A 72,089-nucleotide genomic window follows, 5' to 3' on the forward strand; every position below is an offset into this window, starting at 1 on the left:
TCTTTCCAGATTCGCTAACTTTTAACATTTTCGACATTTGTCTCCTCTCTCCTGAGACAAGGGTATTCCTTTTTTTTTCTCTCTCTCTAACATCAATTCTTTATTGTATCAATGCTAGCTGAATCAAATATCACAAACAACAAAGGCTTCTAAAACATCGTATTTACACCGTATTTGTTCTTAAAGACAAGGTCTGGGTCTAACACGTGTAAAGTGGTGATAATTATAATAATCTTCCCCGCTTATCTCATCACACAGGACCGTTGGAGCTTCAAATGAAATGATCATCTCTGGCTCTTCCTTGAATAACTACTCCCTCCTCCCAATGCAAAAAATAAAAATCCTCTAAGAACTGTAACATTGCTTGCAAATGTGACCAAATCACAAGGCAACAGGAGCTAGCTATATATCTGTATCTCATTAATAAACAGAGTAGCTATGGGTAACTTCCTAAATCGATTTTCTAGACGGGCTCTGATGGCAAGAGTGTCCTTGCAGAATTACTACAGGGGATCTGAGAACCTCCAGATAGCCCACAGGCAAAAGAAATAGTGGCTGTGTTGTGGGCGCCCCTAACATGTTGACATACTTGCAGAGACCAGTTTGTAGGCCTCTTTGGCTTCCCTCCAACAGGGTTAAGTTTCCAGAGATACCCCTTCCACCGGCTGCTTTTTTCTTTTTTTTTTTTTTTGCGGTACGCGGGCCTCTCACTGTTGTGGCCTCTCCCATTGCGGAGCAGAGGCTCCGGACGCGCAGGCTCAGTGGCCAGGGCTCACGGGCCCAGCCACTCCGCGGCATGTGGGATCTTCCAGGACCGGGGCACGAACCCGTGTCCCCTGCAACGGCAGGCGGACTCTCAACCTCTGTGCCACCAGGGAAGCCCAACTGGCTGCTTTCTTGATGGTTGAGGAGGAATAAGTTCCACCTCCAGGGAAGTAAATTTTGCTGAGCACCATGGCTGTCTTTAGGAAGCGGACCACGTAGCCAGGAGGGAATCGTAACTTTGGGGGTGGGAGTCGGGGCATCATCAAAGAGGGGCTGTGTCGTCGGAGGGAGGCGGGGCCTGGCACCACGTGGTGCCCAGGGCAGGAGTACTGGAGAAGACTCCGGGGTGGGGCGCACCTCGAGGAAAGGGAGATGGAGCGGGTAGGAAATTCACCGCCATCCCTCCCGCAGGACCTCCACCAGCACCACCACCCTTTGGGGACCCGGTAGATTCCTGCGGCCTCTCTGAGGACGTCCTGCTCGTCCGCAAACTGTAACCAGCTTCGCTCTGCACCACTTGAGGTTTGCTCTCCCTCCTTCCCTGCCTCGGTCCCATTTCCCTCCACTTCCTCTCTCCTGTGATCGCAGTTCCCCAATAAGGTGTTAGCACGGACGCTTTGGCTTCAGGCTCTGTCCCCTAGGGAATCCAGGATGAGACAGAGTGTTTTGTTATTTTAGAATTTGAAGTCTTCAAGAAGGCGTGTAACCCCGGCCTTTGTATTCATGACCAGTGACCTAAACGACTCGAGCTTGAAAAGGCAGAAAGTAACCTCGGGGTTAATGTATGCAGGCTAAGGGTTTGCTGCAACTTGTAAATTGGCCACTAGATGGCGCGCTAACCACATCCTTTCATGATGGCCCCTTGTATGGAGCTCAAAAACTTTTTCAATTCAGTTATTTTTCTGATGGAATCCTGTGGTAAGAGCTTGAGCTGCAGAGAGTTCTCAAAATACCAGAAACAGTGGTTATGTAAGTAAATAATATAGTGTGGAAACGTCTATCGACAGATGTATTTACTGCCCTTGAAGGTGGGTTTCAAATGACTCTTTTCTTATACTTGATGAAATTCACCTGACACATTTTAGTGTGAATAATTTAGTGACATTTGTTACATTGACGGTGTTGTGCAACCACCATCTCCAACTAGTTCCAAAACATTTCCATCATTACAAACTAAAACCCCTTTTAAGCAGTCTCTCTCCCCGTTTCCCCTCATCCCAGCCCCTGGCAACCACCCAATCTGCGTTTTTGTCCTGATGGATTGATTTATCTATTCAGGACATTTCATATAAATTGAATCATACAATATGTGATCTTTTGTGCCTGGTTTCTTTCACTTAGCGTACTGTTTTCAGGGTTCATCCACATTGTGGCATTTATTCATTTTTATGACTTAATAATATTCTATTGTATGGTGATACCACAGTTTATTCAGGACATTTGGGCTGTTTCCATTTATAGACTACTGTGAATTGTGCTGCTATAAACATTCGTATGCATATACTTGGTGAGGAGCTGTTTTCAATCCTAGGAGTGGAATTGTTTGGTCACATGGCAACTCTATGTTTAACTTTTAGAAGAACTCCCAAACTGTTTTCCACATCAGCTGAACCATTTAACATTTCCACCAACAATGCAGGAGGGTTACAATTTCTCTATATCCTCACCAATACTTGTTCTCGTCCTTTTTTTTATTATTAGCATAACCATCCTAGTGGGTGTAAAGTAGTACCTCATTGTGGTTTTGATTTAAATTTCACTAGTGACTAATGGTAATAAGCATTTTTCATGTGTTTGTTGACCACTAGTATATCTTCTTTGGAGAAATATCTATTTAAATCCTTTGCTCATTTTAAAAAATTTGCATTGTTTGCCCTTTTGTTATTGGGTTATAAGAATCCTTTATACACTCTGGTTCCTAGATCCTTATCAGAATACAATTTGCAAATGTTTTCTCTCATTCTGTAGGTTATCTTTCCATTTTCTTGGTAATATTCTTTGATGCACAAAAGTTTTTAATTTTGCTGAAGTCAAATGTCTCTATTTTTTATTGTTCTTCCTGCTTTTGGTATTATATCCACTGCCAAATCCAATGTCTTGAATATTTACCCCTATGTTTTCTTCTAATAGTTTCATGGTTTTAGCTGTTATATTTAAGTCATTGATGCATTTTGAATTAATTTTTGGTGTGAGATAGAGATCCAGCTTCATTCTTTGGCCTGTGGATACCCTGTTGTCCCAATACCATTTTTTGAAGACACCATTATTCTCCATTGGATGGTCTTGGCACTCTTTTGAAAATCAATTGGCCATAGAGTATGGATTTATTTCTGGATTCTCAATTCTAGTCCATTGGTCTTGAAGTCTATCTATATGCTAGTACCACATTGTTTTGATTGGTATAGCATTGTAGTAAGTTTTGAAATTGGGAAATGTGAGTCCTCCCAATTCCTTCTTTTTTGAGATTGTTTTGACTAGCTGGTGTTCCTTGCAATTTCATACAAATTTGAGGATTAGCTTTTCCATTTCTGCGAAAAAAGCCATTGGAATTTTTATAGAGATTGCACTGAATTTGTAGATGACTTCGTGTAGTACTGACATCCTAACAATATTTAGTCTTTCAATCCATGAACACAGGATGCCTTTCCATTTATTCGGTTGTTCGAGTTCTTTAAGCAATGTTTTATGGTTTTCAGTGTACAAGTCTTTCACCTTCTTGGTTGAATTTATTCCCAGTTGTTTTATACTTTCGGATGCTATTGTAAATGGAATTTTCTTAATATTCTTTTCAGATTGACCATTGCTGGTGTATTGAAACAGCTGACTTGTGTGTGCAGATCTTGTACCTTGAAACTTTGCTGAATTCATTTACTAGCTCTTGTAGCTTTTTGAGGATTCTTTTGTGTATATAGGATCGTGTCATCTAAGAATGGAGACAGTTTTAATTCTTCATTTTAAATTTGGATGCCTTTTATTTATTTTTCTTATCTAATTGCTCTGCATAGAAATTCCAATGCAATATTGAATAGCAGAGGTGAAAGTGGGCATCTGTCTTGTTCCTGATCTTAGGGGTACAGCTTTCAGTCTTCCACCATTGAGTTTGATGTTACCTGTGGGTTCTTCATAAATGCCCTTTATGATATCGAGGAAGTTCCTTCTTTTTCTAGTTTTCTGAATGTTTTCATCATGAAAGGGTGTTGAGTTTTGTCAGTGGCTTTTTCTGGGTCATTTGAGATGGTCATGTAGGTTTTTTCCCTTCATTCCATAATGGGATATATTACATTGGTTGATTTGCTTATGTTAAAACCACCCTTGCAGTCCTGGGCATATATTTTTTTTTTTTTTTTTTTTTTTTTTTTTTTTAATGCGTTACGCGGGCCTCTCACCGCTGTGGCCTCTCCCGTTGCGGAGGACAGGCTCCGGACGCGCAGGCTCATCGGCCATGGCTCACGGGCCCAGCCGCTCCGCGGCATGTGGGATCCTCCCAGACCGGGGCACGAACCCGCGTCCCCTGCATCGGCAGGCGGACTCTCAACCACTGCGCCACCAGGGAAGCCCCTGGGCATATATTTTAATAGATTTTAAAAAAAATGAAGACATATATAAAGTGTTACAAGAATATGGAAGACGTAGAATTAATTCTGCAGATCAGGGAGGATGGTATAGTGAAAAGGATGAGTGGAAAGAAGGAAGAGGAAGACAAGCCAGCCAGTAAAAATCAGATAAGAAATGACCTTAAGTGATATGGGAATGAAAGCCGAATCTTCAAGCAGAGACTCTTTAATCCCAGATAGTTGAGAAGCCATATCCAATTTCCAAAGATCCAGATTCACTTTCCTTATTTATAAAATGAATAGATTATTTTGGTTTTGATTATCATTATTAAAATTATAATTTCTTATCTACTCATATCATAAGCCTTTCCTATGTAGTTACACAATTTGGGGACCATAATTTTTTGTTTGTTTGTTTGTTTTTGCGGTACGCGGGCCTCTCACTGCTGTGGCCTCTCCCGCTGCGGAGCACAGGCTCTGGACGCGCAGGCTCAGCGGCCATGGCTCACGGGCCCAGCCGCTCCATGGCATGTGGGATCCTCCCGGACCGGGGCACGAACCCGCGTCCCCTGCATCGGCAGGCGGACTCTCAACCACTGCGCCACCAGGGAAGCCCTGTTCCATAATTTTTAATTGTTGTATAAGAGCCCATGGTTAGGTGATCACAGTAGGCATTTAGATTAGTCTTTATTTTTCATTATTTTTAGCATACTATGATGAACACAAAGTAGATTATCTATGAGACACCTTCTAGCTCTAAAATGCTGTGACTTCGCGATTCTATGAAATGGATACCACAGGTCCTACCCACAATTCCTAATCCTAGATGGTTAGAAAACCTCTCTACCAGATAACTTCCTTAGGTCTACCCTATTTCTCATGTCTCAGTTCAGACATATTGTCCCTTGTCCTGTCCTTGTGAAAATGGATAATAGTGAATCACCTGTTGCCTGTGGAAAGTTGTCTGTTCCTCAACTCACTTACACAATTCTCTATTACACATATCTAATCTGATTGGCTAATCTAGACAGAGTGGGGGTGGTGGTGCCTCCACTGCTGGGTTCTCCAAGAGTATGTAATTCTGTGAGCTAAATATCCCACCTGAGGATAGGTCTACCTCTTTTAGCTCAGCACACAGACATCAGGCATTTTTCAAATCACCTTCATTAGGAGATAAATAGGAAAACATAACCAAAAAGAAAGAGATGTCTTTATGACAAGTGGCTTTCCCCGATGACTCTGGTTAGCACTGCCCACTAAGCAGACAGACCCTGGCTCCTTTCCCCACATGCAGGCTGTTTTAAGCACTCAGAACCAGGTATAACTCTGTGACGCATCCATTGTCCCAAGTTCACACCCAACGCTAAGGTGGCCTGGTTGGTGGGCACCATTTTCCCACCAGCTTCCTTTCTACCTGGGAGACATCCTTGGGGAGGCAATGCGATGGGGCTGGTTAAGGGTTTAGATTCTGAGCTAAAGAGAACCAAATTTAAACTCTGAGTCTATCACCTATCCCCCGTGTGGCCCTCGGCAAGTCACTGAAGCTCTGTGGCCCTCAGTGTTCCTACCTGTAAATGAAGAATATCAGAGACTTCCTAATGGTCTAAGGAGAGATTTAAATGAGATACTGTCTGTAAAGTGCATAGCATGAGACTTAGCCTGTTGACAATGTTAGTGTCTCTTCCTATTTTAAAGTTTTTGTCCTATATTATACTCATGCAATGAGTTTCCTTTCTGTCTGAGATATCCCGAGAACCATCAAATTCTGTGCAGAGCTGATGCACTGCACGTGTGGCAGGAACTAGTGTAGCCTGTCAAGCCAGTGTCCTGGTTGCCTGTGATGATTATGTATCTCAGGTGTCTCTAAAGAATGGACTTTCCCAAATCACCATCATTTCACAACAGAAAAATAATTTAAACCAAAGATTAGCAGTAACTGTTCTCTTTTAGGACTAATTCATTAAATAGTTATTGAGCACTTGCTTTGTTCCAGGGTTATGATTTCATAAAAACACAAAATGAAAAACCATGATCCCTGATCTGAAGACATTTACAATTTAAGGACAGAAGAAAGTCAAGCTCGTGCAAAACCAGGGCAAGGTCATTGTTTCCAAGATTTGCGTTTCTGAACGGAGGAGTCCTTGTCTCTCTTTCAGCTTTTCGTTGTTAGAGTACCCCCTTCGAATCAGAACCCCTAGAACAAGACTAAATTGAATAAAAATCTTGTTAGGCAAGTGGGTGGTAGAGCTCCTAAATGAACGGAAGAGTTTCTAAATTCTGTACTCTTTTAAACTTACCCTTTTAAATTTTAGTGGTAAATGATGACTCATGCACTGTTCACTGTCTGGCCCAAGTTAGAAACTTTGTAGTCATCATTAATTTCTCCCTGTCTTTCGACCCACATCCAGTTCACAAGCCAGTCAGTTCAATTCTAGCAGCAAAATGTCTCTTGAATCCACCCCTTGTGTTCCCACTGTCACCCTCTCAGCCTAAGGGCTCAGTTTCTCTTGCCTTGTCTGTCCAGTTCTCATGTCCGTCAGCCCATCCTGCGCGCCGCAAGCCAGGGAGCGTTCCAAGAGCCCCGGCTCAGGTGAATCACATCTCATCTCTAGATGTGCAACAACCTCACAGGTGTAAAATGCTAAAGCACCAATCAAGATTTTGAGAAATCACAAAGGTGAAAAGTACTAAAGGAAAGCGATGGGAAAATATCCTACCTAAAGAGGGAAAAAATTCACCAGATTCTTGGAACAATAGACCAGATTTCAACATTTCCTAGGCCTCTAGGAGTTTAAAGAAAGCCGTCTTTCTTTTTTTTCCTGAAGTTTCTTTTATTTAGATCAGTGTTTTTCCACTATAATTGTTAGTCTGAGGTAAATCAAATATAATTTTCGAATGCTTGTTCCAAAGTCCGACGAATCTCCTTGTCTTATCATTTTTTAAAACTAATGAGAATCTGCCTTTAGAAGGAAATAGCTTTGAGTACCACAACTGCTGCACTTATTTGATTTTTATACAACGCTGAAGAAGCCTTTAGTACCTTTCTAAGACTGAGCATTTATAATGGACATGAAGAGTCTGCAGTGAAGTTACTACTTGACAATAAAGTGACATGGAAACAGCACAGTTGTTCTGTAGAAGAAGTCAGAAGACACCTGAGGGGTTTGGGCTCATCTAAAACATTTAAGGTGGACTTTGTCCTTCTGCTCAGGGGTTCAGCCTCCCTGTTTGTAATGTACCAATGAACTGCATCACTGATGCCATTCAGAAGACCCGTAAGAAATAGAGCATTTTAGAACTGACAGAGACTGGAGGCTTCATCTAGCCCAGGCCCCTCGTTTTCAATGAGAAGCCAAAGTTGGAAAAGGGAGCGATGGCCCCAGGCCACCCAACTAGTCAGTTTCTCAGATGGCCCCAATTGTCACCCTAGGCAGACTCCCCATGTGCTTGGCTGGTGCACATCGAAAGCAGCTGCAGAAAATAGCTGTCATGGTGCCAAATTCTTATCTGCTGGTGTCCTTCAGATCAGGAGGGCTGAATGCCAATGGGAACCTCAGAGTCTGTGAATTCTAATCCTGGACAGTTCTGGTCACAGGGTCTTAAATTTCCCTCCAGAGCAGAGGTTCTGGGTCACGTCAGAGGGGAGTTGGAAAGCATGAGTGCATCCTGTGGGCGCATCTGGATCTGTGCAGATGGCTGGTGCTGTTTATAACCTCAGTATGTTATAATGGCCATATGATCAATCTATGCATTGTTCTATCCAGCTGACCTCACCATACAGATATATTTTAACAATCTATTCTCACATCCCAAAATGAGCTAGATGTGTTGCTTGTCGTGCAAATCAATACCTTGAAGATTTCAAAATTCTAAAAGGCCAACCCCTTTAGAGGAGAGCTGAAACAGAATCACAGTTAAAGGCTTAGAATTGTCAGATTTGAGGAAAAATAAGGGGCTCTGAATGGTCAGGGACCCTTTGCACTTTCTCCTACGTGCTAAGAAGATGAATTTTCCCAAATGGTCATCTCCAAGTGGAGAGGACGGTGATGCTGACACTGATACTTAACAGATGAACATTTGTTGATGACCTACGATGCCAGGCACTAAGTGTTTGACATTCACTGTTGCTTTGAACCTTCACAAACAACCCCATCAGGTAGGTTCTATTATATCTTCATTCTACAAGTGAGGAAACTCAGGTTCAGTGATTTTAAGTCACTGGTAAGAGTCCGTGCTCTTCACCGCCATACTAGGCCCTAATGTCAGTCACTAGACCAGTATTGGAAGGCCTCCATGACTTACAGTTCTTTCTGGGAAGCCCTTCCCCTGCCTTGTCCCCTGGCCTCACCTGTCAGCTCTCTGGGAAGCCCTCCATGGAGATCCAAGGTTGGGTGTTGTACCCTTCCTCCTGGAGGGCCATGTCCCCTCATAGCACACAGCACCCCATGCTTCAAGGATCAGTCCATTCGTCCACTTCTCTGTCCCTTTGCAGCTCTTTGAGGTGAGGCAAGTATGTCATTCATTTCATTCATCCAACGCTGTCCTGGCTCATAGCTGATGATCCATAAGTGTTTCTTGAATAACTGGCTAATATGGAAATTGACAATATGTTTCAGTTATCTATCGCTGAGTCATAAACCACCCCCAATTTAGTAGCTTAAAGCAACTCTATTATTATTATCTCCCACAATTCTGTGGATCAGGAATTAGGACAGGGCCCAGTAGAGATGGCTCACCTCTGCCATCTGTCTTCCATGGCCCCTTCATTTTCCATGAGATGCTCCCCAGTTGGCCCCGCTGGGATCATCCATCTCACTGATCTTGCCGTCAGCTGGGTCCTCCATTCTCGGGTGTAGACTCAAGGTTTCTGTCTCTCTTGTGTGGCCTCTCCATGGGGTCCCATCAGAAATGTGGTTGGAATTCTCACGTGGAAGCTCAAGGATCTCAAATAAGTACAAGCAGAAATGGCTGGTCCTTAAGACTCAGGCCTGGAACTGTCAGAGAGTCACTTCCACCACCTTCTATTGGTCAGAGCAGGTCACTGGGCCAGCCCTACCCAAGGGCGTGGGCAATGGGGTGCCTGGTTCATCAGGGACCATCTTTGGTGATTAGATACCCCATCATCTAGTAGAATCAAACCCATCCCAGCCCAAGTCTCCAAAGAAATGGTGTCAGTCAGAGGAGGACCAAGACAGAGAAGGTGGATAGCTTGGCCTATTCCATCACCACTATTTGAGGGAAAACCTATAATTAAAGCCCATAAAAGTTAGGGATTGCCAGAGAGCTCTGTGCATGTGAACAGCCAGCAGAACAGGGCCTGCTGAGAAACACCTAAGATGTTCTGTTTAGAACGTAACATATAGCCTATATCCAGCAAGGCAGAGGTCTGAGATAGCATTAGAACCATGGTCTTTCCACCCCTTACAGTTCCCTCCTTTTCTCTGTGTACATTCGGTTTACCCATCTTGTCCCCTCAGGCTCCTGAGGCCTTGGTTTCCACCCCTTCAAGCACTGCCCTATGCAATTTATTTTGCGGTACGTGGGCCTCTCACCGTTGTGGCCTCTCCCGCTGCGGAGCACAGGCTCCGGACGCGCAGGCTCAGTGGCCATGGCTCACGAGCCCAGCCGCTCCGCGGCATGTGGGATCTTCCCTGACCGGGGCATGAACCCGTGTCCCCTGCATCGGCAGGCGGACTCTCAACCACTGCGCCACCAGGGAAGCCCTGCCCTATGCAATTTTGATGCTCCTTAGTTGGATTTAGCCTGAGGAGTTTCTGCTATTACTTTTGCACAGATGATACTCCCTCCCACTGCCTGGCTCTTGGAACAGTTTCTTTAAGGATCATACAAGTCTCTTAGACTCATGTCACTGAGCTTTGTATTTTATGGGATCCTTTCTTTGCATTTGAAGATGATTGCTTCCAAGGCATTTGAGGATTCTCTGGGGTTTTGTTGTTGTTTATTTCTTTTCTACTCAAATTATGCATGTCAAGGCATTTAGTTACTTTAGTAATGTGCCCAGTATAAGTTAATCAATATTATCATGAATAAACATATTTTTCCTTACTTGGCAAGCCTACAGATAAAAAAAACTCTTTATTGAGGAATAGTGAAAATGATTCCTATGTTTCCTTAATTAAATTTCTTCATTAGTATGATATAATGACTATGATTCTAATAAAGCCCTTGGATAATATTAATATATGGACAAAAGAAATGGGATTTTGCAGTCCTGAACTTTGGGCATCACTTTCCCTTTCATCTGAAAATCAGGTCCAGCCCTGAAGCTACAAAGGCTCAAAATTAAGAGCCTGTAGGAGACAGGAGAGATGGGTATGAGGCAGAAAGAGCAGGAAGCCATACAGTGATTCCTCTGAGAGCAGCCTTTACGGAACCAGTGCACACGCTGATCCTGCTGACTTTCCTGCTAGACTACAGTGGCGTTGCACGGAGAAAGCCCTTCCCATCTAAGCTGTCATCCCAACCTCTCTAGAGCGTCTTTCTGATCAAGTGTTTGCTCCTATATCCAATCTAGACTTGATCTATAGGCTCCTGACCTACTGAGATGGCCACAAAATCAAGAAAACATGAATCTTACCAATGAAAAGGGCCTTAGGAATGATCTAGGCCCGTGGTTCCTAAACTTTTTTTTGCCTCTGATTTTCTTTTTACACTTTTAAAAGATCTTAAAGACCCTGAAAAGCTTTTGTTTATGTGGCTTCTATCTGTTGATATTTACTGGATTAGAAGAGTCAAAACTGAGAGAAAACATCTGCTAATTCATAATGAACTAATTACATGTGAAAGCAAATAACATATTTTCAATAAAAATAACTCTGTTTTCCAAAACATTTTAATAGGAAAAGTGGCAAAGTTTTGTATTTATGCACATCTCTTTAATATCTGACTTTGTAGAATGCAGCTGGATTTTCATTTCTGTTTTCTACATCAATCTGTTGTGATACGTTATTTTGATCAACACATGTGAAGAAAATCCAGCCTCACACAGATATGTAGTTGTAAAGAGAAGAAGTATTTTACTGACTACTTCAGGTAATTGTGGTTATTTTTTGATACTACACCAAGACTCCACAAGTATAATTTCTGAAAGGCTGGCTGCAATGTGAAATCTGAAATCATATCAACGAACTTTTTGTGTTGTTACATCAAAAACCATTTGTCTATCTTATGCTCCTAAATGAATTTGGAGTTTTTGTCCCGTGGATAATTTTTGATATTGAGCATTATGATCTTTATTTTTTTAAGAGAAAACCAAATGAAAGTTTCTACTTAGTAGCAACAAAAAGAAAGGTCAATGCAGGAAAATTAGAGGTGGCATAAAAGAGCAAGGTGATAAAAGTGGTAATGGGGAATGATGGGAGAAATTTGCAGGAGAACTAAGGACATCTGAACTACTGTTAGAGGAAAGGAAAGAAATCAAGACTTCATATTTTTTGTTTTCTTTTTTTTTTCCCCGGTACGCGGGCCTCTCACCGCCGCGGCCTCTGCTGCCGCAGAGCACAGGCTCCAGACGCGCAGGCCCAGCGGCCATGGCTCACGGGCCCAGCCGCTCCGCGGCATGCGGGATCCTGCCGGACCGAGGTATGAACCCGCGCCCCCTGCATCGGCAGGCGGACCCCCAACCTCTGCGCCACCAGGGAAGCCCCTAAGACTTCATATTTTTTTTTTAATTAGCATTTATGGAACATTGCCCAGGTACTTAATAGAATTATCTCATTTAATCCATTTTCAATACTGTCTGTGATGTAGGATGTATTATTCTTGTCTCACAGGGAAAAGGGAAAGTGCGTGAGGATGCAGAGCTGTGAAATGGTGGGACTAGACTGAAACCAGCTACATCTGACACAGCACAGTGCAATCTTTTAAGAAATATGAGTTTTAAAAATCCCAAAAATAATATATAAAATTTTTAACAAAGAAAAGTAAAAGATAAAACCTCTTGCTCTTTGCTCCCCACTCCTCCCCATTTCTACTGATGAGAGTAATAGTCAATACAAATACCATATTTTCACCAAACTGAAAGCCCCTGCTCTTAACTGTTCCACAAGCTTCTTTACCACAAGCAATGAAGGACACCAAAGTTGATTCGTAACCCATGTTGGTGATAGCAGAGCCACAAGGGCTGAGAAAATTCAAGGCACTAGTACTTTAGTGCTAATTATGTTTACACCATTACGTGTAGATTTCAGGTTCTGGCTACTTCCTAGACCTTCTCAGAGTCATGGATTCCAAGGAATTTTCTGGATCATTTTTCACTGTTGTGGGAGAGAGAAGAAAAGAGAATACAAAGGGCAAACAGCATAGAAAAGGAGATGAATGGTGAATGCAAAGATGCAAGCATTCTGACAGTCCTCAGGTGGATAAACAGAAGTGCCCAGGGATAAGAGAGTGGCCAGGTGACCAGTTACAAAGGCGACCAATCCTCGCCTCCTAGTGAATTCTCCCTGAAGTTAGATGCTGGGCAGTGAGAAGTCAATTATGAACTTACCTGTTTTTTGCCCTTCCAGACATTACTAAAATGAATTTCTTGGTTATCATTTTAACTCACTTCAAAAGTATCAGCCAAACTACCTACCTATTATCTATTAAAATAGGATGTGTTCCAGTTAGTTCTTTTTATAGAGGAGGGGGATGTCTTTCTTATTTATTTTTGACTTATGAAGCTTTTATTACCAGGAGAAAAGCTGTGCCTGTAAAAAAAAAAAATATCCTCTGTAAAGTAACGGTCATTGTCAACTGTCTGCTGAAGGAGCCATCAGACTATTAAAATAAAGTTGTAACTTGAAGCTCAGTGCAAAAGACTATGCCCCAAATCACATCTACAACCAAGAGAAACGCCTAAATGTTTCAAAATTACAGTGCCGAAAGCATTTCTTTTAAAATATTCATCTTAGGAAGAGCCTGTGAAAGGGGATTTTTGTTCTCTTTGATTGAGTCAGTCTCACTAATAATAAAGCTTTGGTCCCTCAAAAAGCCCCCGAAGAGTATTTTTCAATTTACTCATTTGATTTGTTTATTCAGTACTTTTTACATTTCTTAAACTTTTTTTTCCTTCAACTTTTCTCTCACAGCAGTATAATCAAATTGAAATAACCCTAAGGACAAACTTACTTCTCTCTCTTTTTTTAATTCGCTGATTACCCCAGCCCCCAACTCCTATTTCTCCAACCCAAATCCCTAAAGGAAAATGATGAAGGGAAAAAATAAGGATGGTTTTGGGATACCTTTCTACCACTTAGAGCTCACGATAGTCACAGTAGATCAAGAAAGGACTGGTTCAAGGTGCTTCAGGCCTCTCCCAACAGCAACCCTTGCCCAGAAGCTTGAGCAATTTGAACTGATTCATTGGGACTTACTAGGAACTGGCCCCTTTCTTCTTTTTTTCATAACATAATTCTTGACATTGGACTTTTTACAGAAACCATGGAGCAAAAAATTCTCGAGAAAGTATTTTTTCTTCTCTATAAATTATCAGATTATCAAGTGCAATAAAAAATGAGTTTGCAGAGAACAACATTCTGGGTATGTGAGTCAGTGAAAGCACCCCCTTATTTGCGATGGGAGCAGAGTAGGGGCAGAAAATCTGTGGGTTTGACCCTGAAGTGTCCTGAAAGAATATAATTATAGTAACAAAATACTTCTTATTTATGAAAATGTGCCCTAATATTTCCTCGTTTATTCAAATGGTTTTCCTTATCTGTATTCACCACAAATATAGTCTCTTTTTTTGTTTTCTTTTCTTTCTGTTTCTGTTTCTGCTCTGGTGGGGCACTTCTCTCTCACTGTTTTAATCCAGGCATTTCAAAACAGGACCTAGTCTTAAAGACCGGATTCCTGAAATGTCCCACCTGTTTAAAATGTCCTCATTTGCCGAAGCCTCCCCTCCCTTTTCCTTATCAGTCAGCCTTTATGGGCGTTGCTCACTGCCTTAGAAGGGTTGCTTAAATATTATCACATTCATAACTGACGGCAATCTTCCAAGGTGGCCACTGTTATTACCCCATTTTTGTAGACAGGGAAACTGAGGCGGAGTGGGGTTGCACAGGGTCACTAGTCTGGGGGGGGGGGGCAGAGCTTGGATTCCAAGCTTGGTTCTGCAGACCTTCAGGTTCACCTTAACAAGATACAACAATGCCTCCTTTTCTCAAAAAGGACCTCATTTCCTGGAAGCTTTGGAAAAGATCTTGACTCAGAGCTGGCTTCGAGCAGACTCCCCACCCCCAAGACGCCTGGCTTCCAGTGCTTACAAAAGGCCCGAGTGCCTTTAACCACCGTGATGAGGTTTTCTGTCACTAGTTACTCCCAAGTTCTCCTTTAACCAGAGCACCCTGCTGAAACCCCCTGCTGACTTCTGCCACTGAAGACTGGATCCCCACCGGGTATGAACAAAAGCCCAAGAAAATGGTGCCAGAAAGCAGTTCTCCGGAGCTTGGGTTCAGTTTAGTTCAACACAGGAACCACGATCCCTCACCTCACTCTCACCTCCTAAACTCCAGCTGTATATTCTCTGTCTGGGCAAGAAAACTGCCTTTCAATTTCATAAAATAATGGACACACCCCAAAACAGCCAGCTGTTTAGGTAGTTCTAACCTTCACACTTTTCTAAATTGTCTAAAGTTTGTACAAAGAGAATGCTCCTTTAAAAAAGACCTGTGTTTAGAAAACCATGTGATGGGTTTCCCAAGTTATTACTTCCTGTGAAAACTGCAGGTAGTTACGTCAAAAAGTCTATATAAACAATATTTGAAAAAAAGAAAAGCTCGACTGAAGTACAAATTGGCGCCTTGTATTGTGGTTTTATTCCGCCAGTTAGACCTGAGACCCATCCTTCACTCCCGGTATGTGGGCCTGTAGGGGGTTCTTGAACTACTTGCAATTGTTAGCACTGGTTTAGGCTGGAGAAATCATCGTGTATGTGTGTGTGTGTGTGTGTGTGTGTGTAAAAGAAAAATGTGTACATGTATTACTTTGAAGAGTGTATACCTTTCAACGTGGCTCAGGCCCCAAAAGATTCTTAGGGCCTAACAAGCCTCCAGTTCCTGCCTTCCAGTAACCCTTGCCTTGAGAAGATGAATCATAGAAAGAGAGTTACGCTTGAAGTTGCAGTGATCTACATGTGATCAACCCCCTCGGCCGACAATGACCTAATCCCCGTCCAGAGCCAAGAGGGCACCTTTAAATTAATTCCCAGACCAAACTCAGTCAAGGGCAACAAAGACCACATTCGGACGCCCCAGGGGCACTCGGTTTTCACAACGCGTTTTATTATTCATACAAAAATAAATTTATTTACATTTGCTAATTACTGCGGTAGTGCGGCCTGGCGCAGCGGCGCGTTCCCCCGAGGCAGGGTCACTAGGTACGGAACAGCCTCGGCGGCCCGCCCCGCCGGAGGAAGAACGTGGACGCCGAGAGGCAGTGTTGGAGGCGGGGGCCACCCCAAGCGGGGAGGCCAGCTGGGGACAGTCAGGAGTGAGGGGGAGGGGAGCTGCAAGTAGGTGTGGGAGGAGGGAGCAGAGGGAGGCGCCGAAAGAGACCCGAGCCGGCTTCAGTGGGGAGAGCCGGATGGGAGGCTCAAGCCTAGAAGGGGAGGGGTTAGACGGAAGCCAGGTTACGGAGAGATGGGCGCCTGGGGGGAGTGAGAGGCGTGACCGCACCTGAAAGCCGAACCGCCAGGGCCACTCCTGGCAAACACAGCTGAGTTGGTCTCAGAAAGCGCGCCTCCACTTCTCCCCGAGCGGAGACTGCATCGTGTTCCTGCCAGGAGGGCGCTGCCCCGTGGGATACAAACCTGGCCCAGGTGTGCCACACTCTCTTTGCAACTTAAAGACGCGCCCCAGGTACGTCTCACGTGAAGACCTCCGTCTTTGAAGCCGATTGTCGAGAGCGCGCTCTAACAATTACCTAACCGCGAAAGGCCTGGGCTGCGCGGACTCGTGCCATCACCCACGTAGATCTGGCTCAGCCTGGGAACGAACGCCCAGGCGGCTGCGCGCTACGCTCGGGCTGCAGCGCCGGCGTTAGTCTACACTGCTAAAGCCCGAGGTTGGAGCTGGGTCCGCGTGTAAAGTGTCGTCGCCCAAACCCGCGGCAGCCTAGCCGTCCGCATCCTGCGATGACGGCCGCGCCGCGGAACCCTGGGGCTCTGCACCCAACGCCCGCCACCTGTCGAGTTCACAGTCCCGGGGTGGAAGTCTAGGAGAATCCAATGGAACTGTCCTCCCATTCTTGGGGATTCTCACGCTCTCCCCCTTCTCCCCCTGACTCCCAAACACACTCGCTTAACCAATAATCCCTTCAAGTGAGTTCGAGTTCGATCTAAGCGGTAGTTCCACATAATCTGTTGGCTGCGGAAACTTCTTTGGTGTCAGAGTCAGGTCGTCCCGAGACCACAAATGGCCATGTCTGTAAAATCAAAAAGAGCATCAGATACTGGAGGAGAAACGACCATTTCAAACCGAAACTGCTCTCCAAACGGAACCCTGGAATATCCCCGGCTTTGAGTAGCTCTGATTTTATCAGTATTCTGGGAATCTGCGTGTCTTCTCTCTAAACTAAGACTTTAACTTTACTGTATTTTGATCACGTGAGACGGGAGGTGTCCGTCCATGCTGCCCTCACGATGATTCCGCGAAATTTGCATGAATTTGGAATTTTGTTGCTTAGTTCCCTTCCTCCCAACACACACACACACACACACACACCAATCAGCCATTCGCTCCAAATAGGAACTGGGATATGATCTTTCTCAAGCCTGGAGAATTGGCAGGTCGGAGAGGGACTTTCCAGACAAATCCCGTTTGGGGAAACCTCTGCTGTTCTTCAAGAATTGAAAAACCCCTTTCGAAAAGAGATCGGCCTTCCCTCCTTCCTTTCAGAAAGTAAGGCTTGTTGATTCAAACCTGTCTGACGCTTAGCTGGAAAAAGCTAGGAAGGGAGATTTGCCAATCAATCTAAACGGGACAGAGGACTCAGATGGAACTTAGATTTAGCCCGGAAGCAGGATATTAGACAATAGCTGTCACTGGGTGATGCAAACACAGAAGGGTGGATGGTTCTCCTCCACGAAAATGGCTGGCCCCTCCGGTGATCTGGGAGAAACTAAACTGTCCTCCTCACCACCCATACCGGAAACCCCCTACCCCCGGTTTTCCCCAGCGGCCAGACTCTGCCCGGCACCCGGGAGCGCGCCGGGCATCTCTCGGCCGCCCGCCCCGGGCCTCGCGCGCCGGGCCCCTACCAGGTTCACCGGGTGCACGTAGCCGTTCTCGTAGCGGTCCTCCTGCAGCAGCTGCCGCAGGTGCGCGATGTAACTGGAAGCCAGCCGGAGCGTGTCCAGCTTGGAAAGCTTGGTGTCGGGGGGCACCCAGGGCAGGCTGGTCTTGAGCCTGGAGAAGGCTTTGCTCAGCACGCGCATCCGGGCGCGCTCGCGGGCGTTGGCCGCGTTCCTCTGCGACTGCTTGCACTCGGCCGCCGAGCCCTTGGGCGGGAGGGGCTTCTTGCCACCGCCGCCCCCCGCCACCCCGGGCCGTTTCCTCTTGCAGCCTCCGGCGCCGCCGGCCGCTCCCAGCGCACAGCGCTCCTCCTCGCCGTCGGGGTCTTCCTCCTCCGCGGACGAGTTGTCACTGGGCGAGATGTAGCTGCGTTCGGCGCCGCGGAGGGGCGGCCTCTTGGAGACGGGGACCGGGTATCCGCGCTGCAGCTCCCGCAGCTCCATCTCCTCGGGGTCGCTCCCCGAGCTGGTGGACATCGCCGTGTCCCCCACGCCCCCGCCTTCCGCCCCCAGGCCAGTCTCGCGGCCTCCGCCTTCCGCTCCCTCGCGGAGGCGGGGGCCAGGCTGAACGCGGGTGAGGACCAGAGACCCGGGTCGGGAAGCGCGGAGCCCAGAGAACGAGCCCCGCCGCTGACCCGGGAGAGCGTGGCCGAGAAGTCGTCGCCCGGGCCCAGGCTCGGCGCGCACCACGGCGCGCAGCGCCTTTTGACAGGACTATTTATCTGTACTCCTCGGAAGAAACCACCCAGGGCAAAGAAGAGGGGGTTGGAAAGGGGGGCAAGAGGTGGGGCGGGGGCGTGGAAGGGGTGGGGACCATTTTCAGAGTACAGAGGATCTGCTGGTGGGGGCGGGGAAGGGACGTCTCTGTTGAGCCGGGATTTGGGCCCCTGTCCCCGACGGACCCATCAAGTGCGAGATGACTGTGCGCAGGGTGAGTGAAGGAGGGGACCTTGTTCGTACCCATGTACCCATCCCATTTCCACCCCGCGACTGATCTTAGCGATGGCTAGGGTTTCCAGACACGTGGAAACCCCAGGATCGCGACCTCTGCTTCTTTCCCGAGTCTTTTCAGCAGAACAGTATTTTCCAAGTTCATCACTCATAACGTCTGACTGCCTATTCAAGCCTGGCCCGACAAAAGAGTAAAAGCAAAACAAGCAAGCAACACCAAACAGTCCGCGAGTTACCTCTCATCTCCCTCCCCTCCTTTCCTTTAACTTCGCTGTATGATTTACAGAGCGCTTTTTCTACATTGGTTCCTTTCATTTTCAGACATCTGTGACTTAAATGTTATTATCTCCACTTTGCAGAACTTGAAGCTAAGCCGCAGAGATAGATATTAAATAAAGGACCCCAAATCAACAGGCTGGTAAGTAGAATATGGACTCAAAATCCGTGAGTAGAATCCCTGGCCCCTCGGTATTCCAGTCGCTACACGCCTCCCCGCCGCACAGCACAGATGCTTACATTTGCTATTTTTTGCTGTCTTGAGAGTTCCATGTGTTAATTTTGTTTTTAACACCACCGTGCGTAAGATAGAGGATCCTGCCCAGCGGTTGAGTTATAGTCTAGGGACTCAATGACTATTTTAGATGGTATGTTGAAGAGCGTGCTCCTGGATGCAGGATGTAAGTCAACACAATCGTCCAAAGTAAAATACAAAAACAAAAAAACCCCGACAAAACGGCACCCAGAAGTATGCCCCTCAAAGGAGACAAACCATAACCGCGGTCTTATCGTTTTCTCACTCGAAGGGCCTTTGCAATACATGGTCTGGGGATGTGTACTTCATTTTGGAAGTGGACACCAATGGCCAGCTATTGAATGTATGCTGTGTGCCAGGCACTGCATTAGGCGCCCTGTGCCTGCCCACTGAGTAATTGAAACAAACACACAAAACCAAAACAACAACAAAATAATTCAAACCCTATGAGGTTGGGTTGGCGTTAGTTACTCCGTTCTGAGGAAACTGAATCTTCACACCCGAATTAGGTGTTTACTGTCCTTTCCCTACAAGCCCACAGCTTCCCAAGCTGAGCGAAGCTTAAGGAGAGACTGATGGGCAGTTAGCTGGGGACGGAGCGGGCAGAAGCCGCGGCTCCTCCAGCAGAACAAATGCGCCCGGCTCCATGCCTGAAGGGCCGCAACAGGTGGCTGGCCCGGGCTGACTTCATCACTCAGGCATCATCGTTCCACCTTCGTCTCCCAGGCCAGGCCTCCCCCGTGGGGGTGTTTCGCCAAACCCTTCCCGCTCGCCGCCGTTTGCAGAGGTTTTCTCCCGGTATATTTTGTCATTTGGTTGGGGGGCGGGGGTGGAGAGTAGGGGGAGGGGCTCCTTTGGGATCATTTGAGTAAAAAGATCGCTCGCTCTCAGTTCTCTCTGGTCTGGGAAAACGCAGGGAATACTTGACAGAGCGTAGACATCGTTCCTGAAACGCTTGGACTTGACTCTCTCTAGGTGTGCCAGGTGAAGGAGAAAAGCAAAAAAAAAAAAAAAAAGAGAGAGAAGGGGGAGCAGATAGATATAAAGAGAAGATCTCAGGCAGCTTTTTGCATTGCCTATTGATGACTTGAAGCTATCAGCATAAATACAGAGTCTCACACATTAGAGGCAGGCATATAGGTTTTAAAAATCGGGATTGTTTATACAGGTGCAGAACAAAGTCTTTTCTTTAGAAAAGATTAATGGCAGGGAGCGCGCTAGATTTTCTCTAAACAGTCGCAAAAACTGTACCCAGCCTCAAACGCGAAGTGGGTCATGGCCAGTTTCTTTTCCTTGAAGGAACTGCCTGACCACAAGGATTCTTTTTTTTTTTTATATAGCTCTTTCCTTTTTCCTTCTTTTTTCTTTTCCCTTCCTCCCTCCCTCCCTCCCTTCCTTCCTTCCTTCCTTCTTCCCTCCCTCCCTTCCTTCCTTCCTTCCTCCCCTCCCTCCCTCCCTCCCTCCCTCCCCTCTCTTCTTCCCTTTCTCCCTCTGATCTCTTTCAAGAAAGACAGCTATTTGCTCTATTTTCTTTTATCTTGTTTTCATTTCCCCTTTCACTCCATGTTCTTTCTAGTTACATTTTATTCTTTCACTCTTTTTTTCAAGTTGCAGACTCCTAATGAAGATTAAGAAATGTATCTTCATATACATTTCATGTTAGTATATAACTACAGGTTTGCTTTAACAGGTTTGTAATGACATCTGACATTCGTCACCTCTTTAGACTTTCAAAATGCTTTTACTTTTCCTTCTCTCTCAGGATCACAAAAACCCCGTGAGCTGAACAGTGCAAGTATAACTATCTCTTTTGAAAAAACCAGTCGTTTTAATTGTTTGGCAAGTTCCCAAGTGGAATATTGCAAACGAACATTGCAAATGAATAATGAAATCTTTACTTTTGTATTTTCTCTCAAAGTTTTATAAAATAAACTCGTATTTTTGAAAAGTTCTATATTTACAGAAAAGTCATAAAGATAGTAGTACAGAGAGTTCTCATATATTTCACACCCAGTTTCCCCTATAATTAATATCTTACATTAGTAAGGTATATTTGTCACAATTAATGAACCAATATTGCTACATTATGATTAATGACATTCCACACTTTACTCCTATTTCCTTTGTTTTTACCTAATGCCCTTTTTCTGTTCCAGGATCCCATTGTAATAATCAACCTTGATAGTCTGTAATTGATGATTTGACATCTTGAAGTCACGGGCCAAAACTGTTGATGTCCCTACCACCCCTGTGGTTTTACAGCACACAGAAATCACATTACTAACCTTCCAACTACTAAATAAAGAAGTGGTGGGGAGTTGTCTGGTGGGGATGTCCCCTACTTAGCAGGAAGCAAATACAGATGTTGGAGCTTTGTGTTGGAAGGTTAGTACTTTTGTATTTTAAAAAAGCACATTGAAAGCAATTCCTATCTTGCCCATGCTTTACAACCTTTTATATTTGTAACACAAATATACAGTTGTCTGTGGTATATATTGATGATTTTGAAATTCTTTAAGATGTTCTCTTTAAGTATGCAGTGGGGAGGTGGGGTTAAAGTTACAGTCTCAACACACTAATACATTTAATAATAATTAATAAATTAATAATCCTGGCTCTCCTGCTTATTAGCTGTATGACCTTTGGCAATTTACTTTTTCTGAGGCTTAGATTACTAATCAGTATAATATGAAATATCTAACTTGTTGTGAGGAAGGGGGAGTATATGAGCAATTGCCCAGGCCACAGCCTGATGCACTGGAGAAAATCAATAAATCCTAGTTATTTTTATTACTATGAACTGCCTTGCCAAACATCACACACCTAATAAAGTGTCAGGGCCCAGAACTGACCCAGGTTTGTACCACCACGGCTTGATGTGGATTTCAGACAGCACAAGATGTTTCTTTGCTTTAACTGCAGGCTTCTAGGGTGTGAAGTGCATGGTCCCCTTGCCGGACATTTCCACAGGCCTCATAAGAGACATCACTGAGGGAAAATGGATGGGACTGCATCAGAAACTTTCTTTCTCCAAGTTTTATCACCATAAAGTCACAGCACTTCTCCAAGCCTCCACTTCCCCTATTTGAAAACTGGGAATAAAACTCCTAAATCAGTAACCTGAAAAGGATTAAATGAGATTGTGGAGAAGCAGCACACTAAGTGTAACAGAGAAAAGGTGCTTAATTTGCTAAAATAAACAAAAATGCAGACTTTGGTTTTTAAAAAGGGAGAATGAGGTGGATTATAATTACAGACCATAGAAAAGAAGGCATTTAATGCCACCTTCCCCTTCCTCCGAAGTAAATACTGGGTAAGGAAGTTGTAAAGTTGGTCAGGTCAAGTGGGTTTAGAGTTTGTTTGCGGGTGGGAGGTGGATACCAAGTCAAAGCATGTGGTAAGTAGGTGCTTAAGAAATGTTTGTTGTTGGAATGCATTTCCCATATGACTTTCCTGGTGGTGTCTCCCCAGAGCCTCCTGATGTTCTGGTTTGTCCAGTTGGCTGAAGAAATTGCCCACCACCTTTGACCTAGAAAAACAAAGAGTCTAGACCAGCACTGTCCAATATGGATGCCACCAGCAACATGAAGCGATTGAGCACTTGGAATGTGGCTAGTCATGTACAATATTGTAAAATACACACCGGATATTGAAGACAATATGAAGAAAAGAACGTAAAATATCTCACTAATATATTTTTTAAAATATATGTCAAATGATGATGATAGTTTTGATATACTGGGTTAAAGGAAGTATGTTTTACCATTAAAAGTAAATTATAAATTTTACCGTTAAAAATTTAAAAAATGACCGTTGCTTTGTGTTTTACAATGTGGCTACTAGAAATTGGGAATTACAGATGTGGCTCGCATTATATTTCTATTGGATAATTCAGGGATTAACGAGGCAATTGTGCACTGAGTGTCTAGTGTTTGCTGTGGCAGGTGTTGGTGAGCCAGTCTCCCGCCCACTCGGAAGGCACATTCTCGTGGGAAAAAGCACCATAATGCGGGAAGCACACATTACAGCACGTCTGCTCTCACTAATCCCTGTCATCTCGCCTGCATCTCTCCACGTGTACCCGACCCCGTCTAATCCCTCCAACCCTAGAACACGCTGAGAAACGCTTCCAGTTGGTTTGGATTTCCGCAGCTCGTTGCACTGGGAAAATTTACAATGAGGCGTCCATTCCCCAGGCAGGATGGCCACCCTGCGGACACCAACCAGGGCTCCAGTGCTCAGTTCGTCTGCCTTTTCAGAGCAACCCTGGGTACCGAGTACTACGCCCAGGCCTGGGAGCTGCAAGTTCCGGGTTAAGCGGCGCGCGCGTCACGTGGTATACGGGTCACGTGATATGCCGTCTCACGGTGACGGGGAGGGGTCACGTGGGGGGGCGTAGGTTTAGGCCCGCCACGTTTCTTTGTCTCGCGAAGCCGGAGCTGGCTTCTGTTCCGGGGTTGTTCCCACGCTGCCTGACCTGGAAGGAAAGGAACTCCTGGCTCTTGTCTTCCCGCCATCCACGTGGTCAGGTATCTGTGGGAACAGTGAAGCTCGCGGGAGGAGTCCTCTGTCACCCAGGACACAAGCGGCCCTCCCCCGCTCGTTTATCCAAGATCTGCGGCCAGATTTTTGCCTCCTTGGAGCCCCGTGAGGCCTTAGCGTTTAGACAGGCCAGGGCTTGGACACATCAGGTTTGCAGAGGCTGAAGGCAGAAAGGCCCGAGTTAAGAATGAAAAAGGAGCACACAACATTGTTAATCAACTATACTCTAATTTAAAATTTTTTAAAAAATGAGAGAGGAAAGGTGATAAGACTCAGAGACCTCATTTTCTCTGCCATTTAGGACAGAAGGAAAAAAATCATCATTGATCGTCTTGTCAATTAAAACGCAGGTGACTTTGCAAGAGATTTTTGTTTTTTTAAAGCAGTTTGTGTCGGAGCCAATGCCAAGGCGTAACTGTTCTGCAAACCCCAGATAAGGAATAGAAAGCTGCGGGGCTTCTGCAAATGACTTTGAATGCTCCATTAACAGAGATAAGCAGCTCCACTCCCAAGAAGAAAAGCCCCGTGGCACAGCTTCCAGAGGCTTGTCTGCAGAGTCCCTGGACTTCACTCATTTGGAGGATCCTGAAGGGCGAGCTGGGCTGGGCTGTGGCTCATGGGTCTGATAGCAATCTTATTTTTAAAAATCCCACGAGACAGCCTTTCATTCTTAGGCAAAAGCTAAGAAACTCTGTCTTAGAAGTTTTTTCTTTTACTGTTGATTTTTATCGGCAGTACTTTGGAAGTGTGAAAATACGCCATTACCAAAACAGCCCTTGAAATGTAGCACACAGCTCTGGTTTCCAGTATGTGGTCCCAAGCCTTGGATTTAATTGTGGAGTTAACCTGGGAGAGAATGACATTCTGCCATGTGGCACGTACTGGAAAAAGGCCCCTCTGCTGTGGACATTAGGAGATCTCTGCCTATCAGCTCCGTGGCCTTGGGCCACTTGCTGGCCTTCTTGGAGCTGTTTCTCTGTTTGTAGCCCACCTCTCAAGTGGTGACAAGGGTCAACAAGATTGCCCGGCAGCGCGCAGGCTCTCCTGGAAAGTGTAGAACATGGTACAAGGTCAGTTATTACATTATTGTCCTCATTCTCTCTCCTAGGGGCTGATTCTTCTCCTACCCCCTCACCCAGTAGTCGGCCCTGTTTAGTGTCACTCTCGTTTTGGTAGCCCTCCACCCTCTACCCCTTTCCCCGCAGTGCCTCATCCCCTATAGAACATCAAGTGAAAACAAAATGCCGCCTGGCGCCAGAAGGAAGTTCTCTTGTAATAGATACTTTGTGGTGTCAGAGAGAAGGGATTCTGTGCACTTTGTCAACCGGTCCCTTAAAATCTTCTGTAAAAGGGGGCCTGGCTTATTTACATACAAGTTTTGCTTCCCTAGCCCCAAGCCCTTTTAATCTCCAATTCTGAAGTGAGCTCTCGTAAAGATCAGACAACAGGGAGGTGTTGGGGGCAATGTGCGCACTTTTTCTTGATGTTTTTTTTTTCCTTTGGATTATTTGTGCTGCTTTGCCCAATTAGCAAGGATAATGAGGCAATTAGCTTGCAAAGGAGGCTGCTACGTTTTCGCTGTAGGTTTCAGTCTCCAAGAGAACTCCTTGAGGATGTTGGAAACAGAATTGCATAAGATATCCTCATGCCGGTTTCATCACCCTGCCCCTACTCCTTAGATTGCCACATTCAGGCAACTTCCTTTCGGCAAGACAGCCGAGGAATTAAAATAAACAATAAGAAAACGAAAAGACTAAACGGTCAACTCAATAAAGGTGGAGACTGTGCCTTGTTCAGCTGGTATTCCCAGATGCCTAGCACTGCCTGTGAAAGGTACTACCTAAATATTCGGTGACGAAAATCATTTGCAAACACGTGAGCACAATCCAGTATTCACCCATAATTAACGGGAGACACACACAAACCATTATTTGCCCTTCATTTAACCAGCTCAGTCCAATGTGCTCTACCCCACTATCAACCCTTACAGAGATCCAGTTCCATTTCTCATTAACTGAATGGATAATATATAGCTGTGATCTATATCATAATGTAAGAGATGTCTATGTACTTACACTATACTTGCCACAACTCCAGAGTTCATCCTAAATAACCGAAGAATTACGTGTAATGTAAACATCCCAGCAATAAGAGTTCTTATAAAAATGAAACCTGGCTTTAAAAACTGTAACTGCTCTTCCTGATTGGAAGAAAATCAGAACTTTGATACAATTTCAGGGGATCACAGATCTACAGAGCCTCCGATTAAACCTTTATCATAGAGTAAGGGGAGAATGGAGCCCTAAAAGGCCCACCCATTTAATGAGTGAGTAAAGAGGGGGGATTCAGAGAAAGAAAGACAGTCATCGGAGAGGTGAGAGGAAACCAAGAGTAGTGTTTTTGAGAGCAAGGGAGGGGTTTCCGGAAATAATGGGTGGGGACTTCCAGTTGAAGTGGTATGGTGAGGTCGCATTTTGAAGCTTCTCTTGTACTCTAAACACATGGCAATAAGAGTTAAAATGTAACAATAGGAAACTAAAAAGACATAACCATGTTCAGAAGCAAGAAAAATACCTCTGTGGACTAGGAGTAGAACAGAAACTGAAGGTTGAGTGGGGTCGAAGCTCCTGGCAAATCCCTGGGGGATCCTCCAGGCAGGAGAGTCCAGAAGTTGAGTTCCTTTGCAGAAAGGGGGGACATAACTGGCCCATGCGAGGAGGGAGACTGGCCTGTGTCACGGCCTAAATTAGGAGTCTGGAGCAGGGCTACACCTTAGTGAATGCCGCCACTGGGGAAACAAAAGAAAGCAAGCCCAGTCAGTGTATTGGCTGTGTGACTGGATCACTTTCAATTGTTTTTTCTCTTAATTGTGGGTCACCGTTTCCTGCTTCTTTGCATGCCTGGTGACTTTTGTTTGGAGGCCAGACATTGTGAATTTTGCCTGTTGGGTGCTGGATATCTGTGTTTCCTCATAAATATTATCGATCTTCGATCTTCGTTCTGGGATGCAGTTAAGTTACTTGGAAATAGTGTAATCCTTTCCAGTCTTGCTTTTAAGATCGGTAGAAGGAATCAGCCGTGCTCCTTCCGAGGCTAATTTTTCCCTCTACTGGGGCAAGACTCTTCTGAGCACTCAACCTAAAGCCCTGTGAATCATGAGATTTTTCCAGTCTGGCTGGAGCAGGTATTATTCCTGGCCCTGTGTGAGTACCTGACTCACACCTGACTTTAATCTTTTTTGGTGGGAATTCCTTCAGCCTCAGGTAGTTTCCTCTATGCTTGTGCTGATCAGCTGAAAACTCCGGAGGGACCCTCTGCAGATCTCCGGAGTTCTCTCTCTGTGCAGCTCCCTTCTCTCTGGTCCTCTGTTCTGTGAATTCTAGCTGCCTCGTTCTCTCTGCTCTCTCAGCTCTGTCTTCTCCACTCAGGGGGCCTGCCTGGATTCTCCCTTTCTGCTCCTCAGCCTGGAAACTTCTTCAGTGGCAACAGCTGGGGCAGCTGTAGCAATGACAGGGCTTTTCTTGTTTGTTTCCCATCTCTTAGGGTCCACTGCCTTTTACTGCCTCATGCCCCGTGTTTGGAGAACCATTGTTTCGTACATACATTTTGCCTGTTGTGTGGTTGTTTCAGGCAGAGAGGTGAGTCTTATCTCTGGAAGTCAATTTCGGCCGCAAGTGGAAGTCTTTGGAATTACACCTTAGTAGGAAACTAGTTTTTTTTTGTTTTGTTTTTAAGGGTTAGAGTTGCTTAAGGATGCTTATATTTTGAGGAAGAAATTAAAGATATTAAAAATGTGAGAAACAGAAGGGAATAGTGATGGGCCAAGTTCCCACGGGAGGTGGAAGGAGATGGGGGGGTAGCTTTGACGAGCAAAAGATACACCTCTTTGCCTGAAATGAGTCAAAAATCAATAATGTAGGATGCCTCCGTAGATCAGGAGAGGTTTCTCATGGGAAGAGGTTAGCCCCTGATGGGCTTTGTTTGCTCAGTGGAGTATGCCTTAAGGTTATCAGTGTAGGATAGGTGAATAGGCATGAGGTATCCAGGTTAACAGAAGTGGGAAATGTGAGGAGCAGCCATTTTGGAGAATGGAAGAAAGGACCGAGTAGGTGTAAGGAAAAGTCTTTCAAAGCAGTGTTAAGGGCCCTGGTAAGTTTGACACATTAACAAATGTGAAGTCTTCTAGCACAGTGGTTGATATGTAATGGTTATTAGTTAGAAATAGTTGAATCTTGATAATAAGATTCCCTGTTTACATCTCTGGTAACGAGAACTTGCAAGGATAAGCCACTAATGGGTTCATTAGGTTTTGACGAGGTAGAGAGGCAGTTTAGGAAAATGGAGTTTAGGGGAGATACTCTTAGAGATTTAGATGAGGCTTCAATAGTTGGAGACCCATGGTATGAAGGAGGAAGCAAAAATGAAGGCATATATATTTTTTTTTCTTTTGGGGTTAGTGGAAAGGATTTGCAGACACAGTACCACTGTGTTGTGTAAGTTTTGACATAGACATTGACATAGAATACAATGTGGAAGAATACAAAGTGGAAGAATCCATATATTTAATTATTATTTATATATTATTTATTTTTTTATTGAGTATCTATTTCTTATATTTTTCAGTTGTGCCTTGGCCTTACATCCAAAATACATAAATGCGTGCATACGTGCATACATACACACGAACTATACTTCAAAATTTAGGCTACCTGGAGGTATTAGCAGATTTCTTTCAATATATCCCACAGCAATTTAGAACACAGCAAATATTGGGTGTTTTAAATCAATGCTAGGCCCCCTGATTTCTTAATATTAGCCATAGGGCACTCACTGGCATGCAATATATAGTTTAATGGGGAAAAAAGGTAGAGTAGGTCAGGTTAGTCCCCATCTGCCCTTATCTTCTCACTCTTCACACTAAATTTCAATATTTACCCACATTTTACAATAAAGGTACCAAGGTTAAGAGAGGTGAAGTCCCTTGCTGAGAGATAGTTGAAGGGGGAACACAGAATTCCGGACTAGGCGTCTAGCACTCTGGTTACCATATCATGCCCATGATGGTTAATTTTGTGTGTTGGTTTGGTATAGGCCACAGTTCCCAGATATTTGGTCAAACGTTGTTCTAGATGTTTTTGTGGCGGTATTTATTTTCTTTTCTCTCTCTCTTTTTTTTTTTTTTGGATGAATTCCACATTTAAAACAGTAGACTTAGAGTGAAACAGATTATCCTCCTTAATGTGAGTGGGCCTTATCTGATCAGTTGACTGTCTTAATAGAAAAAGACTGACCTCCCTAGAAGAAAAAGAGGAGATTCTGCCAGGAGACCACCTTCAGACTTGAACTCCATCTCTTCCTTCTGTGTCCAGCCTGCTGGCCTACCCTGCAGATAATGTTTTTAGAGAAAGACTGTTAAATCCTAGAGAATTTGTAATCAGGATCATGTATAATATCAGGCATTTCTAAATTGCGAGTGTTTAAATTATAAAGAGATAGTGAATCTCATAGTCCTTGATATTTAGTCCTCATTTTAGAAGTCATGCAAGAATTAGTCTAGCCAGGGAGGAAAATGCCCCAAGTAACTATAAAGTATCAACACATTGACTTTTCATATTTTTTTGATATTACTGTGCTACTTGGTTGAAAAATACTGACCTTAATTAAAAATTTTTCTTTACAATCATTGTTTGGATGGATATAACCACTGAATCTTTTCCTTTAATAGAAATATAGTTCTCATACCATAAAATTCACCCTTTACAAATATGCAATTCAGTGTTTTTTAGTATATTCACAAGGTTGTACAACCATTACCATTATGTATTTTCCAAACATTTCTATAATCCCAGAATAAAACCCCATAATGATTAGCAGTTAACTCCTCACCTCCTGGGATCTCTTCTGCAGTTTCTGGAAACCACTGATCTTTCTGTCTCTGTGTCTTTGTCTGTTCTGGACATTATTACATAAATGGAATCATCTAATTCCATTTATAAGCCATCCATATGGTAAGCTACAGACCTTTGTGCCTTAGTTTATTTCACTAAGCATAATGTTTTTACAAGGTTTATCCATATTTTAGCATATATTAGTACTTCATTTTTACATGGATGGATAATATTCCATTGTGTGTATATACCAAATTTTGTTTATCCATTCATCAATTGATGGGCATTTGGGTTGTTTCCACTTTTTGGCTATTATAAATAATGATGTTATGAATATTTTTATACAAAGTTTGTGTGAACATATGTTTCAAGTCTCTTGGGTGTACATGTAGGAGTGGAAATGCTGAGTTATATGGTAACTATGTTTAACTTTTTGAGAATCTATCAGATGGTTTTCCAAAGTGGCTGTACCATTTTATATTTCCAGAAGCAACGTAGAAAGGTTCCAATTCTCTACATCCTCACCAACACTCTTTATTGTACTTTGTTCTGATTGTAGGCATCCCAGTGGGTGTCATGTGATGTCTCATTGTGGTTTTGATTTGTATTTCCCTAATGACTAATGATGTTCAGCATCTTTTTACGTGCTTGTTGACTATTTGTATATCTTCTTTAAAGAAATGTCTATTCAAGTCTTTTGTCCATTTTTAAATTGGATTGTTTGTCTTTTTGTTGTTGAATTGTAAGGATTCTTTATTTATTCTTAATACTATACCTTAATCACATATATGATTTGCAAATATGTTCTCCCATTCTGTGGGTCGTCTTTTCACTTGATAGTGTCCTTTAAAGCACAAAATTTTTATAGAAATACCATATGACCCAGCAATCCCACTACTGGGCATATACCCTGAGAAAACCATAATTCAAAAAGAGTCATGTACCACAATGTTCATTGCAGCACTATTTACAATAGCCAGGACATGGAAGCAACTTAAGTGTCCATCGACATATGAATGGATAAAGAAGATGAGGCACAATATACAATGGACTGTTACTCAGCCATAAAAAGAAACGAAATTGAGTTATCTGTAGTGAGGTGGATGGGCCTAGACACTGTCATGCAGAGTGAAGTAAGGCAGAAAGAGAAAAACAAATACTGTATGCTAACACATATATAAGGAATCTAAAAAAAAAAGGTTCTGAAGAACCTAGGGGCAGGACAGGAATAAAGATGCAGACACAGAGAATGGACTTGAGGACACGGAGCGGGGAAGGGTAAGCTGTGACAAAGTGAGAGAGAGGCATGGACATATATATACTACCAAACGTAAAATAGTTGGCTAGTGGGAAGCAGCCACATAGCACAGGGAGATCAGCTTGTTGCTTTGTGTCCACCTAGAGGGGTGGGTTAGGGAGGGTGGGAGGGAGACGCAAGAGGGAAGAGATATGGGGATGTGTGTATATGTATAGCTGATTCACTTTGTTATACAGCAGAAACTAACACACCACTGTAAAGCAATTACACTCCAATAAAGACGTTAAAAAAAAAGCACAAAATTTTTAATTTTGACAAAGTCTTTTTTTTTTCTTTGATTGCTTAGGTTTTGGGTGTCATGTCTAAGAAACCATTATATAATCCATGGTCACAAAGATTTACTTCTGTTTTCTTATAAGAGTTTTATAGTGTCATTTTGTCTAGCTCTGTGGTTGATTTTTAGTTAACTTTTCTGTATGGTATGAGGTAGAGATCCAAATCCTTCTTTTTTTTTTGCATGTGGATATCCACCTGTCCCAGCGCCGTTTGTTGAAAAGGTTGTTCTTTCCCGCATTGAATTGTCTTGATATTGACCAAAATGAGTTGACCATAAATATAAGGGAATATTTATGGACTCTCGATTCTATTCCACTGATCTATATGTCTGTTCTTATACCAATACCATAAAGTCTTAATTACTGTAGCTTTCTAATAAGTTTTCAAATTGGGGATCTTTTTCAAGATTGTTCTGGTTTTTCTGCATCCCTTGAATTTCCATGTGAGTTTTATGATCAGCTTGTCAGTTTCTCAGCCAGCTAGAATTTTGATAGGAATGGCATTGAATTTGTAGATTAACTGGGGAGAGTATTGCCATCTTAATATTAAATCTTCTGATCGATTAATATGGGATCGTCATTCATTTATATGTTTGTTACTATCTTTCAACATGCTTTGTAGTTTTCAGGGTATAGCTTTTACACTTCATTTGTTAAATTTAGTCCTAAATATTTTATTCTTTGATGCAATAGTAAATGGAATTGTTTTCTTAATTTCGGTTTTGGATTGTTCATTGCTAGTGAATATAAATACAATTAATTCTTTGCATATTATTCTTGCACCCTGCAACCTTTTTGTATACTTTTATTAGTTCCAATGGTTTTTAGTAGATTCCTTAGGATTTTCTATATATAAGGTTATGCCATCTTCAAATGTAGTTTTACTTCTTTCTTTCCAATTTGGATGCCTCTTCCTTTCTTCCTTCCTCTCCCTCTCTCTTTCTCCCTCTGTCTCTCTCTCTTCTTCCCTCCCTTCCTTCCTCCCTCCCTCCCTCTCTCTTGCTTTCTTGCTTTTTCTTTTTGGTTTAATCGTCTTAGCTAGAATGTTGAAAAGAAGAGGAAGAGTATAAATCCTTCTCTTATTCCTGATCTTAGGGGAAAAGCATTCATTCTTTCACCAATAGGTATGATGTTAGCTGGAGATTTTTTATAGATGTACTTTGTGATATTGAGGAAGTATCATTCTATTCCCAGTTTGTTTTATCATGAAGGGGTTTGGATTTTTTAAAATGCTTTCTCTACATCTATTGAGATAATCATGTGATTATTTTTTTGTACTTTATTCAATTGATGTGTTGAATTAATTGGCTTTTGGGTGTTAAACCAACTTTGTGTTCCTGGAATAAATCCCACTTGGTCCTGATGTGTAATCCTTTTTATATGTTACTGGGTTTGGTTTGCTAATATTTTATCAAGGATATTTATGTCTATATTTATAAGAGATATTTTCTTTTCTTGTTATATCTTTCTCTGTTTTTGGTATCAGGGTAATACTGTCATCATAGAATGACTTAGGAAGTGTCATATCCACGTCTGCTTTTTGAAAGAATTTGTGAAGGATTGGTGTTAATTGTTCTTCAGATGTTTAGAAGGATTCACCAGTGCATTTGTAGGCTTTTCTCTGGGAAATTTTGTGATTACTCATTTAATCTCTTGTCACATGTCTATTCAGAAGTTTTATTTCTTCTTGAATCAGTTTTGGTAGTTTGTGTCTTTGTCTGAATTTGTACATTTAATCTAGATTATCTAATTTGTTGGCATACAATTGTTCATAATATCTCCTCGTTCATAATATCTCCTAAAATCCTTTTTATTTTTTGTAAAGTCAGTAGGAATGTTCCCTCTTTAATTCTTGAGTTTAGTAACTTGAGTCCAGTCTCTTTGGTCAGTCTAACTGAAGGTTTGATTTTGTTGATCTTTTCAAAGAGCGAACTTTTGATTTTGTTGATTATTTTTTATTTTTATGTTCTCTGTTTTATTTCCATAGTAAGCAGTGTTTTCTTCCTTCTGCTTGCATTTGGTTTACTTTACTCTTCTTCTTCTGGTTTTTAAGGTAGAAGGTTAGGTTATTGATTTGAAGTCTTTTTTCTTTTTTAGTATAGGCATTTACAGGTGTGATGGATAATTTTATGTGTCAGCTTGGGCTAAGGGATGCCCAGATATCTGGGAAAACATTGTTTCTGGACGCATCTGTGTGGGTGTCTCCAGCAGAGATTGACATTTGAATCAGTAGACTGCATAAAAATGATCATCCTCACCCATGTGGATGGGCTTTATCCAATCCGTTGAAGGTTCTGGATAGAACAAAAAGGTGGAAGGGGGCTTCCCTGGTGGCACAGTGATTGAGAGTCCGCCTGCCGATGCAGGGAACACGGGTTCGTGCTCTGGTCCGGGGAAGATCCCACATGCCGCGGAGCGGCTGGGCCCGTGAGCCACGGCCGTTGAGCCTGCGCGTCCGGAGCCTGTGCTCCGCAGCCCGCGTACCGCAAAAAAAAAAAAAAAAAAAAAAAAAAAAAAAAAAAAGTGGAGGAAGGGAAAGTTCACTCTCTCTGCTTGAGCTGAGATATCCATCTTCTCCTGCCCTTGGACATCAGCTGTCCTGGTTCTTGGGCCTTCAGACAGACTGAATTACACTACCAACTTTCCTGCTTCTCCAGCTTGTAGGTGGCAGATTGTGGGACTTCTCAGCCTCCATGATCCTGTGAGCCAGTTCCTGTAATAAATCTCCTCTTACATGTATCCTATTGGTTTTGTTTCTCTGGAGAACCCCAATATAAAAGATATAAATTTCCCTGAGGCACTGCTTTAGTTATATTTCTTAAGTTTTGGTTTGTTGTGTCTTCATTTTCTTCCATCAAAGTATTTTTTAATTTCCTTCGTGATTTCTTCTTTGACCCATTGGCTTTTTAAGGAGTGTGTTGTTTAACTTCTACGTATTTGTGGATTCACAAATATCCTTCTATAATTGGAGAAATACTTTGTATTACTTCAGGCTTTTAATTTACTGAGACTTGTTTTATGATGTAGCATGTGACCTATCATGGAGAAGGTTCCATGTACACTTGAGAAGAATTTGTATTCTACTGTTGTTGTGTGGAGAGTTCTATAGATGACTGTGAGGGCTGCATGTTTGATAGTATTGTTCAACTATTCTGTTTCTTTGTTGATCTTTCTAGTTCTACCAATTATTGAAAATGGGATATTGAAGATCCAACTATTATTTTTGATTTTTTTATAATTATTCCTTTAATTCTGACAGTTTTTGCTTTATGTTTTTTGGAGCTCTGCATATAAGTTTATAATTGTATTTTCTTGGTGAATTGACCCTTTTATTATTATTATTATTTAATCTCATAAAATATATTAAAGTCTGTTTTGTCTGACATTGGCATGGCCACTGTAGCTCTTTTGGTGACTATTTGCAAGGTATATCTTTTCCATCCTTTTACTTTCAACCTGTTTGTGTCTTAGAATCTAGAGAATATCTTTTGCAAATAGCATATGGTTAGACCATGTTTTTTTATCCATCCAGCCAATCTCTGCTTTTTAATTGGAGAGTTTAATTCATTTATATATATTGCAATAACCAGTGAGGTGGGGTTTATACCTACCATCTTATTGTTTGTTTTTTGTATATCTTATGTCTTTTTTACTCCTCTGTTCTTCCATTACTGCCTATTTTGTGTGTTAAATAGATATTTTATGGTGTATGATTTTAATTCTTTTGTCATTTCTTTTACTGTATATTTTTGGAATTATTTTCTTTTTGGTTGCCCTGAGGTTTACAATTAATATCTTAATTTATAACAATCAATTCTAGATTAATACCAACTTAATTTCAGTACCATTCAAAAACTTTGCTCACATAGAGCTCTGTTCTCTTCCCCTTCTTTTTTCTGTTATTGTCATACAAATTACATCTTTGTGCATTGAAAGTCCATCACCACAGATTTATAACTATTGCCTATGCAGCTGTCTTTGAAATCAAATAGAGGAGTTACCAACAACAGAAAACATTTATATTGTCTTTTATATTTACCTTTTTATATGTACCTACATGGTTATCTTTACCAGTGCTCTGTTTTTCTTTATCTATATTCAAGAATTTGAGTTACTGTCTAGTGTTCTTTCTTTTCAGACTGCAGAGCTCCCTTTACTATATCTTATAGGGCACGTTAGATAGTGACACATTTTCTCAGTTTGTTTTTTTAAATCTGAGAATGTCTTAATTTGCTTTAATTTTTGAAAAATAGCTTTGCTGGATATTGAATATTTTCTGTCAGCAATTTGAGTTTGTCATTCCATTGCCATGTAGTTTCCATGTTTTCTGAGAAGAAATCAGCTATTAATCTTATTGGGGACCTCTTTTATGTGGTGAGTCACTTCTCTCTTGCTGTTTCAGGACTCCCTCTGTCTCTGTGTTTTTTCACAGTTTGATTTTGATGTGTCTCACTGTGGACATCTGAATTTATCCTGTCATGATTTGTTGAGTTTCTGGAATGTGTAGATTCATGCTTGTCATCAAATGTGTGAAAATTTCAGCCATTATTTCGCAAAGTTTTTTTATGCTTTTTTCTCTCTCTCCTTTCCTTTGGGACTCCCATAATTCATATAGTATGTTGTGTTCTACAGGTCTCTAGTCTCTTCTATATTTTTTATTCACTTTTATTTCTGTTTCTTAGATGATATTTTCAATTCAGCTTTCTTCTAGTTCACTAGTTCTTTCTTCTGGCTGCTGAAATCTATTGAAACCTCTCTGGTGAATTTTTCGTTTAAATTTATGTACTTTCAATTTCCAGAATTTCTATTTGATTTCTTTTTATAATTTCTGTCTCTGTTGATAGTCTTTATTCAGTGAGAAATCATTCTCAGACTTACCTTTAGTCTTTAGACGTGATTTTCTTTTAAAAGTTCTTTGAATATGTTGATATTTAAAATATATAACTTAAAAAATTTGTCTGGTTAAGTCCAATGTCTCGGCTTCCTTAGATATAGTTTTCTATTGGTGGCTTTTTCCCCTCGTGTATGGGCCATGCTTTATTGTTTCTTCGCATGCCTCATAATTTTTATAGATAACCAGACATTTAAAATAATGTAATGTGGCAACTCTGGAAATCAGAACTTCCTCCTCCCCTGGGTTTGCTGTTGTTTGTTGTTGTTTGTTTAGTGACTTTTCTGCACTAATTACATGAAGTCTGTATTCTTGTTTGTTTTTCTACTTGGTTTCTACTTGGTTAGCTTAGTGGTCTGCTGATGATTCGACAGAGATTTCCTTAAATGCCTGGAACCAACAAATCCAGTCTTTGCTAAGTGGCTCTCTGTCTGATTGAGAGCACAGCTTCAACACTTAGCAGACAGTTTACAGCTCTGCCTTAACCTTCCCTTCCTGCTTGCACAGAGCCTCAAGATTATCCAGAAGCAAGAGTTTAGGGCCTTTTAGGTCTTTCTTAAGCACGTACACAGCTCTGAGAATGTGCACAGACCTACTTGTGCTTGTGGCTTTCTCCATTCCCAGAAGCATGTCAGAGCTTTTCAAAGCCTGTGTAGAATTCTCATTCCCAAGCTTTTCCTTTTAACATTTTTGGTTAGCCTATTATTTTCCCAAAACATTATTTAAAACCTTAGGCAGCTTCAAAGTTAAGTAGTTGACTGTAATTTTTGATAAATTCACCTGGAGTAAAGACTTTTTGCACTGAGTGAGTTCCGAGTCAGGTTAAATAAAGATATCACTTCAAGTGGGGTCTTCCAGGGAACTAACAGGTCCCGTAATGACAGAGCTCCACCTCATGCCGCTCCCTTCAGTGGCTGCCAGTCTGCTGATTTTCACTGTGATTGTCAGTTTTCAAGGCTACTGTGGAGCTGGAGAGGAGGAATGGGCACAGGGCAAATTAAAATGCCTCAGAGCACACTGTTCTTACCAAGATTAAGCTGTTTTTCTTGAAAAGCCACTACCCAGATTGCCAGGATCTTTTGGTTAATTTCTAGCATTCATACAATATTGATCCTGACAATTTTTTGTGAGTTTTCTTGTTGCTTTAATGGAGGATATGGAGGAGAGAATTTTTGGAGGTCCTTAATCTGCCATTTCTGCTGACACCATCCCCTTTCCCACTGAATTGTGATGTATATTATATGTATCATGAGATCCAGTTAGAAAGGCAATAAATGAAGTGCCAGTTATACTTTTTGTGTGTAGGAAAGGGAATGTTGAGAGGCCTCACATATGTTGAGGAATTTACTTTCAGTCTTCTTTCAGCTTCCCTTGGTGCAAGAATCAGGGGAATCAAGAAGCAGCTAGCCACTGGCCTTCAGCAAGACTGTTCTCACATTGCTTGTCTACGACACTGTCCCATGTAAACCACACTCCTGTGCATTTGTGCATTTGTGTTTTTGCCTCTCCATCTTCCTTAATAACTTTTCTGTGGTTAAGACTTTCCATGGCAAGGACTGACTCATTCCCTTGAGAGAGTTCGGTGTGCTAGCCACTGTGTTCTTGTTCTAAAGACTTTCCCTCTACACCCAAGAGGGAAAGCTACTTAGAAGAAGGGGTGCTCTTAACTATTTGTATCTATGATGATGTCAAGTTAATATTATTTAATACTTTTGTAAAACGGTTCCTAGGTTAATAAAAATAAACAAAATGTATTTAGTTTCTTTCTTGTATTCTTATTTCCCTAGTACTTTCACATACAAGCACAAGTCTTCTGTTACCAACAAGTAGCAATAGTCATTTTAGCAGATATTCAGTCAGTAAATTCTGTAATGAACCCAGTTAATTTAAGTTCACTCTTTCAGCAAGGACATGGCGAGCACCTACTATGGACTAGGCGTGTGATTAAATTTGTTGCTCTCATTCTTCCAGCATTCTCCTATTCCTTCCATATCCTGGCTGTAAACTATGGACTGTGAGATTGACTTCTTTACTTCCTCTTGCTTTATCCATAAACACAGAACCAAATGATCTAGATGTCACACAGAATATTCAGTGTTGTTTCCCTCTCTCTCTCTCTTTCACACACACACACATACACACACACACAAAGTGAAATAGAAAAACTACCTATAAAACCAATGAATGTTAAGGGCAAATAATGTTTTAAGCTCACACCATTTCTTAGTATGAGACAAGGCATACTAGAGCATGGTCATCAGTTAGTTTTTTCTCCACTGGTCTTGCTCAATATCCAGAGATATGTTCAGATACTGATTTGAGATTTTGAGGTTGTGGGGGAAATTCTCCTCTTGAAAGTTTCCACCTCTACATTCAGCACGTGCAAGGTATCATTTTTGAAAATATTTCATCAGTTTACTGTGCAGGGTTCAGAATTTGCTGGTTCAGTCTTCGAGTTAATGAGATTGCCAAGATTTTCCAATTTCCTGTGTGTCACCTTGTTTCCTCTTTGTACGTAAGCAGGCATAGTCCGCATGGGGCTTGATGCTCCCAGTCGTGTGGAGGAGGGTGGGAACTTTGGCAGCTGCCAGCACGGCTGTGGTGGTGGACGGCTGGATGCAGGTGCACAGCCTGCCTCCATCTGACAGGCTTTAAGGCTTGCATTCTCTCTAGTGATATCCAATATCCTGGCCAATAAGGTCCTTCAAAACAACTGAAACAACCCAGTAACACAGTTTCACCAGGGCATCCAGTTGCATAATGTTCACTCAAGTCTACATGGCTAAAACATCTTCAGTGTGTTATTTTTGTGATCTGCGGGACAGGTAGTAACTGCTGGATGAGTTGTTCTTCTGGTAGAATGTTCGTGTAGAATTCTGAAGCTGTAGAATGTTGGTGTGCCTCTGATTAGAAGAGTCTAGTCTCATTGTCTGATGACCTGGACTTAGTGCCATTCCACCACTAACTCGCTAGACCATGGATGAGTCACTTAACTTTTCTAAATCTCCATTTTCTTGGCTGTAAATTGAAAGGAATAATCCCTGCCTGGCAGTCTCACAAGGTGGTTTTGAGAATGAAATGATAAGAATGCATGTGAAAGTAGTTTGGAAATGGCTGTTAGAGGCAGATAAGAGCTCAGGATTACCTCTCCTCCCTGCCAGGTTCTCACCTATAGAGGGAAGACTCACTAGCCAGATGGGGGGTTCAGAGCATCATCCTGTTAGGCAGAGATGTAGAGAACAAAATTCAGGGCTCTGGGAAATCTACACTGGAGAACGTGGCTTAGACCTGAGGCCAAAATAGTGTCCCCTGCCTCCCAAGCCAAATAAAAACCTTTGTATCTGCAAAGAGAGCCGAATCTGCTGGGCAGCCTCCAGTCCACTCCGTGCCAGTTCCAGGGCTGCTTCTGCAGGGCGGGAGGAGCTGGAGCACAGAGAGAATGGCAAGTATCCCCGCGGGTGGAGCAGGCCCTTCCAAAGAGGTCAGTGCTCAGAGACAGGAGGAGGAGGGGGCTGTCCTTGCCTGAGCCCGGGTGGTCAAAGAGAACTAGACGCCCTGCCACAGGCGAGGAGTGACCTGTCATCTCATCAAGCAGAGAAACAGGCTCTCATGGAAGCCAGGCTCCCACCAAACATATTAGCAGCCCTCCATCCTGAGGGGAGGAGCAAGGAAAGGAGGAAGGAGACAGGGAGTGTTGACTTCATCACTCTCCAGAGGGAGGAGGAGGCTGGCAGTCTGCCTCTCTGTGGATTTGTGAGGGAGAGCAAGAGTCCCCTCCTGTCGCTCAGCCATGGCAGTGAGGCCTCCAAAGGGATCAGGACTTGCCTTTCTAGAGTTTGCCTCGGTGAAGAGTCTGAGGAAGTTGTTCATTAAGGTACATTAGAGACTATTTAAACAGGCCCCTTGTTTCACAGGGAGAAGGGGCCAAGGGCAAGTGGGTGACTGGCTCAACTAGTTGATGTCAGTTGTCTAGTTCTCAGAAAGACTAGGTCCAGAGAACAGGACACTCACCTGGGAGGGTAGGACTTTAGTGGGGGGCCCTGGGCTACCAGAGAGACCAGTAGGGGAGCAGGGGAGTGTGTTCTCAAATAGGAGAGGAGAGAGCAAAATGGATGTGGAGGAGATGAAGATCACAGTTTTGTTTAAAGCAGGTTTCTTCAAATATTAAGTCGTAGCTATGATTTAGATAATCAAGATGAAGTGAGTTTAATTATGTAAAGAAGGAATAGGTATTTTCTTCTCACTCCCCTTCGAAGGTACATTTTCCCCTCTGTAGGATTTATCCTCCAAGTCCTTATGATGAAAAAAATACACGAGGTTCCTTTGGGCACTGCCACTCTCCACCACATGGGCACGATGGGGCTGACCTACTCCCAAGGCTAATGGGTGGTCTGCTGACTTAGACCTGGCCACTAGGAACATTTTATTTCCCTGACCACAGAAACTGGTTCAGGGAAGGGCGTGTGCCCCAATCCAGGCAAATGACACCCTTTCCTGGACCTCTTGGAATTGAAAATTCCCTTTGCTGGAGGGTCTGCCGCTGAGATGGTATGATATAACCTAAATATAAAGCATCTTGTCACCAGGAGGAGGAAGTTGGCTTGAGAATAAAGCCAGCCCAGAGGAAAATGAAACTGAAAGATGGAGAGAAACATATTTTTAATGATATTTTTGAACAGCTTAATCAGGCATGTCCAAGGTCAGCATCTCAATACAATTTTCAGTTACGTGGACCAATACCCTCCATACTTTCCTTTATTTTTTTTAAAGCAGTTTAATTATGGCTTCCATCACAAAGTCAAAAGAATCCTGACTAATACACTTTCTCTTTCTCTTTAGCACCTTTCAAACATGTTACCTGTGAGTAGCATTTTTCTTTTCTCCTCTTCTTCCTTTCTCTTTATTCACCAAAGTATATCCTAACTTGAATAATAAAACAAAAAAATCATATCCCATTTATCAAATGTTAGGAGAATGTTCTATTTTTCAGCAATATTAAGCGATGTTTTTTCCCTAGGCTGACTTTAGATTCATAGTATAGTAATATCACAGAAGAAAATTTTTTGCAGTTATTTATTGCTAAATAAATATTTATTTATTATATTTACCCCAAAACTTTGTGCTTACAGCAGCAGTCATTTTATCATCTTATGATGTTGTCTGTCAGGAATTTAGCTAGAGATCAGTGGATGATTTTTCTTCTCCATATGGCATCAGCTGAGGTCACTTGGAGATGTTAAACTGATGGCTGGCCTGGTCTGGCTGGTCCAGGATGGCTTATGCCTGGCACCCTGATGGGGATGGCTGGAAGGCTGGGTTCAGCTGGGGCCCCTTCCTGTTTAGTCTTGGGGCCTCTTTACGTGTTCTCTCATGGCAACTCAGGACTTCATGAGTGATCAAGAGGTCTCAGGTGTAAGCTGCAAGACTTATTAAAGCCTTACCTGATTCTAATGGTCAACAAGTTCCTAAGGCCAACCCAGATTCAAGGGGGAAAGACAATTAGACTCCATCCTTCAATTAGAAGAGTAGCAAGGTATTTGCCACCACCTTTAATCTACCACAGGGTGGGATATCGGTGGGGAGAGCTTGAGCTTTGGGCTGGGACAAACCTGTCTAAAGGGGCTTCATCACTCCCTAGCTGTAATTACTTACCTCAGTTTGTAAAATAGGGGATAATATAATCTCTCTCAGAGACTTTTGAGAATCAAGTGAAATAATTTGTTTGAAGTACCCGAGGATAATGCCCAGTACATAGTAGTCACTCAGTGAGTTGTAGTTGGATTGCTTTAAAGAGATTTATCTTTTGCTGATAGAAGTTCTCTTTTGGCCAAGAGTACAGTCTCTCTCAATTGTGACAGATTGTTAAATGTGCTGAGATTTTGTCTCCATCTGTTACTTCTCACTGTGTGGAGGCATTCTGGGTGGTCAGAAGCTAATTCATGAACTCTAGCTGCCTCTTCTTGGTTCCAGAGCTTACCTAATTACAGGTTGTTACCGATAATATCAATAAGTGATGCCAGAATCACTTATTTTGTAGAGGAACAGTGTCATCAAAAGGTAGTAAGTCCAGCATCTTTCTGCAGACTGCAGTTCCCTTTCAGCATGGGGTTTCTCAGTTCACCATTGCCCTTGCCACAAACTCGACTCAGATCAGAGCTGAGTAGAGTTTAGCTGTGGAGTGTCATTGAAGGAAGGCATTAGAAAATCCAGTCAAGAGCTCAGCAGTTCATCTGTATAGAAATCTCATCCACGACATCTGGGATCCCCAGTCAGCCTCAGAATCCCCTTGGTATTGACATCAGTGCAAAGAGGTGATTCTATATTTGTGAAGTCCCTTCCTCTTGACCCATAGGCCCCCCTTCTTTGTGTCATTATAATCATAATAAATTGGCTCTACATTCTGGCTGCCTGGATGGAAATAAATTTTATGGTTCTAGTATAATGGGAAAAAAGAAGAAACATGCATAATTCTCATACTTGGAATTACTAAACTTGGAGCCATTATTGTTATACCGATAGCTGAGTCTGTGGGTTTGCATTTGGTATATGAATTCCTAAGTGCTACTTCTGAAAGTTATGTGCAGGAGGTGTTGTTACTGAATTATGAATCTTCTGTACTAGAAGGCTTAATATTTTGTTCAGTGCTTTGCATTAAATTGTGCAAGTGTCATGAGTAGTATGTGGGTCTTGCCATCGTTCTTCACTTGTTTGAGAAAAATAGTACCTTTTAAAGGCTTCTCATTTAAAGTTTTGTAAAAGAGTCATCCTTGTATTTCCACTGATTGTCTCTTAAGCTATTGTGTTTTTATTTCCGTAAGGCATCTCACATTGCAACGTTGAGGCAATATGAAATGTGGGTTTGCAAATTCTGTCCTGAGCAGCAGGCCAGCTGGGAGCCCTGCACAGATACCATGAGCCACTGCTGTGGGAAAATAGAAACCTCTCTCACCACTAATGACCCCTATAGAGTCAATCAATTTTTAAGAAAGATGTGTATATATATATTTTTTAATTAATTAATTTATTTATTTATTTATTTTTGGCTGCACTGGGTCTTCGTTGCTGCACATGAAGTTGAGGCGAGCGGGGTCTACTCTTCATTGCAGTGCACGGGCTTCTCATTGCGGTGGCTTCTCTTCTTTGCAGAGCACGGACTCTAGGCGCGTGGGCTTCGGTAGTTGTGGCACGAAGGCTCAGCAGTTGTGGCTCATGGGCTTAGTTGCTCCGTGGCACGTGGGAATCTTCCCGGACCAGGGCTTGAACCGTGTCCCCTGCATTGGCAGGCGGATTCTTAACCACTGCACCAACAGGGAAGTCCCTAAAAAGATACATATTTTTAATAGCAGCTATTAAAAATCTCAACTTTTAAAAGGAAGATATTTCTACTCAAACATTTAGAAGAAATGAAAGAAGGAGAAAAAGGATGATAAATTATCATAACTTTTTAAATGGATGGTAATGTCAATCAGGTCAACAATAGATTATTAACCAAGGTATTACATATCTCATCTATCCAATTTCGAATTTTGAGATCACTTTAGGCAAGGAGATAGCTTTAAGGAGTTATACTTTAGGTTGAAAATTACAGTCACTCCTTGGTAGATCAACATATTATTTTTCTGATAATTTAGGCATTAAACTAAGTCTCTAGGAGGTAAAAAATTCCAGGCTTTGCTCTACTCATTGTTCTACCTCATTAAGTGCTTCGTAGTCCCTATCAAGCTGTTTGAACTGTGTTTGCTCCAGTAAACTATGGCCACAGTAAGACCTCCTCTGTTCTGTTACATGGAAACGTTCATTGGATAGTATTTGTACAGTGCTTTGAATTCCTCCAAAGTTTGCACGTTGTTCCCCAAATTCAGTATGTGCTAAGTCTCATAAAATGCCCCAAATAATTTTTCTTCATAATTAATTTAAAGCAACACACTTTTTGAAGATATGAGTCCTATTAACTAAAATATTTACCCTCCTTCCTACTTCAACAGCAGTCCCACCACCTACCTATTTTCTCTGTTTGGTTACATTTTATCACACAGACAACATAAGTATTTCTACACTAACAGAACAGTCACACTGAACCAATTAAAGCAAGCAAAGGAAGAATTAGAGAAAATCCGTGGTGTTCTATGGATGTGATTTCATGTACAATATCATACCTCACATTATCATAACTCACAGACTTCTTACTTTCTTAATGAGTGACAATAGCAAATCTGGGAAACATCTGCCTTGAAAAAGAACACTAACTGCTCTCTGCTTAAAAAATGTTGCTCGGCTATTACTGTGTAGCAGCCATGCGTATCATATTGTGGTATGAGATGTCTTGGTTGCAAGAAATTGACATTCTCCTGTTTGATTTCAAATTGTCTAGAACAGAATCCCAGCATAATTCAAATCATTGTAAAGCCACAGTTGCAATAAAGGACATGATTTACTATTAGCAAATCTTCAACACTGCTACTCAATTCCCAGCAATCGTTATGACTCGGGTGAAGGAAATTTAGCAAACTATTTTGTGATTTTCTGCCATCTAAAAAAGAAAACCTGCAATATAAAAATAAAATCTAAAAATAACCTCTCATTTATATAGCTAACCATTTCAAGTGGTTAGCAAGTTTTGGCTGTACAAGTAAAGTATATTCTTTAAATCTCATTACTACCTCAAGAGCAGCTGCCATCAGAATACATCTGTCAAGGGAATTCGCTGGCGGCCCAGTCGTTAGGACTCAGCACTTTTACTGCCAGGCCCACGTTTGATCCCTAGTCGGGGAACTAAGATTCCGCAAGCTGCGCGGTGCAGCCAAAAAATAAAAAATTAAATAAATAAATAAAAGAATAAGTTTATTAACATTCCCACCTGTGTTTCTATTACGGACAAGTATATTTTTCCTTTCCCATCATAACCAATGGATAGGTGTTTGGAAGATGAAAGAATGACACTTTTAGAAGGAACAAGAAACAATTCCAGTATTATTTTTGCATTGAATGTCCTAATTTTTCGAGTTGTCAAATAGGTCTGAAAATTAAAAGTAGCTGTTCATTTTTATTTCTCTTGAAGGTGGGAAGTAAGATCACAGTAAACTGCTTTCTCACTTTGAATACATGTTCTCATTGTACTAATACTGTATTATTTCTAAACCATTGCAAAAGTGTAGAGTCTGGCAAAATGCTAATTATTTCTTTCTTGGCTTAGAAGATAAATTTGGTCATGGAAAAGAATTCATTCTGGATTATCTCAGATATTTGTCATCATCTTTTTTTTTTTTTGTCATTTCAGTTGTGAGGCCTTATTACAAAGTGAAAATTTTCATTCAAGAGTGACTTTATCCAAGACATTATCTAATGGAACAGCTGGTACCCTTGTTCAGATTGACCCTGAACCATAGAAAAGTTCACAGTTCTTGCAGGCGTTTGACTTGCCTTTGTTATAAACAGAGCAAGGTCTGAATTAATTATGTTAACTATTTAGCTCATCATCTATTGTTATGTTTGATGAAATAACTCACATGAACTGAAGATAGAATATTTCCATTTACCAACTGAGTTTTAAATTACAATTGATTTAATTTCAAACATTTTTGAGTATCAAAAATGCTCTCAAATTGTGTCCTCAAATTCATAATTTTTATATATCCATATATGTATAGATATAGATATCTGTTTTTAGGTAATTCTACTGTTGAGCCCCAAGCATAAGCAGGTTTGAATTTTTAATGTAATTAGTTCCAGAAGACAAACCTAGCACTGTGTAAAGAGGACTGAGCCAAGTTTGATGGTGGCTTGTGAACAGACTCTGAACAGAATCATATACTGTTTACAGTTGTCTTTTACATGCAGGTGCATTGTGGGAAAGTAACCCACCTCTGAAGTCACAGCAATCCTTCACTTCAAGTCTTTTAGTCACATCGTAAGAAATTAACAATGCTATATTTGTTTCTGTTTAATATTTCTCATATTTCTTATTCTCATTCTGTAGGAATGCATTCTAATCCAAGGACACATTCTCATACATTCATTAAATCCTTGTGCTCCAAAATGATTCACATGAAAACTCAAAATCTGATGGTTTCATGTGTTCCAACTTAGCTTTTGCTAAAACAGGGTCATCCTTGAACTTGTCATCTGCTGAGGTATTGAATTCCCTATTTCATTCAATTACATGATCTTAAGAATGTGGCCATTTGCCATTTCTGTCTCAACTTTGAACACATGTTTTTGCATCTAACTGTTCGGCTTAGGAACCCCTCAATTATAAATGACCTAATGGAAAAAAAGAGTAAATCATTTAAGGAACTACCTAAGTAATACAAAAAAATGTCGCTTTTGTTTAAAACTAAGTATTATTAATGTAATTTCCCTGGTGATGACAAATTTTAACTCTTTAATGCATGCTACTACAATATCTGAGATAGAAATTAATTGCTTAAAGAGTAAAATATTCCTTTAGTTTTAAGAAGAATTCTCATATTTAATGAATTTTTAATCAGGGTAATATTTTGAGAGAAAATTAGTTGTCATTTTTTTGTAATTTAAAATAGGATCCTAATGTGGACTAATTTAATTGTAAAAAAAATTATTTTCATATGTGTATATTGTGTTACTCAGTTTTCTTCTAAAAATGAAGTGGACAGATGTTAGTTTCAGATATTTATAATTAAATGGTTGAGTCAAATTAAACATAATTTGTCTTCTCTGCTGGACTAAAAACTCTTTAAGGGCACAGACTATGTCCTTTTCATTCCCCAGATGGAGAAATGACTAGGACAGAGTTTAACATATAGTAGGTACTCATTAAATGTTGCTGAACTGATCTGAATCTTTATGTGGCCAGACGTAAAACACCTATTTTATTTTTATCATACAGTCTTCAACTAAAGAATAAAATAGAAGTTCATACTTTGCATTCATCCCATATCTTTTTTTTAAAATACTTTTTAGATCACTTTCACATAGTTACACCATTTGATCCTTTTGGAGTGATGGGTCTAATTAAGTCTTACCAGTCCATTTTTCTTGCTTGAAGTCACACTCCTGGTTAATTAATTACATGGCAGGAACCAGAGACTAGGGTTTTTTTCCTTTTAAAAACTTGTAGGCCCTTTACCTGTTTTATTAGCGATATGTGGGATGGGTCAAATTGCCTCTTTGTAGAATAAGACTTCTTATTTCAATTTGGAAATTAAGAGTGCTGAAAAGACTATCACTTCTACACAAACAACAAAAGAAAAAGCTGACAAGCTGGAAATTAATGACGTTTGAACCCGTGAGAGAACTGAGTTTGCAAGGCAAACAACTACCCTGAAATATGGGGAGAGACAAGTACTTGCAAAGAAAGATGTCGCCAAATCCATGTAAGCCAAAGAGAAGATTCAGCTAGAAATTTTTAATGAATTTCTAAAGGTTGGGTGGGAGTGTGAAGTCCCTGGGGCTGCAGACATATGTGTGTGTAGGGAGTCACAATCTCATGAATGATTTTCCTCTAGGAACTCACAGGGCAGAGTGGGGAGAGGCTTAAGAAAACTTCCCCTGTGATACTGGCCGGAGCAGGAGAGAGAACAGAAGCCACTGCCAAAACACTGCCAGATTCATCTTCTTTATCACCTCGGAGGAACAAAAGGCTGAATATGCAGGGAAAAGGAAAGAAATGTGTAGACTAAGACCTTTGGGGGATGGCTGGGACTCTATAGACCCAGTATTACCCTGGAGAAGGAACAGGAGTACTTGAGAATGTCACAGACCCAAGACCCAGGTTCGCAATGCCTGCCTAAATCTGAGGCTTAGTAAGAACATCAGACAGTACCTCCTTTCCCCACTCCTCCACCTTCATTACCCTATCATTGTCAAATAAAATTAAGAGTGGAATTCAGCTGGGAGAGCTGCAAGAAAGAGAATCTCTGTCTGTTGCACAAAGGAAAAAAACCTAAACCAAGTGGGAGACCCAGAGCCAAGCAGGAAGCAAGCTTCAAACCCAGCCCAACTCCTGACTTGATGGGCATGAACCCCTATATTAACAGCCCAACAGAAGGAAAGGTGTGCCCATGTCCAAGTATAACAATTATTTATCTCAGTATCTATTGTCTTGTACAGTACATCCAACTTTAAACAAAAAACTTTAGGCATACAAAGAGGGGAAAAAACACCACAGTTTAAAATGACAAAGGAGTCGGCAGAGCCAGACTCAGATATGACTTAGATGTTGGACCTATCCAATGGGGAATTTAAAGTAGTTATGGTTAATATGTTAAAGGCTCTAACGGAAAAGGTAGACAACATGCATGGTTGCGTAGATACTTTTAGCAGAGACATGGAAACTATAAAAATGAAAATCCTAGAAAAGAATAATTCAGTAACAGAGATGAAGAATGCTTTCAAATATTTTACCAGTAGATTTGAGGTAGGTGAAGAGCCAGTGAGCTTGAAAATGGAGATAGATCAACAGAAACTACACAAAGTGAAACACAAAGAGAAAAAAAAAGAATGATAAAAAAGAGAGCATCCAAGGGCGAAAGGCCAATACCAAATGACCTAACATGCATAAATGGAACTCCAGGGGAACAAAAAGAGAAGAGGGCAGAAAAAATAATTGAAGATGAGTAAGAATTTTAAAAAGACTCAGCACCTATGAACATCATATTCTAACTCCCAAAAGCCAAAGACGGAGAGAAAACCTTGAAGGCAGCCAGAGGAAAAAATAACGTTACATTAATGAACAAGGAAGAGAATTACAGCAGACTTGTCACTAGAAACCATGTAAATAAGAAGGCAATGGAATGATGTCTATAAAGTTCTGAAAAGGAAAATAACCTGACTTATATCCAGTGAAAAATATCTTTCAAAGGTGAGGCAGAAACAAAGCCTTTCCCAGACAAAAAAACCTTGAGGTAACTCGTTAGCACAGATCTACTCTGCAAGAAATGTTAAAGGAAGTTTTTCAGGTAGAAGAAATATGATACCAGATACTTGGATTTATACAAAGAATGAAGAATGAAGCTAAAATGGAATACATTTTTCATTGTTGTAAAAGCTAACTATTTAAAGCAAAATTTGTAATAATGTGTTTATTCCATAAATAAAAGTGAAATCTATGACCACAGTGACACAAGGAATGGGAGGACTTGAGAATGTCCTGTTACATTGTATATGAAATGACATAATACTATTTGAAGGAAAACTCATTAACCATTAAAAAGTTAAGTGTTAAAAAATGTATCAAGCCTCCGTAAGGAAGATACTGTGGCCACTGCTCCTGACTCACCACTGTTCCTTCTTGCTGAGGAAGAAGTCAGTCACAAAGTTATGCTCCTGCCATGTGGCAGCCATGGCTTTTAAAGCTACTGGAACTACACCGGTGGACCCAGAAGGGGTGGTTCACTGAGTAAGAATTACCCTAACTGTCCGCCACGTAAAATCCCTGGGGAAGGTGTGTGCTGATTTGATCACAGGCTCAAAGGAAAAGGACCTTAAAGTGAAAGGACTGTTTCGGATGTCTACCAGGACTGAGAATCACTGTGAGATAAACTCTTTGTGGTGACGGTTCTAAGACTTGGGAGCATTTCCAGGTGAGGATTCACAGTGACTCATTGACTTGGACAATCCTCCTGAGAGTGTAAAGCAGATTACTTCTATCATTGAGCCAGGATTAGAGATTGAGGTCATCATTGTAGTTGCTTAAATCAACTATTTTAATAAATTGATTATTAATCATTTTAAAAAGAGGTATAAATAATAAGTAATTGTAGGAGATAAAATAGATCATAAAATGCTTAGTCATTCAGAAAAGGCAGAAAGTGAACAAAAAAGCAAGAAAGGCCAAATGGAACAAATAGAAAACAGCCAGCAAGATAGTAGATTTTAAGCCAACCATAACAATAATCACTTTAAATGTCTAAATACATCAGTAAAAAGGCAGGTTGCTATACTGAATTTAGAAAGAAGGCTAACTTATATGTTGTCCATAGAAGACTCACTTTAAATATAAAGACATAGATAGGTTAAAAGTAAAAGCATATACAGGCACCCCCCACCCCCGGCTCTCCAGAAGTAGAGTGTTCCTATGAAACCTTTCGTAAGCTAAAATGGCTTAAAGCAAAGAAGTAATTACCTTAGGACACATCTTGCTAACAGATGCAAAAAATAAATCGAGATAAAGCACAGATGGTCACACAGCTCAAAGCTATGGTGGCTTGAAACTGAGATGCTCAGTGTAGTTCCTCGGGAAGAAGCTTAGTAGTGCCACTCTCTCTGCTGGGGGTGCACTGCCTCTATGCTGCAAAATAATGCTGAACGCTATTTATTTTTTATTAAAGTATAGTTGGTTTGCAGTGTTATATTAGTTTTGGGTGTACAACGTAGTTTTTCAATATTTTTATAGACAGTACTCTATTTAAAGTTATTACAAAATAATGGCTGTATTTCCCTGTGCTCTACAATATATCCTTGTTGCTTATTTATTTTATACATAGTAGTTTGTGTATCTTAATCCCCTACCCCTATCTTGCCCCGTACCTCTTCCCTCTCCCCTTTTGACTTTTGCCTTTTTTCAGAAGAGCAAAAATTCTCTTCAGATTTCTTAATCAGCAAAACCAGGTACTAATGTAGGGCTTTCATAAAAGGGAAGTGGTATAAACGGGAGGATATACCTGTACCAGTCAAACACTGTGGCCTGTCTCCCCCCAAAAAAGCCAAAACTGGGTTTTCATTAAATTCAGTCAAAATAGACTTCAGAAAAAGAATATTATCAGAAATAAAATAGAACATTACATAATGATAAAGTGGTAAGTTCTGCAAATGGACCTAACAGTCCTAAAGGTATACACACCTAAGAGCATAGCTTCAAAATACATGAGGCAAAAACTGATGAATCTGAGAGGACAAATAGACAAATCTATAATTATCATTGGTAACTCCAACCCTCCTTTATAGTTATTGATAGAACAGTTAGGCAAAAAAAAAAAAAAAAAATAATAGGGATATAAATGACCTGATTTGTTCTACCAACTATGTCAACCAATTTGACATAGTTAACATTATAACTCCACCAAAGAACTTCAGAATACACATTCTTCTTAGGTGCACATGGAACATTCACTAACATGAACCATATTCTGGGTCACAAAGTGAACTTTAACAAATTTAAAAGAACGGACATGATACCAAGTATGTTCTCAGATCATTATGGAATTATATTAGAAATCAATATAAAAGATAAAAGATAGGTGGAATATTTCCAAATATTTGGAAATTAAACAATACATTTCTAAATAAACCATGAATCCAAAAGGAAGTCTCAAGGGAAATTTTAAAATATTTTGAACTCTCAATAATAGGAAAATAAATAAGCCAATTAAAACAGGGCAAATGATCTTAACAGAAACCTCACCAAAGAAATTATACAGATGCAAATAAGCATATGAAAAGATGCTCAACATCATCTGTCATTGGGGAATTTCACCTTAAAACAAGATACCATTACATGCCTATTCAAATGGTTAAATTTTTTTTAAAAACCCTGACAATACCAATTGCAGGCAAGGATGAGTAACAAGAACTCTCATTATTTGTTGGAATGCAAGATGATACAGCTACTTCAAGAGACAGTTTGGCAATTTCTTACGAAGCTAAACATAGTCTTATTATACAACCTTGAGATCAAACTCCTAGGTATTTATCCAGTTGATTTTAAAACATGTTCACACAAAAGCTTGCACATGAATGTTTGTAGCATCTTTATTCATAGTTGCCCCAAACAAATGTACCATTAATATAAGATGTTAATAATAAGGGAAATTGGGTGTGGGGTATATGAGAATTGTTTGTATTATTTTCATAATTTTCTGTGAACCTGAAATTGTAAAATTAAAAGTTTATTTTTTAAAATGTATCTGGAACTGAATGATAATGAAAATACAAAGTATTGAAAGTTGTGAGATGCCCCTAAAGCAGTGCTTAGAGGGAAATTTATAGCATTAAATACTTAATATCTCCAATCAACAGTCTGAGTTTCTGGCTTAAGAAACTAGAAAAAGAAGATTAAATTAAGCCCAAAACTAAGGAAATAATAAAGATTAGAGGAGAAATCAATGAATTGGAAACAGAAAAAGATAGAGAAAAATCAAAGGAATCTAAAGCTGATTCTTTGAAGACATCATAAAATTGATAGACTTCTATCTAGTCAGGCTGATCAAGAAGAGAGGAGGAGTAATATCAGGAAGAAAATGGGAGATATCACTACTGGTTTCACAGACATTAAAGGATAGATATTGTACGTGGACAACTTTAATTTCATCAATTTAACAGTTTAGATGAAATGAATCAATTCCTTGATAGACACAAACTATTAAAACTCACCAAAGAAGCACAAATAACCTGAAAAATCCCATATCAATGAACAAAATTGAAGTTATAGTGAAAAACCTTTCAAAAAAGAAAACTTTTGACCCAGATAGTTTCCCTGACAAGTTCTACCAAATATTCAAGGAAGAAATAATGCCAGTTCCTCAAATTTTCTTCCAGAGAATAGAAGGGGCACACTTAATAATTCATTCTACAAGCCAACATTACTCTAATACCAAAACCAAAGAAAGAAGACTACAGAGCAATATCTTATGACTATAGACCAAAATTTTCCAATAAAATATGAGCAAATTGCATTCAGCAATGGATAAAAATTATAATCTATCATGACCAAGTGAATTTCATCCCAGAAATACAAGGCTGGTTTCACATTTCATAACCAATTAATATAATTTGATGCATTCACAGGCTATAAGAGAAACACCAAATGATCATCTCAATAGATGCTGTAAAAGCATTTAATAAATGTCTACATTCTTTCATAATAAAAACACTTAGTAAACTAGTGGAATAAAGGAATTTCCTTAACCTAGTAAAGGACATCTACCAAAAAACCAAAAGATAAACACTGCCCCCCCCAAAAAAACCCCCAAAACAGAAACAAACCTACTGCCTTATATTATGTTGAATGGTGAGAGATGACATTTTTCTTCCAAGATCAAGAATGAGGCAAGTATGTTTTCTTTCCTCAGTCCTATTCAACACTATTTGGAAATCCTAACCAGTGCAATAAGGCAGGAAAGATAAAAACAGGGATACAAATTAGAAAAGAAGAAATAAAACTGTTTCATTTCATAGACATCATGACTGTTGATGTAGAAAACCCAAGAATCTACACTAACTTTCCTGGAACTAATTACAGAAGTTAGTATGGTATCAAAATATAAGGTCAGTCGATTGTATTCTTATTTACTAGCAATGAACAATTAGAATAGCATTTACAATGGCACCTCCTCCCCTAAAGGAAGTACTTATGCATAAAGTTAGAAGACATATGTGCAGGATCTGTATGATGAAAATCTATGAAATAGTGATGAAAGAAATCAAAGAAGATCTAAATAAATGGGGATATATACCAGGTTCATCCCCAGTGTATCAAGTCAACACAATCTCAATAAAGATTCCAGCAAATATTCTATAGATGTCAACAAACTGATTCTAAAATTCATGTGAAAAGGCTAAGTAGTAGAATAGACAAAACAATTTTGAACAAAAGAAGAACAGAGTTGGAAGACTATACTACCTGATCTCAATCAATATAAAACTACAAATATCAAGACAGTGTAGTATAGTGAAAGGATAGATACAGATCAATGGAACAGAATAGAAAATGCAGAATTAGACCCACATAAATGTAGTCAACTGATTTTTTGAAAAAGATGCAAAGACAATTCACTGGAGAAAGAATAGTTTTTTCAACAAATGGTGTTGGAACAATTGGACATCCATATGCAAAAAATGAACCTCGACACATGAACCTCACATTTTCACAAAAATTAACTCAAAATAGATCATAGATGTAAATGCAAAATGTAGAAATATAAAAATTCCAGAAGAAAACATAGAAGAAATTCTGTATGATCTGAGCAGATATTCTCCAAAGATAAATGGACAGCAGAAACCTTAACATTACTAGTCATTGGAGAAATACAAATTAAAAAAATGAAATGCCACTGCACACTTAACAGATTGGTTAAAACAACAAGAACACAAAAACCTGACAATAACAAATGCTAGCAAGGAGCACCAGGAATTCTCATTCATTGCTGGTGAGAAATGATGCAAAATAATACAGTCACTTTGGAAAATTGTTTGTCAGTTTTTTTTATTGTTATATGTCTATTTTTCATACTACCCAGCAATCGTACTCCTTGAAATCTACCCAAGTAAATAGAAAACGTACGTTCACACAGAAATTTGTATATGAATATTTATAACAGCTTTATTCATAAATCACAAAAAAACTGGAAACACACGTAAAGAGATAAATAATCTGTGTACATAAAATGGAATACTACCTAGCAGCAAAAAAGGAGGAAATTGTTAATTCAACTGTTGAGTCACACAACAACATGGGTGACTCTTACTTGCATTTTACTAAGTGAAAAAGGCCAGACCCAAAAGCTTACATATATCATGATTACAAATACATGGCATTCTGGAAAAGGTAAAACTATTGGAATTGAAAACAGATGAGTGGTGGTTATATGTTGTAGAGGGAGTAGGGGTTGGCTACAAAGTGCAATTTTTTAGAAAATTAGGATATTGGAAGATTCTAGGACAGGAAGAAGACTGAGATAAACTGTATTACAAATGTATGACATAACTTCTCTGGAGGGAGTAGGGAAAAGGAAACAGACCTAAATTACTTTGGAAGAGTGTTCGATTGGATACTCTCAGGCTAAAGACAAAAAGGAACTGTACATAGAAATTGTATTCTAGTCAGCAAATTTAGTTTCTCATTTGGTTAGCAATTCTGAAACTACTTTACATGTGTAGGAGGGTTGAGCAAATAATTAAATTAATTGTAGATGATGGGAACCATGTTTCTCCCTGTCAGAGAAAGAAATTAAAAATAAGCAGTGGTGGGGAGCCTAACTTCACTGAGAGGGCCTAGAAGCAGTGACACTCTAGTAGTCATGAGCACACCTAATGCCCAGATCTTAGTTTCTAAATACCAATCTGCCAAAAAAAAATTTGGAGAAACAGTTAACTCTAGGGCTATATCAGGAAAATGCAAGAGGAATCTGTGGCATCTTGTAGCACCAGAAAGCAAGGAAGTGCGAAAGACAACCCACAAGACAGATAAAGGTATGTTAATAAAACACAGAAGCTAATCTGTAAGAGCTTCCAATGGCTAAACCTGGAACAAATTTGAGCAACAAAATACACGATACTGGATTTTAACCTAAGAACTAAAATCAATATCTCTGAGTTCATACTGATGCGATTAAATTATTGAATAAATAAGCAAAAGGAGGAAAAGGGACTTATCTTCCTTAGAGAATAATTCCAAATAATAAATATAGAAAGGATGAGGGAAATAGAAAATGACCATTAGAACATCTTAGTAATAATGGTTACAGGCGTGATCCACAGATGAATGTTAACATTTGTGGGCAGAACTTTACAGAGAAACAGGGTATTTACACAGCCTCGGTGTATCTTTCCCATGATATTTATTAATCACTATTGTGGTTTTAACGCATTTCCACAATTTCCTGATACTCGCCTTTCCAGGAGGTGGAGTTCAATCCCCCTCCTCTTGGGTCAGGCATAGATTTAGTAACTTGCTTCTAATGAATAAAGTATGGAAAGGGGGAAAATAGTGAATTTTACAGAGGAAAAACATGCAGTGAACAAAAAACTAAGTGATCAAGTTAACTGCACTAACCTTATTAACCAGTAGTAAGTCAGGCTGATATAATGATATGATACATGAGAAGGGTACTTGACTCTGTGATATTCTTTCTCCCAGTCCATATTCCCTATCTAATTATGAGAAAACAGCAAACACAGACTGAGGTCAGCCTACAAAAATACCTGGCCAGCACTCTTCCAAAGTGTCAATGTCATGAAAAAAAAAAAAAAAAATAATAAATTAAAAAGGAAAAACGGAAACAGTCCCAGATTGGGGGAGACTAGGAGAAATGATGAATAAATGCAACCTGGTACACTGGATTGGATCCTGGGAGAGAAAAGGGACTTTAGTGGAAAAACGGGTGAAATGTTTTGATAAGCTATAGTTATGTAGACATTAGCCTGAGAGAAAGATGGGTAAAGAGTATTCAGGAACATTCTGTATCATCTGTGCAATTCTTCTATAAGTCTTAAATTATTAAAAAAAAATTTTTAAAGGCACGTAGTAAAAGGTTTTGATAAGTGAGGCAACTTGACGGTTCTTTGATCTATGCAAAGAAACATAGATTGGCATAGCCATAGACATTTATATAAAGATAGTAGAGTGATAAAATAATTCTGGTGCAGTAGTGTGTAAAGATACTATCTTTATATAAAATATGACATAAAAGATAGTAAAATAATTTTGGTGCAGTGTACTGTATGCTATATATACAAGTAGCTCTATACATCCCACAGCTATGTAATTAAGATCTATTTTTTTAAAATTTCTTCTAATAATACAATCTCTAGGGTTACACTACCCAAGAAAACTTTTTACAGTGATGGAACTGTTCTGTATCTGTACTGGGCAATATGGTAGCCACTAGCCATATGTGGCTATTAAACACTTGAAATGTGGCTAGTATGACTGAGGAGGTGAAATTTAATTAATTTAACTTTAATTTAAATATAAATTTAAGTAGCCACATGTGGCTGATGACTATCATATTAGACAACGAAGCTCTAGATGGTAAGCGCCTTGAGAGCAACAATTTACTGAGTTGTTTTTTTTTAATTAATTTATTTTTGGCTGTGTTGGGTCTTCGTTGCTGCACGCGGGCTATCTCTAGTTGTGGCGAGCAGAAGCTACCCTGTGTTGCAGTGCATGGGCTTCTCACTGAAGTGGCTTCTCGTTGCAGAGCACGGGCTCTAGGTGTGCAGGCTTCAGTAGCTGTGGCTCACGGGCTCAGTAGTTGTGGCGCACAGGCTTAGTTGCTTCGCGGCATGTGGGATCTTCCAGACCAGGGCTTGAACCATGTCCCCTGCATTGGCAGGTGGATTCTTAACCACTGCGCCACCAAGGAAGTCCCCTTACTGAGTTTTTATCACTTGTCTGAACAGTACTGGAGATGTGTGATAAATAAAGCTGACATAGTCACTTTTTGGAGATTCTAGTCTAGTGCAGTGGTTTTCAGCCTGCATGCACATTAGAATCACATGGAGAGAACTTCAAGCAAAGTTTAATTTCTGATCTCCACCCCAGACAATTAAATCAGAATCACTTTAAGGGGGGTGGATGAGCCAGAGGAGGGAAGGGATGTCCAGATATAAGTATTTTATATAAAATACCAAGGAGAATAAGATATTTCTGCAGTTCAGAAAAAGCAAAATAGATAAATAGCAAATCACAGATTTTAGTGTTTGTTGTAGTAGAAAGTAGTTAAAGAGAATCATTGCTAGGATTTTTTTTTCCTGGTCTATATACTACCTAGAGATTAAGTAGATTTGTTACCTGGGCTCTAAATGGTAAATTAACATGAAATGAAAGGTTTGAACCTAGCTAGGGTAAAAGCCAAGGAGCTGACCGCCATTATTTCCTCTCTCCCTATGAATTTCCTCCTTCAAATTCCTGGATATTTGTGTTTTAATTTGGTGTGTAGCTTGGGAGATTATGTTTAAACCATTAAGGGATTTTAACTGGAGAAAGGTGAGAGCTGAGGGGTAATTGTTACTCGATGACAGTATAAGGTGCTATCAAACATTCAGCTTCAACTTGGATAATCATTTATCTTCTCTACATCTAGAATGCCAGCTATAATCATAATCAATTACGTGTTCCTTTCCTGTTGACTTTTTTTCTATTCTTTTTCTAATAGAGTGATTTGGGGGAATGGGGAGCTGAGAGGCATAAAAACCCTATTAGTCATAGAGAATTAGTTGTTGTATAGAATTACTTATTACTGATGGTGAACTTTTTTTATGGGCCATTTACTAAGACTTGGAAATGATTTAACTGGTGTAGTGGGAAGAGCAGGGACATTGTACACAAAGACCCGGTTTTGAATCTCAGTTCTTTCACTTACTACCTATATAATCTTTGGCAAGTTTACCTCTTTGAGTCTGTTTCCTCTACTACATGGTGGGAATAATAATACCTGTCTTAATAGAGCTGTTGTGAAGAATAAATGAGCTAATATCATAAAGTACATGGTAGTCACTTAATACATTCTAGTTTTCCTTCCTTGGTGACACCTTATGCTTCTCTCCACAGGATCATTCCCCTCGCTCCTTCTGCCTCTCAGAGGTGCTACACTGTGTCCTCACCGTGTCTGTTATGCAACCTTCCATTCACTCCAGCATCACTACCTCACCTGTGGTCCTTCAGGTTCCTGCAGGTCTCAGCACGGTAACTACTATTACTCCTCCTCTTCTTCCTACTATGAGTTCATATTTATTGAATACAGTGTTAAACTCTTTAGATGTATGTCCACTTAATTAATAATTAGTAACATAGTTAATTATGTCTACTTAATCTTCACAACAGTGTTATCCCTATTTTACCGATGTGCATCAAGACTTAAATGAGATTTCCCTCAGGTCGTGACACTCAGCTAAGGTGACACAACCAGTTCACTCTCTTGGTTGGCTCATAGGTTGCCCAAGGACCCAATGACAACTTCTCAGGACAGAGTACAATCCTGTTCATGGTTGAGACTCCTGTGACTCCACCTGAAGCTTCAGCACTCTCAAAGCCATTCCCTAAACATTCCGTATCTTCCAGGCTTCCTGCCTTTCCACGCACTAGTCCTTCAGCTCTGTTCTTTTTCCAACCATCTAGTTAGCTTCAGCTTTGGTTTTGCAGTCTGGCAAAGATGTCAAACCCTCTGTGAATCCTTCCTCGCTTGTTGCAGGCCCTCCATCTTCCATAGCCTGTGGCACAAACTTGTAACTATAGCACTTTTCACACTTTTTGGAAATTAGTAATTCACCTGTCCCTTTTACTATACTATTATTTATACTATACTGTTACACTATTATCCTTCAGCTGCTAGCAGGGAGATGAATTTTCGCCCCCTACTTGGTGTTTAATAATGGTGTGTGTGTGTGTGCGTGTGTGTGTGCGCGCGCGTGCGCATTGAGTTGAAATTTCTATTAAGGGAATTTTCATTCACATGCAGTTGAAAGAAATAATGGAGAGACCCCTTGTGTGTGTTGCACATTTTCCTCCAACACTGACGTTTCGTAAAACTATAGTATAACCTCAAAACCAGGATACTGACAGTGACACAATTCACAGAGTTTATTTAGAATTTCCCAGATTTACCTAGACTCATTTGTGTGTGTATTAAGATTACATTAAAATTGATCACGCATGGATGTTTGTGGATCCACCACCACAGTCAAAATACCAAACAGGTCCAATACCACAGGGATCCCTCCTGTGCCCTTTTATAACCACGTCCATGTCCTTCCATCCTTTGCCCATTTCCCACCACGTCCTTAACTTCTGTCCTCCATTTCTAAAAATTGTCATTTTAAAAATGTTACATAAATGGAATCACGCAGTACGTAATCTTTTGGGACTGGCGATTTTAACTCAGCGTAAATCCCTGAAGATTCATCCAAGTTATTGCATATAGTAATAGTTCATTACTTTTATTGCTTGGTGGTGTTCCACAGCATGTCTACACTATGCTTTCTTTAACCATTCACCTGATGAAGGACATCTGGGCTGATTCCATTTTGGGGCTATTATGAATAAAGCTGCTATGAATATTCATGTTCAGATTTTTAGGTGACCATAAATTTCAGTTTCTCTGGGGTAAATAACCAAGAGTGCAAATGCTGGGTCAGATGGTAGTTGCATGTTTAGTTTTATAAGAATTGTTTGCCAAACTGTTTTCCAGAGTGGCTGTACCATCTTGCATTCCCATCAATAAGGCATGAGTGGTTCAATTTCTCTGAATCCCAGTCAGCATTCAGTATTTCCATTATTTTTTTATTTTGGCCGTTCTGATATTTCACTCACTCTCTCCCTCTCTCTTTCCCTTCTTCCCTCTGACCTTCCTTTCTTTTCTTCATCTTGAGAATTATCCCTGTCTCACTGTGTGCAGTCTTCTGCGAGGGCATTTTCAGGAGGGAAAAGCAGGGTCTTTTATTGTAGAGTGGGATGCTGACCACTCTCCTGCTATGGCTCCTCCTTTCCAGGACCCATGGTTGCTTTTTATTCCCAAGCTTGTTTCTCCAAATATCTTTCCAAGAGACCTTCAATATGTTTTTCACAAATTAACCTTTTGCTTCGTTTAGCCAGATATCTGTTACTTACAATTTAGGATCTGGCTGATAATCATTTGCTTTTTTAAAATGTAAATAATTTTCACTAATTATTAATAGAATATTAACATATATTTCAGTGTCTATTCTTAGCGATATAAACACATAGAACCATTACATAATGTGGAATAGTGCTAAGAAAAATCATGTAGGTTCAGAGGGAGAACTATTATATTTACCTGAGTGGAGACAGGGAGAGGAAACCAGGAAGAGGTTTCATGGAGGATACAGAATTTGAGTTAGGTCTTAAAAAGCAATAGCATTTGGACAAATTATAATCCAAATTGAACAGCCTTTTGCCAAATTTTGATTTTATATTCATCCAGATAGGCCACATAATATCCACTGAATACCTTTTCTGCATTTTCACTACTTATATATTCACACCATTCTAAATAGGTAGAAAATAGATCCTGTGCTCTAACGCAGTCTGATTACCTTAGATTGGTTGTAAGTGTATCCCTGTCTGCCCCGAAAGAGAGTGATGGCGATTGCGGTGGAACTAAATGGTCAGGACTGGGGAAGAGGGTGCAACCTGATATATCAGTACCAGGTTCTTTCTTTACAAGGTAGCGCTCAGATTTTGTCTTGTTTGCTCTTACGATGATGATTGTTATTTTTAGTTTTTCCTAAAAACATACTGAGTTTTTATCCAGTTGCAAAACAAGATGGAGATATGATGTTTTAAAGTATACATTTGATTAGGCTGGCAGGAATTGCAAGGGGACCTACCCACCTATGCCATGCTTACAGGTGGTAAGGAGCAATATCAATGAAAGGGGCATAAGTAACCTTGTAAAGAGCTTCGTCGTGTGTTAATAGACGTAGTTTAGCGGTTTATTATAACTACTGAAGCCAGAGAATGGATTCCTACGTGGAATGTTATGACCTCACTGAATATTGCATTTCACTTAGCTCTAGAAGCAATGAAAATCTTCTCACATTCTCAAGTCATAAGTTATATGAGAGGTGAAAGTAACATTTGAGGTATAGTTAATAGATAAAAGTATTATTCTAACTTATAGCAAGGAATTGATTTGTGACATCGTTGAGATGAGCAACGTGAATCCCAAAACAAGATGATAAATCCTGGAAACATATATCACAACCCATATTTTTTTATTATGACATATATGATCTCTATAAAAGAGTATAAATAACTATATATACACACTTCAGAGAATAGTAAAGTAAATAGCCAATATTCCTGGCACTCAGTTTAAGAAACAGAATGTTTCTAATGTCTTTACAATCTCCGTACTCCCCCTAGAGCCCCTTTCTCTGCCTCCCTCCTGGAGGTGGTCGTGAGCCTGAAGTTTGTATTCATCATTCTCCTGTCTTTCATAATGATTTTATTACATATGTATGTATCCATACACAATAACTACTTGAAATTTTTCACACTGCTGAAGTATATAAATGCTTCATTTCATATAAATGAAATCTACTGTGTGTGTTCCTTTTTTTCTCAGTGTTAGGTTTAAGATTTCATCATGTTGATGCCTGAGCTGAAGTTATTCATGTTCACTGCTCTAAGGTGTTCATTTGTATTAATGTCCCACAGATATTTTTATCCATTCTAATTGCAACGAACATATATTTCAGGGCCTACTCTCAGTGGATGTAAGCACATAGAATATGAAATAATTTATAAAGACTGTTTTCTATTATAAATCTGAGCTCAGATACAAGAGTTTCTCTAGAATAGTATTTTATAAGCTTTTCTGACCATGACCTACAGAGGATATAAATTGGTTTTGCAATTTATATCTTTCACAGAACAATACTTTGATTACAAGGGATGCCTTTTGATATTTTCTATTCCATTCCATTCCACTCCATTTCATTTTATTTAAAAAAAGTTCTGCCTATGGTCCCCTGTATTGATTTCTTGAGCTACTAACGGTTCATAATCAATCAACCAGCAGCTTTTAAAGTATTGCACTCGCACCAGGGATGGAATTGCTGGGTGGCAAAATATACATACTCTCGGCGTTATTAGCGTCAAGTTGGTTTCCATTCATCTGTACTAAGTTACTCTCTCAACAGCGGCGGCCTGTGTGTTCCTTTCGTTCTTCAGCTTGTTAACATTGGGTACTGTCAGATTTTTACATTTTCTGGTTTATTGTATCCCATGGTTTTAATAAAAGAAAATTGAACAGGAACCCAATGGTAAAGCTCACACAGGTAATCCAAATTAAAGTGAATCTATTCAGTCTGTCAATAAAAATTACACCTTCAGAAGAAATCAGAAGTCTCCATTTCTAGGCATTTTCATATATGAGTTCTTTTAGTAAAAAGCAAAACAAAACACCTGCTGTATGCTAACTGTATACACTAAAAAGTAAACTGAAATCAGAAGATCAGATTCCTAATTGACTCTCTGGGGCACTCAAATTGTCCAGATCAACAGTCAACTATGAGAAGTACAAACCTGTAGTGGTAAAAAAATCTACTTTGGATTTTAATCTGAGTCAACAGAAATTTTAGTGATACCCGCAAGCAAATGAAACGGGTGGGTTTGGGGCGTTCAGAGCTCAAGGTTACAGCATATTAAAGGGATTCCTCGTGTTGTGTTTCTGCTGTTTCTACTTAAACTTGGACAAAACTGTAATCCCTTGATTTTTCCACTGTCTTCAATGAAGACTGATAGGAAGAGATTAGAATACTCCGCTTCTTTCACTTTACTTCTAGATCCTTGAGATACATTTCTGGTGAACTAGTGGTAAATTTGGGGCTTGGGGGGCACAGGAACTTGTCCTCCATGACTTGTGCCTCTAGCTGGCATGTGGAAGGCTCAGGAGAGTAGGATTTCTAAATTTCCAAGCACACAATCCTTCTGAGGTTTGCAGCATCCCCAGGCGTCAGCCATTCCCAGTGCTGAAGCAAATTAGCGAGACCAAGCAGTCCGTTATCCGCTTGTAGACGGACAGCAAATTTATTTATGGCAAATTCTTTGGCCACTTGCCAACATCAAAAATGTTCACAAACAAAACTAGTTGGGGAGGGGAGGCAGAGAAAGGAAGATGGTGAAGCTGGACCCTGAGCCGTAGCCTCACCAGGGCCTCCGAAGGGTACGGCCTCTACAGGAGTTTGAGAAGGGCTATTTGGGGAAGGTTTCCTAATCCCGCTTAAAAAGAGAGATGTATTCTAATGCCAGGTGGGCCTTTCTGTTGCCTGGAAAATGATATGTTATAGCATTTCAGTAACAATATTCCATTTTGCAAGACAGTACCTAAGATCCAGGAAAGGGGGAGTGAGGCTGGTAGGAGTTAAGACAGGCAACTGTTGGTCCTGGCTCTGTTAGCAGTTTGGTGATTGAAGAAAGGAAAAACAATTTCCATTTAGAACTTGTCAAGAAGTTTTTAGATCCATAAAGTTCCATCTCTGTTCACAGATTAAATGCAACTTACAGCACCTTTGGCCATTTAACTCCCCGATTATAATCCCTTATTTTAACAACTGCTGACCCCTAATAGGAGGACCCTCCATGCAGAGTATTCTCCATCAGTTGAAATTTGAGTTCTTAAAACTTATGGTTTTTTAAAATATTATTTGGGTATTCATATTTATGTTTTAAAGAAATAGCTTTATTTAAATGTGAGTCAAAGGCTGAAAAAACCCCAATACATTTTAGTTTATAGACATTCTTAGGTCTAATATAGATTAATATTTAAGTAATAACATTCATTTATCATTCATTCATTTATTCATTTACTAAGCACCATGCCAGACACATATCTGACATTTACAAAGGGCTTTATATATTTTTTTCTTTTTTTGTCATCATCAATGATTTTATTTTTAATTAAATATCCAGGGCTTTATATTTTGCAAAGTTCTCTACGCGTCATTTCACAAAAGTCCAGCAGAACCCTGAGTCTTAGTGGTCCCCTCAGATCAGGAGTCAAGATGTTCCCTGGCTGCTGGAGGCCTGCTGAACCAGACTGAAGCCTGAGGGTCTGCTCTGGGGTGTCGCTAAGGCAGGCAAGGCACGTGTCTGAAGGCATTGGACCTTGGTCACAATTTAGCCCTCCTCCCATCATCCTACACTGAGCCAGGCCCTATGCTTTGAATGACAAGGTTGAGATAAAGACACAGAGCTCTAGTGATTTACGATGCCACCCCTCCCAGAATACCCACCTGAAGGCCATAACACAGCCAGGAGGAAGAGCTCGCAGAACTTTCTCACGGTGGAGCTTCATGTGATGAAACGTAGGTGGAGGGAACATTTTTTGCTGATTACCTATTCCCCAGGCCAGGAAAATCCAGGTGATAATTTTTGTATTGACCAAACTTCTTCCTTAGTGTTATTTTTTTCCCTTTGCAATCACTCTAAGACTTCTGATATTTTTGAGGCTATTTTAGCTGCTACATTAAGTAAAAAATTTCCCAAAGAGATAACAAGTTGGAGACATTTTAAAATAATTATGGGGAGGAGTGATTCTTTAAATCTACTCAAGAGGCATCCGGAACAAGCTGGAGGCTATGCCCGAGTCCCGAAAAGCTAAGAAAATAACCCACAGGCAAATGGATCAGCTAAATGATGAGCACTGAGTAATTCTGCTTAACGAATCCCGCAGCCTATTGTGGAGACTAGCTAGCTTTTGCCTTTGCCTTTCCTCCACTTGAACATGTTTGATAATATTTTGCGTAACTTCATAGACTGCATGGAAACAGTTGCTAAGTCTTTCCCCCTCTATGCCCCTGGTGGTCCTAATGGGCACAGATACTCTGGCAAAGCAAGGAGGGAAAAGAGGAAAAAGTTGGCCACGACAAAACAAGTAATGGCAATCATATCCCTCTAGAGAAGTTTTAATGGCACATGTGCCTCCGGTTAAGAAAAGACTAAATAAGTTTCAGCTGCTTAGGGGTGGGCATCTCTAGAGAAGATGGGAAGTGACCAACCAAGGACTTGGTGTCAGATGCTGAGGATGCAAGGAATTCCAAGAATTCTTGTTTGCTCTCAAGATTCAGTGCACAGAGTGAGGTCTTAGCAACTGGGAGAGCTGAACACAGGACCCAGTGCCCTCAAGATCTCACCTGCCTAGTGGGGAAAAGTAACAAGCCCCACTGAGGACAGCCAAGGTGAAAGGGTAGTGCAGACCACAGTTGTCTTCTCACTTCAAGTTCATACATGGACAGACCACGAGTTGGTTAACCCAACGTCCATTCCAAATTGCCTTCTTCTGCTCTAGCATCTGGGAGAGCTAAATGCTTATTTTCACAGTCTCCCCTGCAGCCTGGGGCAGACGTGAGGCAGAAGCAGAAAACTGCTGTGGGGTAAGGAGTCGGGGTGGGGAATGTGGTGAGGAGTGGGGAGTGGGATTCTGGAAAAAACTTCTGCTTTCCTAATAAAAAAGACAGGTGTGGCTTCTTTGCTCCTTCCCCTTTCTTCCGTTCTTTCTGTCTTTAAGTGGGGATGTGTTGCCAGAAGCTGGGGGCAACTATCTTATAAAGGAGAGAAAGGATTTCAGAATCACAGTCTCTGACACTGTTGAGCTAATACCAGCACTTGCCTGCCTGCAGAATTCTTGTGATATGAGAGAAATCAACCCCAGTGTGTTGAGGCCACGGTAAAACTTTTTTGATACTTGCTTATTGAAACGTTCCTTACTATATGACATGTATATCATCTGAGTTTTCTCTCAGTTAAAACTTCTCGTATAACTATGCAGTAAATGTTGTAGTCCTGTGTTGCAGAGATTTCTGGGTCAGCTAGGGAAGGCGGCAGAGCTTCTTGACAACATTCTGTGACACCACCTGGAAGAACTAATAAGACATCACTTGCATGGATGAGCTACAGATGTAATGGCACATTCTCCAGTAGTGAACTTACTTGCTCACTATTTTTTCTGAATTATTTTTCCCATAATTTGATAAATTATTATCAAATAATATCAAAAATTTGAATTGTTATTTGATAATTCATCCACTATAAGGTTATTTCCATTTGGGTACAGTCTGTGCTCCTGGTACTATTGAAGCTGGCAGGTCCTTTAAGATGAGGTCAGTGGGGGACATTTGGTTTAGAGAAGAACATAGAGAACAAAGTCTGTATGAATGAGAGAAAAAGTTGTGGGATGGTTGGAACAGGGGTCAAAGAATATGCTCTATTTATTGTGTGTTCTCTTAATATTTCTGGAATGTTTTAAATGAGATAGCATTATTAATTTCAAAACAACAATTGCATCTCTGTTATTCTTGTTTTATTTTAGGGTCAAAGCCCAAAATTTAATTACCCCAAGTGAAACTTTTCTTCTGAAATATGCATCTCCTGTCTTTCATTCCACCCCTGCCCTTATTCAAAAAGTATAAGAAACATTCTAAAGTATGTCTAATCTTATGGGCTTTGTGGGTCTATCTTCAAGCAGAAGTGTGGGAGATAAAGTTGGATGATCTGAACCTTTAGAAAAGGGGCGGTATCCATTGAATTTACATTTTACTAAGTGTGATGAAAACAAAATGAGACAGGTGCCCTTCACATGAAGGCCTGAAATCTGCAAAGGTTTTTCAATTCAGCTTAACTGTAATGGTTCTCTCCTGTGTCACATTTGGCAGTGGCTTAGCAATTGAGTTCTCCTTTCTGTGGGGTATTGTGAAGGGCAGTGATGCAGGGGCTGAGCATGAATAAGGTTTGAAAGTTAAAGCTGACTGGAAGTGTCTTCTAAAACTATATTATTTCTGGTCTTTTTCCCTGAAAGTCAAATAAATCCGAACTCTTCACATTTCAAACATAATATTTTTTCACGTCCGTGAAATGGTTTTCTGAAGCTCTCTGGTGTCCTTGCTCCATGCATGTGGCTTTTATGTCTGTACAGTGCTTCCCAGGGATGTTATTAGTTATGTCTCCTGAGAACTCTGAGGGGGAACTCATATTGTTACCCTGGCTTGGTACTTAAGAAAACTGGCGAAGGCTTATCAGAGGCCACCTCTGTGAGCTCTTGGAATGGTGACATGTGGCCAATGGCTGAATCGTTCTGTACTTTGTCTTTGTTTTTAAAGAGTTTAAACATATCCTAGTTAAAAAAAACAAAAACAAAAATACCCCCACCACAGCTTCTTAGCTATCTTGCCACTTCAAGGTATGTCCTCCAGTAATATCTCATTTTTAAATTTAGCTACTTCCTAATTAAGAGTCGATACAGCCCTTTTTGTGTGTAGATCTTGGATTAGGCAACATGCCTGGAAGATGATATACTCACATACAATACCCTTTCCAGAAACATTGCTCCAATTCCAGCTAGGTGCAGAAGGGAAGAACTAACCTTGGCTTCCTTACCTAGAAAACTGGAAAATATTCTATTTGCTAGGGATTTTGACCTGTCACTGACACCCTGTGTAAGAGACTCACTGAGTGTAACGAACTTAGCTCCCCAAAGCTGGCTGAGAGTAAGGCAACGGGGGGATTGTGTGTTGTGGAGAGCAGGGTGGGAGAGTAGTTCCACCAAAAGCCAGTGACTCTCACCTCTGTTATCCTAAACATGGACTCTCATTTTGCCTTCCCTGAGGACTATTTGGCATTTGGCTCAGAGGGGATGGTTTTAGAATCAGGGGTGGCCAGGAAGAAGGTAAAGAGCTAGATTCTTAGGTGCTCGGTTTGACTGCTTTTCAGGTTTCTTGACCTGTGTCGTGTAGGCCAGGGGTCATGACCACGTTGAGACTGCGCATGCTACCTTTGATGGGGCTCAGAACTGCCCAGGGACACACCAGTGGCCTACCCTAAAGTCAGGATTTTGAGAGGAGGAAGATGAGGTAGCTAATTTTAGGGTCCTCGCTTCTATTGATCTTCTCTTCTATAAGTTACTAAACTATCTGCAATTTGAAGATACAGTTATTTCTAATCTAAAAAGTCCTTATCAGCTCATTGATGTTATATGTGCAGGAAAAACGATGATAAACAGTCTTTAGATATATATTCAGTCTATAAAACTTAGAATACCATAGAAATCAAATTGTCGATGTGATTATGCAAGTATGAAGTTGGGTCAAATACAAAGTCCATTATCTTTATAATGGACTTCATTATAAAGAGAGGATCAGAAAATATTCAAACTGCAAATTTTAAAAAATTCAGTGTTTGGCTTTTAACTACTGTAATGTTCCCAAATCATGTTTTGTTTTTGACTAAGATGAAATTCCATTTCCTTATATTCAATATTAATAGCTATCATTTTCTGAACTTCTGTACACCAGATAAAATGTTAGGGGATTTACATACTGTAATTCATTTAACTTTATAATAATCTTTCATGATATTTTTATCTTTGCTTTATGGACATAAATGAATCAAGTAATTAATTTATGTTGCAAACTCAATACCTGGCACATACTACACATTTAATATTAGACGTTTGGTAAATATCTTAAAACTCAGAGTGAGTAAAAATGAGTTGCCCAAAGCCATAAAGCTTCGGAGTAGGCTGTGGAGCCGGCCGGGGTGCTCTGCAGCCTTCAGGCTGGTCCAGCTGAGTTCAGAGCTGGTTTTCGGGAGTGGTTCTGAAGCCTTGGAAACTGGAATCAAGTTGGCCGGGAGGATGCTCTGCACAGTTGGAGCTTCGCAGTCCACGTGATGCCGTGGAGTAGCTCCCTCCTGAGAACTGGGTTTGTCTTCTTCAGCAGGTCCACTGTAGTCGATATTGTCAGCTTATAACTCTGTCAAGTACTCTAACCCCTCTTACCACTGAGGATCGTATGTTATTCATTTGTGCATGTGCTCATCAAACATTTACTAAGAACCTATTATTTGCTGGGAAATTGGTGGGGTTCGAGAGATAGAAAAAACAAAAACAATCGTGTCAGATCAATATTGTGTCAGAGGTATGCACAAGTAACCTAGAAAATGACTGAATGGACTTCTTGAATTGTTCCCAAGATGCCAAAGAAAAATGCTTTTGTGCAGAACATTTTTTTTTTTTTTTTTTTTTTTTTGCGGTACGCGGGCCTCTCACTGTTGTGGCCTCTCCCATTGCGGAGCACAGGCTCCGGACGCGCAGGCTCAGCGGCCACGGCTCACGGGCCCAGCCGCTCCGCGGCATGTGGGATCTTCCCGGACCGGGGCACAAACCCGCATCCCCTGCATCGGCAGGCGGGCTCTCAACCACTGCGCCACCAGGGAAGCCCTGTGCAGAACATTTTTGTAGATCAGTGAATTACTGATTAAATGAGAACATATCATTTCAGATGTCGAATTCTAGACTTCTGTATCACTTGATATAAAACACTTGGGAAAGTTTTAGAACAATCTAAACTATTCTATGGAGAAAATAAATCTGAACACTGTTACCTGGGGGTGGGGGGAGTGGATATTAACTGATTGGGAGCACGAGAGAGTTTTCTGTGTGGTGACGGTATTCTGTCTCTTGACAGAGGTTTGCATTACACAAATACACACATTTGTCAAAACTTATCAAATGTGCACTCAAAATTTGTGCATTTAATTCAAAATAAAACTAGATGTACATTAAAAATTTTTTAAATAAAAAATAAAACATGTGAGGGCTAAGAGAACAAGGAGAGAGGCATTTCTTTACACCAGATCCCTTTCACCCAGGCTAGCCCAAGAGCTATTGTCTTGAACTATTTCTCATCACCCATCTAAGAAGGATCCTGGATCAGACATACCCAGCCCAAAGCCTAAAAAGCAGGCAATGGGGTATGACAGCTTTGAAAGTCATATTCGTTTTAGCTCCCATGATTTCCAGAGTGTGATTGTAACATGGCTCGTTATGCAGTCTTGACGGCTAACGATAGGTAGCTATTGTTTTGGAAAGGTCCGTGCATGCTTTCCACATGGTCTCAAAATAAAAATATAGAATCATGGACAGCAAGTTCTTACCATCTGAATTCTTCCCAAAGTCAAAGATCTATTTTGTCACAAAAGATTTTACTTGTGATAAGTCACAAAAGATTTTACTTGTGATAAGTATACGTCTCTGGGTTTCTTCACAGATTTTTGAGGAAGCGCTAACTTTCAGTGCTAAAAGCTAGTTATAGTGTCACGAAAGAGTCAAACCAGCCTTTAGGATTTTTTCCAGGATTTCCAATAAAATGTTTTGGCAAGGAACATTTTTTCCCTTCAAGGCTCATGTTAAAATACAGATCAGGAAATTCAGTCGAGTAAACAAGTTAGCCACAACTTTCATCCAAAGGGACACGCATTGCAGGTGTCGCTCGGTGCTGCTGAGGTTGGTTTAAACATATCGGTCATGGTTATATATAGGACTGGAAGTCCAAACATTCACTCCAACTCCATCATCACTTGCTCGGGTTGTCCCAGCAAATTCCTCTTGGACTATATCTTTGCCAAGTTTAAAAAAGTAATGGATTCAAAATTATGAGAAAAATCAACCTCTCCATTTTTGAAAAATGGAAAAAGTTTTCCCATCCCTCCCCTAAAAAGGAAGCTTTTCACATACAAATACGTTTGTAAATAAGTGCATTTAGTTAATGCAACAGTGAAAGCAATAAACTCGTTTATCTTGGTAGATGAAATTTTTATAAATTAAAAAGTTATAAGAAAATAATGGCATATTGACTTTAGGGTTTTTAAAAGCTGTGGAAGGTACAAAGATAAGAAATAGCAAATTAATGTACCTATAATACTTTTTTTTTTATTATCTTTTTTCAAATTTTTTGGATTCTAAATAATTTTTTTAACATGTTTATTGGAGTATAATTGCTTTACAATGGTGTGTTAGTTTCTGCTGTATAACAAAGTGAATCAGCTACACATATACATATATCCCCATATCTCCTCCCTGTTGCATCTCCCTCCCACCCTCCCTATCCCACCCCTGTGTGTGGGGGGGTGATCACCCTGTGCTCTGCAGCTGCTTCCCACTAGCTATCTATTTTACATTTAGTAGTATATATAAGTCCGTGACACTCTCTCACTTCGTCCCAGCTTACCCTTCCCCCTTCCTGTGTCCTCAAGTCCATTCTCTATGTCTGCATCTTTATTCCTGTCCTGCCCCTAGGTTCTTCAGAACCATTTTGTGTTTTTTTTAGATTCCATATATATGTGTTAGCATACGGTATTTGTTTTTCTCTTTCTGACTTACCTCATTCAGACCTAGCTCCATCCACCTCACTACAAATAACTCAATTTCATCTCTTTTTATGGCTGGGTAATATTCCATTGTATATATGTGCCACATCTTCTTTATCCATTCACCTGTCGATGGACACTTAGATTGCTTCCATGTCCTGGCTATTGTAAATAGAGCTGCAATGAACATTGTGGTACATGACTCTTACTGAATTATGGTTTTCTCCGGGTATATGTCCAATAGTGGGACTGCTGGGTCGTATGGTAGTTCTATTTTAATTTTTTAAGGAACCTCCGTACTATTCTCCAGAGTGGCTGTATCAATTTACATTCCCACCAACAGTGCAAGAGGGTTCCTTTTTCTCCACACCTTCTCCAGCATTTATTCTTTGTAGATATTTTGATGATGGCCATTCTGACTTGTGTGAGGTGACACCTCATTGTAGTTTTGATTTGCATTTCTCTAATGATTAGTGATGTTGAGCGTCTTTTCATGTGTTTGTTGGCAATCTATATATCTTCTTTGGAGAAATGTCTATTTAGGTCTTCTGCCCATTTTTGGATTGGGTTGTTTGTTTTTTTTAATATTGAGCTACATGAGCTGCTTGTAAATTTTGGAGATTAATCCTTTATTGGTTGCTTCATTTGCAAATATTTTCTCCCATTCTGAGGGCTGTCGTTTCATCTAGTTTATGGTTTTCTTTGCTGTGCAAAAGGTTT

General features: G+C 40.5%; 1 protein-coding gene, 1 long non-coding RNA gene and 1 pseudogene across 2 annotated transcripts; 2 read left to right on the plus strand and 1 right to left on the minus strand.

Moving 5' to 3' along the window:
- Positions 1 to 15,589: 15,589 nt before the first annotated feature.
- On the minus strand, positions 15,590 to 18,469 carry MSC (musculin). Its single transcript, XM_032610572.1, has 2 exons — positions 17,581 to 18,469; positions 15,590 to 16,745 (listed from the first exon to the last, which is right to left on the minus strand). The coding sequence occupies exons 1-2, from the start codon at positions 18,088 to 18,090 to the stop codon at positions 16,659 to 16,661; spliced, it is 597 nt and encodes a 198-aa protein (XP_032466463.1). The 5' UTR covers positions 18,091 to 18,469; the 3' UTR covers positions 15,590 to 16,658.
- On the plus strand, positions 17,352 to 22,897 carry LOC116742729. The gene is made up of 4 exons (XR_004346552.1): positions 17,352 to 17,640; positions 17,885 to 18,982; positions 21,253 to 21,481; positions 22,568 to 22,897. It is a non-coding gene; the product is annotated as an uncharacterized LOC116742729 (long non-coding RNA).
- Positions 22,898 to 49,328: 26,431 nt separating this feature from the next.
- Positions 49,329 to 49,682, plus strand: LOC116742728 (annotated as a pseudogene).
- The last annotated feature ends 22,407 nt before the right edge of the window (positions 49,683 to 72,089 follow it).

This window comes from Phocoena sinus, chromosome 17 (genome assembly GCF_008692025.1).
Source record: "Phocoena sinus isolate mPhoSin1 chromosome 17, mPhoSin1.pri, whole genome shotgun sequence".
In the NCBI taxonomy this organism is placed as follows: domain Eukaryota; kingdom Metazoa; phylum Chordata; class Mammalia; order Artiodactyla; family Phocoenidae; genus Phocoena; species Phocoena sinus.

Excerpts from the sequence above, each read along its gene's own strand:
- MSC (XM_032610572.1), bottom strand. The coding sequence starts at position 18,090 with ATGTCCACCAGCTCGGGGAGCGACCCCGAGGAGATGGAGCTGCGGGAG. Across the intron at positions 16,746-17,580 it reads ACGTGCACCCGGTGAACCTG|ACATGGCCATTTGTGGTCTC; the intron begins GTAGGGGCCCGG and ends TTGATTTTACAG.